Source organism: Nuphar pumila, chromosome 12 (assembly GCF_984573655.1).
Source record: "Nuphar pumila chromosome 12, dmNupPumi1.hap1.1, whole genome shotgun sequence".
NCBI classification, from domain to species: Eukaryota; Viridiplantae; Streptophyta; class Magnoliopsida; order Nymphaeales; family Nymphaeaceae; genus Nuphar; species Nuphar pumila.
In genome coordinates, this window is record NC_143260.1 from 99,827,486 (window position 1) to 99,899,574 (window position 72,089).

Below are 72,089 nucleotides of genomic sequence, written 5' to 3' on the forward strand. Positions count from 1 at the left end.
GGTTGCATAAACTCTCCCGACCATCTTCTTCTGATTTGCTTGCTGAGATGGCGGTGCTTGCTGCTGTGATTGAGGTTGTTGACCTCCACTTGCCCTTTTTGCATCATCTACCTGTTTCTTGCGGCACTCCCTGATATAGTGCCCCAGTTTTCCACAATAAAGGCAACCGCCCGTCTCTCGAGGGCATTGTTGTCTCGGATGGAAACGGTTGCACTTCTGACATCGCTGGTCTTGGGTCTGAACTGTTTTATTTTCTCCATAATGCCTTGGTTTCTTAGCGTTGGGGTGGAACTTCTTTCCACTGAACCTCTTCTTGAATTCTGGCTTTTGCACTCCGGGGCGATTCTTCTGGAACTTCTGCCCTTCCTTCCAATCATCCTCAAGCAAGGTAGCAACCTGGGTTGGTGACATTCACCAATATAGTTTAGGATTTTTTTTTATTATTATTATTATTTTTTTTTAAACATAATAGTTGTTTTTACCTGAATAGCCTCATCGAGGGTTTTTGGCCCTCGTGTATACAGGCGATTTCTGAGTCCTGCTTTCAGTCCTCGGGCAAATTTCATTGCTCGGTCTTCGTCTGTCGTGTATACATTGGGACAATAACGCTCTAGGCTGTGAAACCTCGTGATGTATTCCGCCAACGTCTTTTCTCCTTGTTGCAGGTCGAGAAATTCCTGCATCTTCTTGGTTCTCTCGTGTTTCGGAAAGTAGGTGTTGTTGAACACTTCCACAAACTGCGGCCATGTCACGGGTCCATTCTGAAACTTCACTGCATGAGTGGTTTCCCACCACTTCTCTGCATGTTCCTTCAGGCGATATGTGCCAAAATCTACCTGTCGTTCGGCCGGAACTTCCAACACTCGAAAAATCCTCTCTATTTCTCGCACCCAGGACTCCGCTGCTTCAGGATCGGTCTTTCCTACAAACGCAGGTGGATCCATATCCATGAATTTCTTGTACGACATGGTCCCGATTGCATTCGATTTGTCCTGGGCCACTTGTTGTAAGTTAGTGCCCATTTGTTGCATTGTCGTGGCCTGTTGGCCGACCACTCCCGCCAAGTTTTGTAGAGTCTCCAAAATATCGTTGCACCTATTAGCCCACGCCATCTAATTGGCATTGACATGTAAAAAAAATTAATAACGTTATAGTCGTTCTATATCTTGGTGATTAACAGATACAAGAATAATGTTAACTATGACTAAACTGGTCATGGTTTTAGTGAATTCATTTAATTGTATACTTACAGAGTGATGGCAGACCGTCGAGGTTGTCATGACTACTACTTTTCTGTCCCGCTTTGATACCATAATTGTAACACCCCATTTAATTTTTAATGAAAATTCTAATTTTTTTTTTTTTAACATTTAACTAGATAAATGAGGAGCTACCATGAACTTCAATCTTACTCCATCATAACAAAGTTTATTACATCAAGTTCAAATATCCAGAAACATTAAACAGCAAAGTAGTAGTGCCATGATCGCCTGACGATGCCGCCGCCCTCACTCTGATTGTGCATTTATGTCTTCACCTGAAAGCAATAAACCATAAAGGAATCAGACTACCACTGTCTGAGTAAGTGATACAGTCCAAAATACATATGTGCAGTGTCATGTGAACAAGTATGTATGAGTTATGATTTAACCGAAATTTAGTATTTATGTAACCATGCTTTTCTTTTTTTTTTAAGTCTATCATGTCTAATGTGGTTGCTGAGTGAGAACTTCTATGATTTCAACTTCCCATGTATTGTTCTACTAGACCCCTATCGGTCACATTAGTTATCACCACTTTTATTGGTTTGAATTTTTTTTTTTAGTTCATACTTACCCTGTGGGTACGCACAGACATTTGACATCGTAGCGGACCGAGATTTATACGGGGGTTCATATGACCCGTATAACTAGCCGTACGGATACCCAAAAGGGGCACGATGCTCGACCGAGAGAGATCCCCAATTGGCAAGAACTAGCATTGGATGCACCCATAACTCTTCTGCAGAAGACTCGGACCCACCACCTAGGACTCACCGGTGGTCCTGGTCCCCTAACTCCGAGGACTGGGGACCGGGTGAGACGCCTCGCTCTCACAATACAAGTATGTCCCACGGAGTGTGTACCACCCACCCTCTCTAAGGTGGACCATGGGTCCGGTAACATACACTGCGATCCAGTGTACCCAGAGCCCGGGAATCCAGTAACATACACCGCCATGGTGTACCCAGACACCCAATGAGATACCAGTAACATATACCCTTTTATTATTATTTTTTTCAGTATACCCAGTTCTCACCTTAATTGTCTTCCTTTAGTTTCTCCTTCATTATATGTCCGGCTAACCCCACGAAGACTTATTTTGCCAGGTACTTCACCCGATTCACCTGTCTCACTTGACATGTACCTAAATTTTCGATTTATCCCACCCACGAGCCGTGCGCGATTGCCTCTTTCGGGTGAGCGAGCACTTTGTCCTCTTTCATAGTCAATTATCATGAAGACCCATAACCACAAATACATGGTTTGGGTAAAAAGGACCAGTTATACAATAAAAGAAAAATCGGGGTGTCCATGTATAAAAACATGTAGGGTAAATATTTGATACTAATGAAGGCCCGGACTATTATCACTCATTTTTATTATTGTTTTTTTTTTTTCATACTATTATTATTCACCTTTTTCACACATTTTAGAATTTTCTGTAGATCTGACCCTATGGTTGTGATTTACAACATTTGTTTAGAAGAAACTGGATCTTGTGTCATATAAGCAGGTGTTTCGTGGGCTTCAATACATTGAAGAAAGAGAAAAAAAATTACCATTCAAGTTTTAATCCTCAATAAACTATATCTAAGATATCTATGTGATCATTGAAATGATCCCAGTTGCTCCTATGATTTGGAAATCTAATTCAGTCCTTCATAAGTACCACATAAGCGTAAGCAGGATGCATTGTAAGAGGACAGCTTATCACAAAATTCCAAGAGGCCATTGTCAGACGCACATTGCATAATGTAAAGATGCACCATATAAGAATGTAAATATCAAGAGCCGTTCTCAGGTACCATTAGAACAAAAAAATTTAGATGATAAGAGTCATATCAAAGTTACTACGGTTGTATGGGCTTTGTTCATCCGGCAATTCCAGCAAGAGTATTCAAAGCCATGGAAGTTTGGTAGAAGGGATAATATATTTCCATTCATTTTTTTTTTCTTTTGAGTTCAGCAAATAGCTGCAGACCTTAACACTCTTCTTTTCTCCCACGGTGGTCACTAAAATTTCAGACAATATTCATAGGAAAGCAGCCTGATCGATGCTCTTTTATGGAAAAAAAAAACTCGATACAACCATGTAGTGGATGGGTATTAAAAAAAACCATCAACACAATATGAAAAATGTCATGATCAGTTAATTTCATTGCCCCTGTAACATGATATCCAATAACTACAAAACTATTGGATGCTAAATTACTACATTTTCTGTATAACACGCATGTCCTATTGTTATATGTTTTTTTTTTTTCTTCACGTTGTTGAGTGTTTTCTAATCCTATACCACTACTTTGTTTCAGCAGGTTACAGAGATAACAACAACAACTATTTTCCTTGTATACTAGTCTCAATATCCGATTTCAACAAACACGCACATACCTATTTCATGGCAATACCCATAAGTAGCTAGGAACAGTACACCTACCTCTTTGAAGAAAAAAAATCCACAAAATCGACTGGAGGTTAACCATTTGCTCCTTTCACCCACTGGCCTGCGCCCTGTCACGGATGGTTCCAGCACCACGGAACACCAATAGCTCGACTGTGTTTTTTTTTTTTTTTTGAAAGATAGGTGAGGGTTATACAGAAATTCGGTCGGAGAAGAGGAAAGGCTTTTCCTTCTCCCCCATTTTTGTAAAGCCTCCATCCAAAAACGTTTTCTTTTCCTTTTCTTGAAAATGAATTCATTAGTGTAGGCATAACTCTTCTTTTCCTTCTAAAAAAAAAACGTGAAGTCTTTTCACCTACCTCACCTTGAACCACTCCCTTCCCAAATAAAAATAATGTGGGAAGGGAGTCTTCCCAAAATATCTGGTGGAGTTTCCAAATCTGGGTGACCGTTCAGCCCTCTTTTCTATTAAGCAAACTCCTTTCCCTTTTTAATGTCCTCTTTATTGAGGAGTTATGGTCAACCATTTTGGATTCCCAACCGTTTAAAAAAAAAATTCTCTCAAAAATAACTTGACGCCCAAAGGGGGATTTGAACCGAGGTTCTCCTCCCTTAGAGGCCACCAACCTCACCAGTGCCCATTTATTTCTTGGTTGCACTTCTCTGCGACTAAAACTTCCTTATCCTTTTTCTTTTATGCTCTTTTGTTTTTTTTTTCTTTTCGTTTTAGTCAAAATACTCAAAAAAAAAAAGATGTTTTTACTAATCTCTTCTGTATACAAGGCTTCAAACTTAGGACGTCCTTCCCTATGGCCGTGCACTCCCCCATAACGCTATTACTTTTCTTGTTGTCTTGCTCCTTCTTTTAAGCATATCCCTTGGTTTGTAGCGCTCTTACCCGAACTTGAAGTTTATTGCCTAAAATGTCTGAATCGCATTGTTATGGTATTCAAAAAAAAAAATTGAAAACCTCTATTCTTCATTTATTTATTTATTAAAAAGGCTTGAATTTTACAGGGTTTTACAGGCGGACTGAGGGGTGACGGACTGGGGAGCGGCGGGCGGCAGGCGATGGGTCGAGGAGTGCGTCAGGTGGCGGAGGAGTGCATCGGGCGGGCGAGAGAGACGAAATAGGAAATAGAAAAAAGAACTCTGATTAGGGATTTATGGGAAAATTAGCAACAGATTTGGCGACGGCCTAATTCCGTCGCAACTCCATCGTAAATTTAGATGACTAGTTAGCGACAGAATATTTCTGTCGCTTTGTAGCGACGAAAAAACTTTCGTCGCCAAATCCATCGCTAACCATCGCGTGTGTTGCGACAAAAAACATGTCGTCGCTAAGCCATCACTAACTAGTGACGGAGTTAGTGACGAAAGTTTTTTCGTCGCTAGTTTCGTAAATATTACAAATCTTAGTGACGGATTAGTTTCTCTCATTAATCCGTCTCAATGTTGCGACAGAAAAAATCCATCGCAAATATCCGTCGCTAATTGGCAATTTTTTTGTAGTGCCTTTTAATAAATAATTTTTTTTTATGTACAATGGAATTTTTTGGGGGGTCTCATTTGAAGGCTTCTCCTAGGACCTCAACTTCTCTTGAGCCACCCCTGAGTACAATGGAAGCACCAAGATTTGATTTGTGAGATGGTAAAATATCAATAGTTCACAATGCATGAAGATAAGTGTGGTTGAAAAATGGGATAAAACATTTTGTTGGAGTTAATTTTTGACATAAAAATAGTAAACAAAACATGCTAAAAAGATTAGAGTTTGCCTTTAGAGATTAGATCTATGTTATAGTGATTACGTAATACAATAGAGTGATATATATATATATATATATATATATATATATATATATATATATATAGAGAGAGAGAGAGAGGGGGGGGGGGGGGATGGTCCTACCCTTTTATTTGTTAGATCCCATTAGGACCTTCCAAAAATCTTACTTTCAAGTATTCTTTTCCGTTTATTCATTAGAGAACATTTGATTAAGATTTTGAAAAAATTATATTTACGGGCAAGCCTTTTGCTCATAAATCAATATATGGACACATTTATGAGAATTGCAATAGTGACCTTAGCTCAAGTTAAATCATATGTTAAATTACAATAGTGACCTTCATCATTGGCACTGTTTACTTTTTTTGTATGAGAATAAATAATTATTTTTCAGTTTTCAAGAGACAATACAAGAAACCAAAAATGACTCATATTTTTCAATATGACAGTGACCTGAGGTCCTTATTTGATAGTTTTTGGGAAAAGTTTGGCCCATATTTGAAATTTCAGAAACGTGTAACCCATATTTGGAATTAGGTGAAAAAGTTTAGCTCCTAAATGAAATTTTTCTTAAGATATTTTTATGCTATATTATAGATTTTAAAGAAGAAGAAAAAAACAATTGTTGATATTATACTTAAATTTGAAAACAAAATATTTACATTTTTTTTAATGAAAGCTTGTTTTTTTTTAGTAAATAAGCAATGCTAAACACATCTAAGATCAAGTAAAAAATGGTCGAAAGTAAGACTATTTGAGAGCCCTAAGAGGACCTAAAAAAAGAACCAATAGAACCATCCCCTTCTCATATATGCTAGCTCACTTAGGGTTATGCCTCTTAACTTGATTTGTTAAGCATCAAAATATGGTTTATCTTTCACTCTAAGCTTGGAATTTTCATGTGTCAAAACCAGCAGTTTGTGTTATATACCAATTAGCACATTCTACAAACTGTAACTCTTCAAGCACGTTTGCTTTGCCTCTATACTACATAAATGTGAATGGTATCACAAACGTGTGAATTGTAACATCCTAAAATCTAAACTCAAAAAATTAGTAGAAATTTAAACTTTTTTTTTAAACTTTAATCAACAAAAAATGATATTTATCATACAAGGCATACAAAAAAAGTAAGATGCATCCAAGACTAGCTGCAATAGTTGATGATCTATCATCTAAAGCATATTAGATAACTCTAGTCTCTTAACCTACAAGTGACTGGAGACTAATGAGACATCATTGCTCTTGAAAAAAATAACAACAAAGGGTCACTCAAGGTTGTACTCTTTACCTTCTTCAAGGTAAGTAAAACATTGAATGGGTTATCAAGTTTTTGTTAAGGCTTCTTCATTGATATACTGATGCCTACAATACCTAGGCATCTTAGGGATTATTAGCCCAAGTACTTCTTAGGGATACGAATAAGTTACAAATTTCTGTAACACATTCATTATGTTTGGGTGTCGAAATTGAACAAGCATCTTATCTATGAAGGTGATTCCAATATTAATTATCTGTATCTACATTCTTGTTTCATGAATGAGAGCACCATGCACCTTCAACTGGGTTTTCAGCAACCCCTTGCTCTTTTAGAGTGATAATCATACATACATACCAGTGCATGTCTTATAGTAAACAAAACATACATTCTCATAAATAATACATAACTAGTTCTTTGAACCATTTGTGCTAATATGAGCCACAAACATTTCATGCATACTATCCATCCTTTCAAAAGGTCACATCATTCATCATCTCATGCATGTAAAACCATAAGCATATGTTTACGACCATGTCAGTACATTTTTCAAGTACTATTATGCATGTGAACTATTTTACTCGAGGATATCATGAATAATAATGCATGTGAACCGTTCTAAGTAAAGACATTATGTATAAGCATGCATGCAGTTGTAAAACTAACATGTAATCGAGTTATTATACATATCATGGTAAATGCAAAAGAGTAGGCATATATACTTATTTGAAATATAAAAAATACTTATAAATATATTTTAATATTAAAATCTTACGTAAAAAGGTATAGAATTTCTCTACTCAAAATTCATGAAATCCTATAAGTAGCAACACCTCAAACTTTATGCAATACATAGTTTTGACAATAAAGGTGACTCGATCGATGATAACAGCAATAAAAAAGATGACTCTGTGACACAAGGGTTGACCTCATCCAAAAAGTAAGAAGGAAAAGAGAGAGCATGAAGGGTAAACTCGCTTGAAGGAAAAGTCAATTCAACCAATAGAAAGAGAGGTTTGAGGGTGAGTTGACTCAACAACAAAGTGAGAGGGTTCACTCATCTGCAGGGTGAGTCAACTCAACCAAAGAGAGGGTCGACTCACCCGCAGGGTGGGTCGACTCAACAACCAAGTGTGAGGGGGTGAGTCAACTCTCTCTTTCAGTTAAAATGCAGGGAGTGTTGACTCTTGGCTTGAAGGGTTGATACCTCTTCGATGAACTCCACAAAAGGTCGACTCTCAATTCTCAAGAAGGAGAATCGACCCAAACGGCAAGGAGAGGGGGAGCGAAAAGATGGTGGCTCTTGTAGCTACTAGTGGCTGAAAAAATAGAGATGGAGATGGCAACGTCTGATTGCTTGAGAGCTAGGATGGAGGCATGGGTGTTGCCAACGTCTGATGGCGATGGTGATGCCGGGTGCTGTAGCGATAGGGAGGAGGCCGAGCAAGTGGCAACGACCATAATGACTATTGTCGATCACCGAAAGAAGAAAAATTTACTGAGGTAGGTGGTGGTCACTGCCACCACTACCTCGCACACTCGTGGGTTGCAGCAGGGAGGGGAGGCCATTTGCAGCCGTCTAACAAAAATGAAGACAAAGAAGAAGAAAAGGGCGAGGGGGTGGGGTGCTCAGGGAGAAGGAGGTGGGTCTGCTCACCTGAAATCGAAAAAGGGGAAGAGGTCAGTAATTGCGGTGGATGCAAGAAGGACGACAAGTGGAGCGTGACTTCTGCTCACTGAAAAATTGACTGAGGATGGCTACCTTGAGCTATTGTCGATGGTGGCTGTACTGATTCCTATGGTGGCCCTGGTCACCGGAGAAAGAGAAGGGAAGGGGAGGGGTGACGTTTGCTCACCGGACACAGTCGGGTGAGGTTGGCCACCTTAAGAGAGAGAGAGATAGAGAGAGTTGTGAATGACAAAAAGAGAGGGAGAGTGGGGGGGAGGGTGGTGTATGTTCTCCCCCGATGATTCACTGAATCCCACATCTATGTTCGGGGGGCTAATGAGCACCACATATTTATGCACATGGGGCTCGTATTTCCGTGTATGATGACATAACATTGCATCAGACTCTGGTGTTGTTGCAAAGACTTAATCACCCTTACTTGCTTTTCTTGCCTTGAAATGACAGTTCGAGGAAATGACAAAAATATCCTCCATTCAAAAGTTGTGAAACTACGGTTTGAGAAAAGGACAAAAAAGTCCTCCATCCAGAAAGTTTGATGTTAACTATTTAAGTTGTAGACGTTCTCTATTCATTAAACTCTTGTGCCATCTGCTGTAACAGTAGCTCCCATTGTCAATGCAAGCTTTGCCTTCGTCTTCAGTCAAGGTTTCCGCCTTGTTTTGTATCTTGTTTTACAACACATTGTCGCCTTCTCGTGCCTGCATTGTGTTACAAAACATTCTTGTGTCTTCTCTTCATTTTCGTTGTCGTTAGGCATTATGGAAGAAATAAATGATGCACAAACATTCCAACCAGTGCCATTAATACATCGTGAGTAGCTTTCCATCTCGTCATGCTATGATTAAGAATGCATGTCGTCTTGTGTGCCATTAAGACATTGTTTTGTTAGTGCAGGTAGATCTTGTTCTTACGATGGTTGGAAACTTATCGATATTTGTAAGACGCTGGGACCTGTTGACAAGAATGCTTGTTTACAAATGCTAGGAAGGGCCTCCAACCCATCAAGTATCCTACATTCACTCATTATATGCTTTGTATCTCAAACCGCTGTATTAGTAACATACTATCGATTTGTGAGATATTGTTTTGTTAGTTAATATTGATTTGTTTGCTATTATGCCCAATTTCTTTCATATCGATTTGTAATTTATTGTGCGATATATTTATCGACCCTTTAGATATTATGGTTTTGTATTGTCTATTTGTAAGTTATTATGCTTAACTGCCGTATCGTTTTTCAATATATTATTCGATATGTATATCAATTTGTAAGATATTATATGTTTTGTAATATGTATTCATAAGATATTTGTACACAGACTTTGAAAACGTGTGTGTGTAGAAACGCATCGTTACACGCATTTAAATCACTGCTCTGTCAGCGATTTGTATTGAACTCGTTTCACAGCCTCCTGGCTCTACTCACAGACTTATCGTCAACACACATGTACGACATTTCGTGTCTTTTATTGGCATGGTAAGTGACAACTCGATGCTCAGTATAAGCAGATATCAAACCACAGTTGCTTTTATACTGTCATTCTTTAAATTGATTCTTTGACTTGCTAACCCTTATCAGTATCCGTTGTTATATGCATCCTGATTAAATCGTAGTAAACGTATGTGCTTGCTAACGCAACATGATATATTGCTTACAAAACATTTATGTGTCTTCTCTTCTTTTGCATTGTCGTTAGGCATTACGAAAGAAAGCAATGACGCACAAATATTCCGACTAGTGCCATTAAAGTGTCGTCAGTAGCTTTCCATCTCATCATGCTGTCGATGAAGGACGCATGTCGTCTTGTGTGCCATTAAGGCATTGTTTTGTTATTGCAGGTAGATCTTATTCTTACGATGGTTGGAAACTTATTGATATTTGTAAGACGCTGGGACTTGTTGATAAGAATGCTTGTTTACAAATGCTAAGAAGGGCCTCCAACCCATCAGGTATCCTACATTCACTCATTATATGCTTTGTATCTTAAACTGCTGTATTAGTAACATACTACCGATTTGTGAGATATTGTTTTGTTAGTTAATATTGATTTGTTTGCTATTTTGTTGGCAACACAAATTGATATATTGCTTATAACATTGTTGAGCTTATCATCAGGTTGTAATGAAGACGATGTAGCTTAATCAATTGAAAGTTATGGAGAATTGAACATCTATAGTAATAACGCAACTGAAGAATTGAACATCTGCACTAATGATGCACATGATAAGAAGGGTGCATGCATTAGACCCACCCTTGACTTGAATGTTTCAGTAGAAGAAATGCAATTCAATAATGAGGTAGATTATCATGACAGTACACATAATAAAAGTGTAGGCACTACGAATGAACATGAAAGTACACTTGACTATGTTCTGGTAGAAGGAATGTAGTTTAATAATGAGGAAGCTGTATATAAATTTTACAATGATTATTCCCTAAAAGTTGGCTTCAGTGTGAGAAAGTTTTCTTGGTCAAAAAACCCACAGGTTGACATGGTGAGAAAGACATATGTTTGTTCCAAGCAAGGTTGAAAAAAATCAATGGGAAATCCAACGAGGAGCATGCCAGAATCAAGATGTGGATGTCAAGCTAGAATGGTTTTGAGAAGACATTCGAATGAGAAATTTCTAGTTTATACTTTAATCAGTGATCATAATCATGATTTATCTGCATCATTTATGACTCCTATGTTAAGGTCACATCGTAAAGTAACTGTAGTGCATGCTGCAATGGCTGAAATAGCCGATAGCACCGACATTACACCAAGGAAGACATACAATTTGTTTGCCCACATAGACGGTGGTCACGATAATGTGCCATTCACACCTTTGGATCTAAGAAATCACTTGAGAAGGAAGATGAATGATAACATGAAGAATGGAGAAATATGTTCTTTGGTTGATTACTTACAGAAGAAATCAAGCAATGACTCTGGTTTCTTTAGTGCAATGCAACTGGATGAAGATGGATATGTTGTGAATATGTTTTGGGCCGATTCAAAGTCAATAGTAGATTATGAATGCTTCAATGATGTGTTTGTATTTGATACTATAGTAAAGATTAATACTAAACAATGGTCATTTGCGCAGTTTGTCAGAGTGAACCATCACTCACAGAGTTGTATATTAGGTGACACATTTTTGTATGACCAGACCAAGGAACGCTTTGAGTGGTTGTTCAGAGTATTTACACAGGCAATGAACGAGAAGCAACCTGGAGCTGCACATACAGATGGTGAACACGTAATTGCGGCTGCAGTGCTTCATGTGTGGCCATATGCACATCATCGACTATGTTTGTGACATATTTTTCAAAATGCAGCAAAGAACATAAGACACATATTTAATCAGAAGACAAGGTTTGATAAAAAGTTTACTAGGTGTGTGCTTGAGAGCATAGACGAGATCACCTTTATGTCTGATTGGGAGGAAATGATTCAGACATACAACCTTGAAGATTGTTTGTGGTTACAAAATTTATATGCAGAAAAAGAGAAGTCGGCATTGGCATATGAAAGACAATACTTTTGTGCTGGTATGATAAGCACACAAAGAGCTGAATCTATGCATGCCACTTTGAAGAAAACCCTGTATTTATGTTTAACAATGTTTCGCTTCATGGAACAATATGAATTATTTATAGATAGTCTAAGATAGAATGAGCTTGAACAAGATGTGAAATGCTTCAATACACGACCTCCAACTTTTGGCATAAAAATATTGATGCGACCTGCAGATCTGTATACACTAACTGTATTTGAATGGATCAAGAAAGAGGTGTTTCATGTCATGAATTGCAATATTGAAGGACCCGTGCAAACCGAGAATATGCGCAAATACTATATTTTATGGGAGGGCGAAAAGCATCACAAAAGGCAAGAAGCACGTGTCACGTACAATGTGGATAATGAACGAGTTGAATGTTCGTGCAAAATGTATGAATTCAAAGGTATTTTATATTGTCATGCATTAAAAGGCACTTAATCAAGAGAAGATACAAGAAATACCAGAGTCTTATGTAATTCGAAGATGAAGAAGACAAGCAAAGATTGAAATGCTTGATATGGACAATGTGAGTAAATCTGGTGTCGACGAGAAGTGCCACATAGCCTTCTGTTACCAACAAGTGTGTAGGTCATTTATGCATGTTGCTGATTTGGCATCGAGAAGTGAAGAAGGCTATGTATGCATGAGAAAAATGTCAAGGAAGTTACTTGAAAACGTGCAGTTAATTAACATTCAGTTCGTTGCAACGAATGAATACCAGTCGAAGATAATGGGATCGAACAACGTAGGTGAAAATCATGCTTCACTTGACACTCCTTAGAAGTTGCGCCGTAGCCTAAACATCATCTTCAACAAGTCAGTAGTGAACATTGTTGATTATGATGGACATATTCATGAAGCGAAGGGTATCAAAAGAAAACTTGCCTCTGATCACAGTCGTCGGAGGACAAAGGGTGCACTAGAATTGGTTGGCAAAAAAAGGTCTAAGAAACAACCAACCTCTAATCAAAAGCAACAAAGCCCTTCTCATGAACAGGTATGTAAGACATTATATTGCTTCCCATTACGTGAATCTTGTCAATATCTAACTCGTGTAATGTCCAACATGCAGCAATACCCTAAAGACGTAATACCCAACATGCTAACCTTCATTCCTCCCGACCAGATTTCCGGCAATGATAGCTTCAGTTTTACAAGTCTTTTGGTATGTAATTAATGTTGAGATGAGGTTTGCATTTCTTGTGAAACTTAAGGCAGTGTTTTATATTTTGTGTTTCATGACAGACTCTGATGAATTTGCAAGAGAAAACTGGTACACAGAAATCTCGTTTAGGCTATTAATTTAGTGGTCATGCCTCTTTGCATGACCTGATTTCCACATTGTCGGATTTGTTAAGAGTTTAGGGTTTCCAGCAGAGCTCGTTTACTGAGAAATTGTTGGGTTTCCCTTCTTATTCGGACCGCAGCAGAACTCCTAGGACGTCCACTGATTTTGCCGAGGAAGTCTTTCGTAATCGCTGGATTTTGATTTGTCGGTGACGATTTGTGGTCCGTGGTTGGTGGTGCGTGAATCGATTTCGTATTCACTGTATAGCGATTTGTGCAGTCATCCGACTGCGATTTGTATGAGTAATCTATAACAGTCATTCGTATACGCTGTAAAAAAAACAAATCGTTGTACTGAAAATCGTTATAATTCTCTACCTTCTATAATGAAAATTGCAAAATAAATTTGGGTTGTATGCTGTCAAAAAAACATGGTAATGTTCCCCGTTGAATGATAATAGTCAGCAGCGATAAGGTAACTAAACCGTTCATAAATCACAGTTTTCCTCGTCGTCATTGAATGTAAATCGCAGGACAAAAATGTGATTCGTACGGACAACAAAGGATGTATTGAAAATTTTTTTATTGATCGTACATTATTCATTGATCACGGTGGTTGAGCAGTAGATCTTTTGGCTCATAAATAGTCGCACAAGTACTGGACGATGTGATTATCTTCTACTTTGTGAACCAGCAACAGTCCAACCAACAGTTCCTTTATAAACCAGGAGTTCCTCCATCGAACATGTAACCAACTACATAGCAAATTGTAGTCGATGAGGCAGACGAAGACAGCTACACGACCAATAATGGTGAATCATGTGTATATTGTCTACATATTGTCTCCATTTTCATCAAAATCTATCTCTTTCATGCCGTTTTTGTGATTTGTATTGTGTACTCTATAATGTAATTTCAATATCGTTCATTGCAAAGTCCTTATTCATTTCAGTAGAACATCCACCAACGAAGTTGGGCGAAAATATAGTCAATCACTCCTGGCGGACATCAAACGAATGCATGATGAATTCGCATAATGCAACATGATCAGTAATTTTATTCGTATGAAACTACTAGGAGTTTTCTATATACGTAAGTCATGTGTACGTACGTTAACAACATCATATTTGCTGCAAACAGACTATATCTGATTTCGTCAGTTATATTAAAAGCAACGCACCAAGCATAACTATAAGCATCGTTAGCCCGTATTTCATGGTATATTGGTTGTATTTTATGTTGCTTTTGATTATTGATTTAGTCCAGTTGATTCGTATTTTTACATTGTTGTTAACAATGTTTCGGTTTGCAGACTATCTTACGTTGTTTGCCATACTCCAGTGGATTTAAAGACAGCCTACCTTTTTGGGTTAACGGTAATCATTGCAGAGACCTTTTGTCAAGTGAAAAAGTAAGTAAACAAACCTAGAGTGCAAGGTTACAACATAACAGTGCTAACAACATTTTTACGATCCATTTGCAGATATTGATTTCTACACTCTGGCAATCTGAAAAGCATTGGGTCTTATACGTGATGGATTTACATGAAAAACAACTATGGTGTTACAATTCGTTGGAAGTTGACAGTGGTTTACGACTTGACATTTCCCATCTCGTAAGATTCCATCTATATGAGTATCGTGTTGTGTACTGGGGTCATGAATTTACTTTCAGCCGCATTATTCTTAGATCGGTTTCATCAAAGGCATTTTGGGAGTCGACGTTAGCAAGTGGATCTATCGCACGACATACCATGATCTTTTACAAAATAATGGCGTTGATTGCGGCATATTTGTAATAAAGTACATTGAAGCGATATACAATGGTGCAGAACCCTGTTTTGATGTTGTATGCCATTTCTTGGCCTCTGTTATTGGGGATTAAATGCATATCTATTGGTTCCACATTACAATTTATTTTTGCAGGTTGATATACCTGGATTCCGCGAAGAACTCTGCAAAAATATGACGACCTTTCTAATTACAGAGGAGAAACTGACGGAGCCACCACGAGGATCTAAAAGGCAACGAACAACGATGCCCACCACGCCAGAGTAATTTCATGTTCGTCTATTTCAAGTAGATTTTAGAGACGGTACAACCAACTTGTGTGTAATCTATCATATTTCGACCGAATATTAGAAGTCGTTGTTGACTATATGAATCACAACCCTTTTTCGCGGTTTGCATTTAAAGTGTCTCAGCAAAAGAGCGATTCCTGATAAGCAAACAAATCTTACCGCTATTGACCTTTATCATGGGCACATATCTTACAGCAAACATGCTTTATGCATGCTCTAAAAAAACATGTATATATTCGCCCAAAAATACTAATACTCAACAGCAATAAGGAACGGTTGTTGTTCTGAAATCGCAATATTCTTCGTCGTCATTGAATGCGAATCGCAAGGAAAACATATGATTTATACGATAAAGCATGCGCAAATAGTGAAAGTTTGTAATTGATAAAAGATGTGCGCTCAACCCACATGATTGACAATCACAGAATTAGATTGCGATGTATGCAATCAACAAAGGCTTCTAATGTTCGAAATGATAATAGTCAATATCGATAAGAAATGCTTGATGTTTAAACATTGCTTTATTGCTGACACTCACAGAATGAAAATCGCAGAAGAGATTCACGATGAATGTGGTGAACAAGAGCCATTAATGTCACTTTCGTAATTAGAAATAATACACAACGATAAGACAGGTTTGATGTTCAGAAATGGTGGTCTAACGTCATCTTCACTGCTACTACCATAAAATCTTGTGTAATAATTTGAAAATTTTTGGACTGTGAAACAACGTTTCCTTTAATTATGATATTGGAGACATATGAAAAAAGTCTAGATGGATACCTCAATTGCGTTGAAACTGCCTATACACTCGATTCAAGAACAAGTTGTTTATGCAGGAATTGTCGCTTTATCGGTTCCTTATTCACGAAGCAAAGTGGAACACATCCTTAACCTGTGTGATGTGTCATTCATATATTAATGAAACATCCTATCACCCTCCGTCAGTTTTCAAATAAATACGACAGTTTTATTAAACACAAAGCAAATCTCAAATAAAATACACTCCACATTAATGAAATTAAACAATGTCATGTCAGAGAGTTATTCCCAAAACTAATCAATGTGATTGGACATAGTAGTTCAAATCACGGTAGCACGTAGCGTGTGGGTTTGATTTTAGAAATATCTTTCGCTGTGCAGTATTTTTAATTACCGAAAAGCAGCATTACTAGCATTGGTTAAGCGCATACAGCACAAAACTATTTTTCGTTACGATTTAATTTTAGTAGATGAAGCACTACAACGATTTACAAGCGTGTTTTGTAAAGTTCAAATTATATTTCAACGGAGACAAATTTACAAAATTTGTAGTCTTACAAAATTTGCCTACGGAAATTGGTTTAGACAGTCTCAAAAATCTGTTACAGATCTATTTACATCCTTCTAAACTTTTCTGGATCATGTCGTCCGTTTCATTTGTAAGTGGTGTTGTTGGTTGATTATTTATGTCTGTCGACTTTTTAAACTTAATCAAATTTCGACATATTTCATCGCGTACTTCTGGTATATCTTCCTGCAACAAAATATGTAATATGAAACCAATATATAACAGGAATCCCCAATAACAGCGGATACAAAGCTCATACAGCATCGAAAAATATGCCACAATCGACCCCATTACTTTGTAAAGCAGCATCGTCAGCACATAGCAACATCTACTCGGCAATGTCGACACCCACAAGGTCATTTAGGAATCTCGTCTGTTTTAAAGGGATAATATAGTATAGTCCGGTCCACTTCAAATAGCTACGATTCACCTATGGACAAAAGTTTACCAAATGCATAGCGTCACGTTCTACACCACTGTGGCAGTCCAATGAGTTGTAGCATCATAGTTGTTTTTCTGGTAAATTCATCTCGTATAAGACCCAATGTTCGGGATTTTGCCAGAGTGTAGGAAGTCAAATTTGTGAATCGATATAATAATTTATAAATCCATAGACATATCGTGATGGGGATGTTAGGACTAAACCTTGGAGAAGAGATTTGTTCACTTACCTTTTCAAAATTCAAAAAGTCTACGCACTCATCACCGCTATTCCAACAAGGTAGTGCATCTAAGAATCCATTGGTGTATGGCTTTCGCCGGACGTACATCTGTTGCACGAAATAGTAAGGTTTAACCACCAAGAAACGTGAGTAAGTCATAAAAGCAAATAAAACAATAGCAGACCAGACATACCATGAAATAAGGGGTGATGATGTGTACTGTATTGCTCGTTGTGTTGCTTTGAATATAATTGACAAAATCACACATTGTCTGGTTGCAAAAATTTACGAACTTCAAAACATACAAACCGATGACCTAGAAAATGGTAGTGTTTACATACGTACAAAATTACTGATAGTGTTCCCCTCTGCAAATTCATCTTGCATCTGCTCGATGTCATCTACGAACTCTTTAGGGCGTTGTCGCCCACCCTTGTCTGTGGATATTGCACTGAGTGCACCATGAGGGTAGTATTCAGAATTCGACATTGAAATTATTTTCTACAGTAAACAACATAAATTGAAATACGACATAAAAAGGCAAATGTTGACTAAACCGGTCAGGAGGTTCAAAAAATATATGCCTTAAGCACTAGTGTTGGTCCTGTGGATGTGGTTGTCTTCTTCTTTGGCGCTATGCCTGGTCGTATTGCTCTCATCGTCCTCTTTTTTGGCGCAATGCCTGGTCGTATTTCTCCCATCGTCCTCTTCTTCGGCGTTATGCCTGGTCGTATTGCTCTCATCGTCCTCTTCTTCGGCGTCATACCTGGACGAAGATATCGATGCCACATTTGCAACACAGCTATGAAATCGACGTCGTCAATCAAATATAAAGGAAACGTCCTTTAACATGCCGCTCTTTTTCGAAAACCGCCCACAAATTAAATGATTGTGTTTTAAATACATAAAAAAATGTTGTTTCACATGCCGCCCTTTTTTTAAAACCGCTCGCAAATTAAATGTTTACGTTTTAAAAAAATAAAAAATGTCATTTCACATGCCGCCCTTTTTCAAAAATCGCCCGCAAATTAAATTATTGTGTTTTAAATAAATAAAAAATGTCGTTTCACATGCCGCCCTTTTTCGAAAACCGCCCGCAAATTAAATGATTGTGTTTTAATTAAAAAATTGTCGTTTCGACTGCATATTATAACAATAGTTGAGTGGAAGATTGACCTGACCCGACCAAACCCGATTTTCAGGAATGTATAATCTTTGACGATTATTGTATTGATTATCATATATGGACACATCGATATATTCATGTCACATACTTTCCTTATCGGTTTTTTAACAACAAACGTTTATTATCGATGTGGACTGATGATCATCAATAGCGATTTCTGAGCATCAAACTTTTCTTATCGCTATTGACTGTTATCATTTACGACGTCAGAACTCGTTTAATTATTGTTCACGGCATACATCGCAAATCCTTTTTACGATTTTCTATCAAGGCGGAGACAAATACAATGATTGCTTAGCAGAAATGCTCTATCATATCAATGGCGACCTTAATCATTTCCTAACATCGATTACGGGACCATGTTGACCGCATAAATCGCATGTTTTCTGTGATTTTTATTAAAAAATGACAAGTTATATTGCAATTTGTGAACAATATTACTCGTGCCAATCAGACATCTATTGCGATTGTCATTCAAAACCGATGAGTTATATTGCGATTTTCAATCAATCAAGGAGGTTAGGCAATGGCACGATTTCTGAACAACAGACATCTATTTTCGATTAAAGTTTTTTTATTTACGAGATCCACAGACGAAACGTGTTTGTTAGATGTAATAAAAAAGAATTAAACAATAAAAGAATGTCACGTTATGATAATTACTTATACAATTACAACAAATACTTATCATGATAAAAAAGAATACCTAGGGTTTATTTCGTGGCACTTGACGAATTAGATGAAATATGATAGACTAGTCTCTTTCTTTTTCTTGGTGGACTATCTATCCTGGGTGGCCTCTTGGTTGTGTCCATCTTATTAAAAAAATTGGTCATCATCTCTACCACTGAGTTCAATTGTATCCCCATATTGCTTACATTTGTCCTTAATTTCTTATTCTCTCTCTCCATCAGTTCGAACCTTGCGGAGGAGACAATGTTCTCTTTTGTAACAAGTGTTCGCTCTTCATCGCGATTTGTTATTGAGGGAATCATTGTTATAACCGGAGACAATGTTCTCTTTTGTAGACGACGGACGGGTTGTAGAGGTTGGGCTGCAACATGAAAGGGGGCAGTTGGGAGGCATGGGTTCCCAATTTTCTCAATCTCCAGATTTCGTAGCATAGGTTCCCAATACCTTTCAAAATAAAAGGGATCAAATTGTCGTCTTTTATAATCATATGATACGGCACGGACACCACCTGTGTTCCAAATTAATAATTTGTCTCTGTAGCGTTCGCGCCAATTCACGTTCCTGCCCCCACCACTATTCATCTTCCTTCTCACTTCCAAAGGCTTATTTGGGATAGACTGCCCCAAGCCGAATTGTAGGAGAACTCGACTACCATGCTGCAACTCGGCTTCATAATTGCAAAACAATCATAAATCGCGGTCAGACAATCTAGCAGCATCTGCAACAACGTCTTGGTCATCGTCCTCCCCATCTCCATACAGTCTCCACAAAACCTGTACATTGGTAATTCTTTTTAATAACGAGAGACAAATATATTACAATTTACTTAAGAATGATATGGCGACAACGATATGTACTACAAAAGACAATTATGCAGCGATGATTACTTAAGAATGTTAAACATTACAACGATTTATAATACTGAATGATAAATGCTGACCTGATTGTAAACAATTTTAAAATGTTTACCTCATTTAGTTGCAACCCATCTAAAATGGATTTAGCATTATGAACTGTGACGTTTATTCTAGCCCAGCGATCGATCTTTGGAAAACCACAAATCGCAGGGCCACAACGTGGACGCAATGGGATAATATGTTTCCACGCCCAAGCCTAACAAAAACAATATATTAGTAACACTATAACCTTCAATGAGCTAAGTCTACAATTACTAAGTATGTCATAAACAAATACCTGAACAAATGGCCAAAATCCCCCAACTATTTTTGTACCATTACTCGCACGATAGAGTTGATTGTACAAGTGTGCGAGCATAGCGGCATTCCAGGCATAGTTGTCGATTTCGTCTAAGTCTGCCAGGTATTGCAGCCACATGCAACTTATTCTCAAACCAGAACAAAAGAATGAAGTTACGCAACTCTTGGTCAGCTATTTCAGATGCACAAGTAGCGGAGCGACCTTCCCATTTATTACGAAAAAATGAGACTTTCATTGATGTGGAATTGATTCCACCAGAAATACATTGACTTTATTCGTTCATCGACATTCCTAAAAGGGCCGTGCATTTTCCCCTTGCGTTATAGTTTGAATGCCATAATAGGACAGCACTGCCATCGCACTTAAGGCCAGTGATCCTTGCCATATCTTCTAGAGTCATGGTGATCTCAAAAGAATCAAACTGGAATGTGTTCGTCTTAGCATTCCACTTATTTACCAGGTGGGTCATGGTATTCTAACAAGTTTCAAAATATTGCTGGTCCAAAATGCCACTGAAGTGCATATTTCATAATCGGTCCTTCTGATATGCACTCAGCTGACCATACCACGACAGAACTACAGGTCATTGACACCGACCTTCGAGCTTTTCACCTGGTGCTCTACTTCTCCTGTGACCTCTATGTAACACACAATAACATATTATTCCTACCAATTATAAATTAGTACCATTTGTACTTATAAATAATATTCTACTAATCGCTATAAATAATATTGGTTGCATACAAACTATCACAGTAATCGTTATACATATTAATACCTAAAACAGTTATCGCTAAACATATTATTAAATCTTCACAGACAGGACGAATTTATTTACCTTGGTCGCTCTTTTCTCCTGTTCTTCCTCCAACCTAGGCCTTTCTGGTTGGTCCACTGCCTCCCACTGCCTTTCCCTTTTCTTCTTTTCCGGCTCCACCTTCTCCTTCCTTTTTCTCTCCTTCTTTTTCTCACCCTCCTTCTCCTTCCTTTCTCTCTCCTTCTTTTTCTCATCCTTTTTCTCCTTCCTTTCTCTCTCCTTCTCCTTCCTTTCTTTCTCCTTCTTTTTTTCGTCCTCCTCCTTCTGCCGCCATTCTTTCTCTTCCAAATCTTGTTTCCTTCTTTCCTCCACTTCCTCCTCCTGCTTCTTTCTTTCTCTTTCCTTTTGTTTTTCCTCCTCCTTCTCCTTCTGTTGCCTTTCTTTCTTTTGCTCATCCTCCTTCTCGTTCCTTTACATTTCCTTACCATCCTCAAATTCCTTCTCCTTCATTCGCCTTTCCTTTTCTTCCTCATTCTGAGGCTTATTCTGTTTCTTCTCTTCCTCCTTATTCATTTGCCTTCGCCTCTCCTCCGCCTCCTTCAATAGCTTTACCCTTTTTCACATTGCTATAAGCTCCAACAACATTTTGTTTGTTTCCGTTTTAGCATCCTTCATTAGATTGTTAAATTCTCTTTCCCTCTCCTCATTCTTTTTTTGCCTTTCCCTCTCCTCATTCTTTTTTTGCCTTTCCCTCTGCTCTGCCTTCTTCCTTTGCCTTTTATTTTCATTATCCTCCTTATTTCTTTGCTTTGCCTTCTCTTGGTCATCCTTCTTCTGCATCTTTAGTTCTTCAGCATTCTTCCTTTGGTCCGCAACCTCGATATCTGATGGATAATCCTCTGCATAATACAATTCCAATGCTTTTTCTCTGTCTTTATCGTTCTCAATCTTAAGTATATTTTGGTACCTTTCAAAAACCTTAGATAGATGAGACTGGCGGATCACTTCTCTAATACACAACTCATAGAATGACGAGGTATCTCTTCTTTGATGAGTCGCAGACATTGCTAACCTGCACAACACATTAAACGATCATCATGATTACAAATCGTCGCAATATTTGGGTTCATAAGTACACATTGTTGTAAGATTTATCAAACTTACAAATCGTTGTATAAGAAGCAACCTTCAGATTGAATAACGAAACCTTACACGAAACTCACCGAAACAATAGGATTTTGGATATTCCAACTGTAGAGTAAGAAACAGTAAGAACATATACGCAACAGACGGTGGCAACGATGCAGCGACTGCGCGTAAGACGGAAACGAATGCTCTGGCAGTAGCAGAACAAAGGAATGGATGCTATGGCGGCAACGGCTGATCCGACGACAACGGATGAAGGCAAAGTATGTTCCGGTAGAGTTTTCTGCTTAGGGCGAGAATGGATTGTTTTGAACTATTTAAATCCTACAACATACATCTTGCTACATACGCAAACTTTGTTAAACATTTTGGCGTAATAACGATGGAGGGCAGTTTTGTCCTTTTCACGAACCGCCAACTCAGTTTTCTAGATGGAGGGCATTTATGTTCGTTCGAGGAAGAGAATGGCGTTAAAGGGTACTTAAGTCTTTGCGATGACACCAAATTACGATGCAATGTGATGCAGACACACATGGAGATACATGCCGGTCTGCATCTTATACGTGGCGCTCTTTGGGAACCCCCGAACATGAGATGGAGCTATCGGCCCTGTTCGGGGGGGGGGGGGAACATATAACCTGCTTGCATTTATAGTATTGAGAGTGCCTTTTTTTTGGGGGGGGGGGGGAAGTGAAAAGTAAAAAGACAAAAAATGCTTTGGGAAATTCAAAGGTTTGAATTTCTTGAAATTTGAAAGGGAAGGGGTATAGGCCTTGGGTTTGGTTTTGGATTTGGTGAGACCCTATTTGGGTCTCAGCAAATCCAACTCATTGTTATTAATATATATAATATATTTAATATAATATGTATATTATATTATATTTCATATGATTTAATTGGGTCTCGAATGGACTCAAATTATTTTTACCTTATTGAGATTCATTTGGGTTTCAAATGAACCCAAATTCTTATTTAACTTTAGTATGACCTATTTGGGTCTCAAATGGATCCAATTTCCCATTTAATGCCATTGAGATTCATTTGGATCTTAAATGGATCCAAATCCTTATGTAGTATTAGTGAGATTTGTTTTAATCTTTAGTGGATCAAACTCTTTAGCGAGATTCATTTGGGTCTCAAGTGAATCCAGCTGAACTGGTCTATATCCAGTTTAAAGCCAATATGGGTATAAACCCCACCCACATTCATTTGGTTTGACTTGAATATTCAAAGATCAAAATATGAAGGACTTAAGATTTAGTGGATCCAATGTGCTTATTTGGACAATTCTAACTCGCATTTTTTCTAGGTTGATCATCTTGGATCTCTAGTGAGGTTCAAATCCAAATATCTCATACTGAACTTTATAATTTTCTAATTAAATTTGTTAATTAACAATAAATTGTCTTAAATGATAACGACTTGTTAAAGACTCAAAATTCACTAGTGTGGACCATAATTCAAACGGGTAAAATTCTTTATATTTCATTATAATATTCTATAAAAATTTTAGATATTACATCTCACATGACCCACATGAGTAAAACAAATTCATTTTAATGGAATTTTATGTATTAACCAATGTGAATCTCATTCACACATTGAGAGGCATGAACGGGATTCACACACATCACATTCACATGTGAATCAGATGCATGTTGGAAGGGGGCAAGCAAAGTTGACCTTAATCACATCATAATAGAATATCAATTGTACAAGCTATGATTACATATAATAATAACAAATAAGATTTATGAAGTCAAATGTCCATGAATTTCAGTAAAAAGTTATGCAAGGCCATAATAAAAACAATTCATAAAGATGTAGACGACACTAGCTTTTGGCATAATATCAACATTGGCTGCAAATTAGAAAATATGACAAATCTAGGCAATTGATTTTTTCTTAACAATTTTTCCCTTTTGTCGCTTGTAAAAATTAGGCACCTTGTTCTTGTTTAAGTTACTTGAAAAATCAGGCACTATGATTTTAAAGTCAGTGTTATCTACGTCATTGTCATAATTCCTAAACTGTCAACGAGAAACTTGATATGGGTATAGGTAAGGTGTGCCAACTGGTTGTGTTTGGTTAGGACCCAGGTGAAACCAGACTTGGATCAGATTTTCAGGTATGGTATCGGGTTACCCAGGTGAAACCAGACTTGGATCAGATTTTCAGGTATGGTATCGGGTTCGGACCCAGGTCTAATCAGGTCTACTATACGAGAAACCATACCCGGATCCGATAAGAACTACATGAACCAGACCCGGACCATACCCGGTAAAATAATATTTTTTATTATTTTTACATTGAAAATTTGTGGGGCTTAATCGAAACTCGGATCGGGTCTGGGTCTGTTATAAAATTTCACAAACTATACCTGGGTCCATGTATTTATCGGACCTTCGGGTCTGGACCCAGGTCTTAATTGGGTCTTCTTATTCGTCACCATACCTGAATCTTATAGGGTTTGGTCAAGGTAAACCTGACCCGTTGACACCCCTAAGTATAGGGGAGAACTTTTATGGAACCAGTCCTACATGTCATCAGAATGAATGGTTCAAACTAAATACAGTTTTTTAACCAACCTGCTAAAAATGCAAATAATTTTCAAAATTCAGGAATCAGTGTCCGATTAAGACATTTTTCATGTATAATAGTTTTTAGACATGTCAAAGTTAGCGAGCTAATTGGGTTTGGATCCGATAGAGTCATCTGTCCGGGTCCTAGTCCAAAAGCTTGTAAAAGTAAAAGATGAATGTGCTGTTTGGAACTTTGGATTCTTAGACTATGGCAGTTTGCAGTTAATCATCCAGACAACTCGGTGGGCCCACATTGCCCACATGGCTGAAAGCATGTGTGGCCCACAATGCTCTACTGGTCTTTATAGTAAGCTGGCTGATTGGCCTTGGTCGAGGATAGGGATGGCAGTGGACCGGGGGAAAGCGGGGCCCTGCCCCGCCTCGCCCCGTTTGGACCGGGGATGAAGGGTATGAAACGGGGATGGAGGCGGGGACGAAGGTTAAAATCCATCCCCGTCCGGGGGTGGAGGTGGGGATGGACGTGCACTTTTCCCCGCCCCGCCACGATCCCTGCCTCATCCCCGCCCCGACCACTTTTCCCCACAATATCCCCGCCCTGCATCATCCCCGTTTGAACCGGGGATGGAGGACATGAAACAGGGATGAAGGCGAGGGTGGAGGATAAAATCCATCCCCGCCGGGGATGGAGGCGGGGTGGAGGATAAAATCTTGAGGCGGGGCGGGGGTGGAGACCTTGTCCCCCGCCCCACTGCCATCCCTAGTCGAGGAAGATACAGGGATGTTAGCAAGGGCACAAGATCACAGTTCAGAAAAATAGAATTAAAAAAAAAGCCTAAAGATCCAAACATGGAAAGAGAACAAATGGGGAAAGGAATGGATGGAAGAAGCATTATTTGGAAAAGAAAAATGAGAAAAAAAAGGAAAGAAATCAAAGAAAAAGACAAGCAAATGCAAAAATCTAGAAAATTTGGGAAACAATCTAGACAGTTGGCCAATCACTTTAGCTTTCTTTTTCTTTTTCTTATTATTTTTTTAAGGGATGTTTTAAGTGAAGAAGGATTATTTAGAAAAGAAAAAAAAAAAAGAGAGAAAAAAAGGAAGCAAAGAAAGAAATCAAAGAAAAAGACAAGCAAATGCAAAATTTTGGAAACAAACAAAACAGTTGGCCAATCACTTTAGCTTTCTTTTTCTTATTATTTTTTTAAGGGAAGATGTCTTCATTTTTAATTGGCCTACAAGAAACTTGATTCTTGGTATAAAACCATGAACGGGTGCTTTCAAAAGGTCAGGGTCATTGGAGTTGGAGTTGGAGTTGGAGTTGGACGTTTGGCATGACAGGGAAATGAGCCCTTCCCATTATGGACTCTTGACAAACACCAAAGGGCAATAGCCGAAAAAGGCCCACGCAAAATGACTACTATTCTTGAAATTTAGCCCATTTTGGTAAATGTATGTCAAAAAAAATTGCATATTCAAAATCAATGATTTCAGACTTATTTAAAATAATTTTACAGTTTGCATGATATTTTCTGCTAATCTCTTAATTACACTCACACAAATTTGCACCTCTAAAAGTTTAAAATCCAAAATAAGGGAGTTTTGTGTAATATTGTGTGCCGACCTCTCAAAATTCACACAAATTCACAAATTTCTTGCGAACCTCTTTGGAAAGATTAAAATTCGACACATAATATTTTTTTGTGAACCTCTGACATTTTGCACAAATTCACAAATTTCTTGTGAACTCTCCCATTAGCATGCAGGTCTAAAATACTATCATCTTCTGCATTATGCTAAATGGCTCTCAAGAAGCAGATATATATTCGGCTATTAGTGAATTCAGAACTTGCAAACACATTTTAGGTAATTTACTTTGTAGAAAACATGATTAGGTACTTTTTCGTGTTTATATGTGAAAATCAATGGCTTATATATTACACTAAAACCTCAAGACAAAAAATTAATTGTTTTATTAAATTGATTTGACTTGAAGCAATAATTTTGGTAAATAGTTTAGCTCAAAAATTTGGCTATGACGGTGCCTTTTTAAAGTATTCACTATATATTCTCTTCATATGTTTTCAAATCATAGAGATCACATGTTTTTTTTTTTTAATTTACATAGAGAAACCATCCCAAGAGGCCCTTTGGCTCTACCTACCGTACTTATGATCACTGTCCTGGTACTGTAAAACTTTGTGGGGTTAACCTTTATCCCAAAGGAGACCCCGGCTTGCACAAAGGATAGCCCCCATGTGATTTGAGTCAGGCCTCATCCCACTAAGTCAAACCCCTTTAGAGCATCCATATGGATAGATTTGCCAAAAAAACATACCTAAAAGAGCAGATTTTAAAAGAAAAGAGGGAAGGTGGACCATCCCCTTATATATATATATATATATATATATAATGTGTTCCTTAGGCACCTTTTTTTGGTTAAGTCTTGTTAGGCTTCTTAAAAAATCGTAGTTTATGTATTTTTTCTCATGTCTAACACCGTAGATGTGATCTATAGATTTTGTTTAGTGGGAACTAGCTTTTGGATCACTATAGGTTCCTTCGGTGATCCAAAATCAATGGCTATGAAGGTATCATTCTTTCTCGACTAAAAAAAACATGTTTTTTCATCAAAAAAACATGATTCAAGAGTTGATTCCCACTAAATTGATTATGCTAAATACATATAATGGTTTAGATCTATCATAAAACACTTAAAACCAATAGGACAAAATGAGAAATGAGGCTTGATATGTTCAAGTTTATATATATATTATATGTGTGTGTAATGTTTTCCTTAGCCCTCCTTTTTTGTTAGGTCTCATTAGGCCCCTTCAAAAATCATAGTTTTAAGTATTTTAGGTTTTGTTTAGTGAGAACCGGCATTTGGATCGCCAGAATCTAACCTGTATACAGGTTATTTCGGTGATCCAAAATCAATGGTACGAAGGTACCATTTTTTTTGGCTCATAAAAATATGTTTTTTTTATCAAAAAAACATTATCCAATAGTTGATTTCCACTAAATTGAGCATGCTAAACACATCTAACACTTAAGATCTATCATAAAATACTTAAAAACCTTTGGCGCAGAAAGGGCAGAATGGGAGAGAATGGGAAATGGGGCCTAATATGTTCAGTTCTCTCTCTCTCTCTCTCTCTCTCTCTCTCTCTATATATATATATATATATATATATATATATATATATATATATATATAATTACTAGAATATGAGAACTGGAATATAAGAACCAAACACGAGAACTAGAAATATGGGCATTTCCAACATTTATTTTGCAAATCCAACCATGTGGATGTGCTTTTGGATCACCAAAAAAACCTATATTCAAGTCAGATCCGGGTGATCCAAAAGTCGTTCCCATTAAACAAAACCTATAAATCGTATTTATGGTGTAAGATGTGAGAAAGAAAACCCAAAAATGACACTTTTTGAGAGAGCAAAATGGGACAAAAGGAAAAAGGTGGGCAGGAAGAGCCCATTGCTCTACGTATATATAGTCACTAGAATACAAGAACTAATGTGTGAACCATAATTTTCATGAATTTTTTTATTTTTTTCTCTTAAATCTAATTATAAGGATGTGATCTACATGCTTGGTTTCACAAGAACACGCTCTTGAATCATCCAATTTCATCGCATAAATGAGATTTTTTTAAGGCTTTAAAATCAATGACTCATAATCTTTATAAATGTTCAAGCACTAAAAAATCACATTTTTTCATCCTTATCACATATATATATATATATATATATATATATATAGAGAGAGAGAGAGAGAGATGTTACAAAGAGCCTCGACCTCGAGGTCCTAGAAAAGAAAGCCGATGGTTTACATGCTTTACAGTGCTCGTAGCACACAAGGAGCTAATACCAAAAAACAAAAGGATAAGCCAAAAGTTGTCAGATATGGTTTGAAGGCTGGTGAAGGGGGTCGATAAGTTGTTTTTTTTTTCTGGCTGTTGGGTCAATAATTAAGCAGGTGGTCACATATACATATACATGAGAGCAAGGTTAGCTCTGCCCCTCTCTTTCTTAATGATTTGGCCGCTTGGGTGGTCGTCCTCTCTCTCTCTTATTTACATGTTGGTGTGAAGATGGGTTGGAACAAAAACGCTTCCACTCCACAAGCCTCTGCAAAAAGTCCATCACCTGCAAAACCCATACAGTTTAAACAACTTAGAAAATGTTCACACTTTTCTTAGGACAAGGGAATTATCTAAACCTCCATCTAAATGGTTGAGACTTTCAAGTGAGTCCTCTCACCTCGGATGGCTCTTGAAGAGAATACGTTGCATTAGTTTTCATGGGTTTTTTTGACACCAGAATTCCAAAACCTTGCCTCCTCTCCCGTAGAACCTACGCCCATTTGGTAAAACAAACAGTTATTAACACATAAATCCAATGTGTCCAACTCGATTTTTTAACCGAATTGTTTTTCAATAAGACTCAGAAAATCGGCCTGAATTGGATCAAATTTTTTTTTTTTAAAGAAAACTTTCACTGCATTGATTCAGCAATTACATGCCTAGGGGACAAGATGTCGCCCTGAAAGCACACATGAAACAGGGCAAAAAAATAAAAAAAAAAACAGCAAATCAGATTTCATCCATTACATTCATCATACTAAAACCATCCGATCCTTGATATGCCAATCCAATGGAATTGGATCAAATTAAAAAAATAATTTTTTAAATAAAAGATTTTAGGAAAATTATCTAAAAAAAGAAAATACAGAAATGAAGTAAATGATGACCTAGAGGTTCAATCAAACCCTAAAACATGCAGTTAATACTTAAAAACTACAATACCAAACAAATATCATGAATAACACAATTTTTTTTTAATGACTAAGTTCCCTACCAAAGCAGGTAATCCTCAAGTGAGGTCACTTACAACTAGGGGTGATCAATTGGTCCGGTTTACCTGGACCCGATCCGAACCAAACCCTATAGGGGCAAGGCATGGTGACAAATAAGAAGAGCCGATTATGACTGGGGTCCAGACCCAAAGGTCTGATTAATACATGGACCTGGGTATAGTTTATAAAATTTTACACCAGACCTGGACCCGACCCGAGTTCCGATTAAGACCCATAATTTCTCAACGTAAAAATAATAAAAAATATTATTTTACCGAGTATGGTCTAGGTCTGGTTCATGTAGTTCTTATCTGAGTCCAAACATGGTTTCTCTTATAGTAGACCCGAGTCCAGAAAGGATACCATGCTTGAAAAACTGGTCCAAGTCTGGTTTCACCTGGGTCCAAACCAAACCCGACCCATTGCCTACTTACAACCAACCTGACCGCATACCGGGGGGAGTCAAACCTGAGATGAAGAGGCCAGCACATTCTCCCTAGCTAGGCTCACTGCCACTCAGGCAAAAGGGGGGGGGGGGGGGTACACAAGATGTTAACAAACCCAAATTATGGTTGATTTTCAATTAAATTAGTAATATATATATATATATATATATATATATATATATATATATTTATTTATTTATATTTATATTTATATATATATATATATATTTAATTATTTATTTATTTGATTCAAATAGGATGATTCAAGTCTATTCAATTCAACTTTAACAACATTGCCTGAAACCGCATTGGAAACAAACAACTTCACTAGTCAAGGACATGTGGATTTGTGGTACCTTGAATGCATCTTCATCAGTGCGGTCATCTCCTATATACACTGGCAGCACATCACTACAATTTGCAAGGCCTATATTAATCAAGAGAAATAAGTCAGCAATGCAATCAATAAATAAAATTGGTCTTATCATAATCAAATAATCAATAGATTTTGTTGGTCGGATTAAAAATCGTACCAAGAGACTCTAACAAAAATTCAAGTGCCTTGCCCTTGTCCCATTTGATGATAGGTCGAATCTCTAACACCTGCATGGATCGTGAGGTGGAAGTGTCAGCAAATTAGATCTTTCAAATCACATGCATCATGTGGTTCTCATTTATTTAAACTATGTTGGTTGCATTTACCTTTCTTCCTTGGGTTAGCCTTAATTTGGGGTACCCCTTCAAAACACTTCTAACCTCTTCTGCCAATGCAGTCCAACTCTGCAGCTATGAAAGCCTTAATTAATTCAATCAATGAAACTATATATATATATATATATATATATATATATATATATATATATATATATATATATATATATATATATATCCGTGTGTGTGTGCCCTTAATGTGCACTCAACCTGATCCTATAGATTTGTTCAGCATGATATGTTGATTAAGACTCATAGCTTGGATCCTTTTTTTCTTTTTGAAATAAAATCATACTTTTGGGTATTAAAATTTTGGTATACTTTGCACTATTGAATTTTGAAACCGTTTAAAATCCTTCTTGCACAGCCTAATCACATGATTAAAAAACTAATTTTCTACTAAGCAAACCATGTATATCACATAGGTAGGGTTTGATTGATCATCAGTTCTCTCTCTCTCTCTCTCTCTCTCTCTCTCTCTCTATATATATATATATATATATATATATATATATATATATATATATATATATATATATATGAAAACTTAGAAAACTAAATTCTAAATAAAACATGTTAAATAACTTTTTTGATGTATTTTTATTTTTTTTTGAATTCCAACCATACAGATGTGAGTCCCAAAAGGGTTTTGCATAGTGGAATGGGGCCTAGGCTGCTAGGCAGGTGGTCGGTTCAAATCCCATGGGCGTCACCCCTTGTTCAAGTTGAAGCATGGTGACTCCCCATTGGACCAGGGGTAAGCCTACTGAGTTTTAAGCATGGTGACATTTTGTTGGTTTTATATATAGCAATGATATGGTATTAATTCTGGGAGCACCTACTCCCACCTGATAGAAGCTTTAAATTTTCAAATTTCTTAAACATTTTGTTATTGATCAGACCCTGTAGAAATGATCTACAAGCATTATTTAGCAGAACATAATTATACCTTTTCATCTACGCAACGAAAATGCACAGACGCACAAAACTTGTTGTTTTCTACTTTGGCCCCAGGAATGCACTTTGTCTTCTCCACCAGTGACTCATAAACCTTTAAGACATTGGAAGTAAATTGAAAGAATGAGCATTTGATTTCAAGGAAACCGTAAAAAAATCATATCAAGATGTAAGCTTGGACAAATTTATACCTCGTCTATCATGGGCAGAAATTCGCTAGCAGGCTGGAAAAGTACAGATTGATTGCTCTGAGAACAATGCAAAAGATAGAAAAATGGACAGAAATTAAAAGAAAGATTTAGGTCGATTGTGAAAGGAAACCTTGGTCCATTGATTTATTGTTTAAAAACCAGACAATGTCGTAGATGGCATTAACTTTTGGCACAATATCGAAACTGGCTGGAAACTACAAGATATGATACATCTTGACAATTAACATTTTTGACACTTTTGCCTTTTGTCTGATGAAAAAATCAGGCGCTTTGGTCGAAAGCACTTGCCTAGTGGTTCTATCATGGTGCCTGCAAAAACTTACATGGTGCCTGTTTTTTTAAGATGAGAAAAAAAAAGGGTTTTGGCGTATAGCGAGATGGGACCTCGGCCGTTTAGCTGGTGGTTTAGGTTCAAATCTCATGGGCATCAACCCTTGCACAAGCCATAGTGACAAATATCCCAAGATTTATGAAAATCTTGCGATAATATCACGAGAAATTGCCTGAAAGTTTAAAACACCAATTTCTTGTGAGATTTACAAAATATCGTGAGATTTATGAACAAAATATAAATATTGTGATTTAAATGCGATATTTATGTTTTAAACGTCTATTTATTGCGAAAAAAATCATGTATTTTTAAATAATTTTTATTAATATTTTCTTATAAAAATACTTTTTATATTTTTTAATTAATTTTTTTATTGCCGAGATTTTGCTGAAAAAATGTATTTATGTAATTTTTTCAATTTCTTGCTGACTTTTTTTTTTAAAATGAGAAATTTCCAATAAAAACGTTTGTCACTATGGCACAAGCTGAAGTGTGGCGACTCTATGGATGCAAGGTAACAGCCATAGAGTTTTGCACTGTCAGGACGGATAATGGCCCGTTTGGGACGGATAATGTGTTGTTGTTGTTGTTGTTGTTGGGATCAGTAGCTGGGATGGGCGTTTAAGGAGCTTATGCATTTGAGTAAGTGGCAGCTGCTTTGCCAGGTATAGTATAGCTGCCGAATCCATCCTTCAGTGTAAATATAAAGGAGAAAGGGCCTAACTTTCCATCCCAAATGCATAAACGCCTAGATTCCAAACGAGACCACCATGGGCGTTTGATCAAAGATTTTGCCTCCTGAACACCAAATGCATAAACACCCATCCCAACGCCGAGATTCTAAACAGGCTCTAAGTATTGCAGGCAAAGCCAGTGCATCTAGGTCTCTGATCTTGGAGGTGGTTTCTCAGTTTTAAATATCAAAACCCAAAGTGCCTAATTTTTCAAGGGATAAAAAGGTAAAACGGTCAAAAAAAAAAATCAATTAACCAGTTTTGTCATGTTTTTTAATTTGTAAGCAATTTCTGTATTGTGCCCAAAAGCCAGTGCCATCTACGTCTTTGTCTGTTGAAAAACTAAGAAGTTGGTCCACAGGTTTATTACCTAATTGAAAAAGCAAAGAAGGAAAAGAACACGACTCACCATCTTCCCTAGAGTTTTTGCACCATTCATTCTTAAGCATCTTGGGCTCTTGAGTGGCCCCTTGATGTCCATCCCATGGCTACCTGCATAGTACAGCTCGGCTAATCTCACGAAGCTATACACCTAAAATAGTGTTGCATGATGATCAAAAGAAGGTACTTAATTAATAGTCGTCCAACTAAAATGATATATATATATATATATATATATATATATATATATATAGAGAGAGAGAGAGAGAGAACTGAACATATTAGGCCTTCTTTTCTCGTTCTGCCCAGTTAGGCCCCATAGTTTGAAGTGTTTTATGATAGATCTGAACAGTTAGATGTGTTTAGAATCGATTCATGGATCATGTTTTTTTATGAAAAACTGTATTTTTATGAGCAGGAAAACAATTGATGCCTTCATGGCCATTGATTTTGGATCACCGGAAAAATCTGTATACAGATTAGATTTGGGTGATCCAAAAGCCGGAAATAACTAAAAAAAAAACTACCGATCACATTTATGGTGTTAAATGTGAAAAAAAAAATACTGAAAACTACGATTTTTGAATGGGTCTAACAAACGAGGGAGATCTGGCGCATGCATGGCAATAACTCATGGAATTGCTGCCATACACCTTTGCAAGTGCAAGTGTACCCATGGCAATAAAGGGCTCCGCTTGTTTGGTAGGAGCTATTAGTGCACGTCACCTTGTATTGGAACGTTGCAAGTTCAAAATCCAATGGTACAGTTGTATGACTGGTGGGGGTCTGCCTAACCCCAGCTTACCTATCGAAAAAATAAAGAATAAATCTTTAACTTAAATTACCTTATCTAGACACCTCCCACTCACAATTGCTGTTGGAAAGTACCTTGCCACGTCCCTCACTGCTGCTCGCATCTGATCAGTTTACTCTCAACTAGAGGATCAGAATCACGTATAGAAGTTTAATATATGAAATTTAGTTAGTGAGAAGTATGTTGTGATTACCGCATCAGACATGAAAGCTCGGTCCGGGTCGTCGACGATCGGCGAAAGTGTGCCATCATAATCTAGAAATATAACGATTTGCTTGGCCCTTGAAGCCTCCATAATGTCTTCAAACATGTTCAGTGCAGATGGAAGGTGAAGCTGTTCAAATTAAATAGAGCCTTTTTAAGGAAAATCCTGTTTCATTTTCTGAAGGTACATTTTAGTATATTAATATGTGGCTGATATAAATGAATTTGTATCCCCATTTTGGGTGGACTTAACAAGTTCCATGAGCCTCTTTTTCTATCATGGTGGTCTTTTTAACAGTTCTATCCACCATCAATTTAATTTTAGACATAAACCAGCCTGTTTGTATATATATATATATATATATACCTGATCCAGTGGAAATAAAGGGAAAGAAAAAGGAAAAGGTGAACCTGCCTGTTTGTATTCAGATACAAGAGAAGGAACAGGTTTGGTGCTTGTTGGTGACAATGCTCTCATGGAATCAAGCCACATGTTCACACTCCCACCAATGTCAAGCTTCTTCATGAGCAGTGGATTCTTTCTATGGTTAGTGATACAACCCATTGCAGAAGCTGTTCTTGCACTAGATTGCAGGTCAGATGCACCAAGAAAATGGGAGCTGCAAATGCCCAATGATACAGTACAAATAGTGCCTAAGGTTGATGCTGAAGATGAATCATCTTGAACCACTACATTCTCTTTGGCCATATTGGTTCTTTGGGTCATCCCTTGCTTGGAATTAATGTCTTAGTCTGCAAAAAAATAAAAAAAATGGACATATAAGGTAGGTAACAATGAAAGATTGGAGAAGGTTTTGAAGATTATTGAGATATACGGTGATATTCTAAGGATCATAAAAATTCCAAACGAATTTTAGTGAATAGAGCTTATTGCAGTTTTATTGGCAAAAGAAAAAGATATGCTGTGTTGTATCTATTGGCATTTTATTGAAAACTATCAGCAGTATATTCAATTTTATCCTTTCTTTTTTTACTATGTTTTCATTTTTAATCACCTTCTTGTCACAATTTTCCTCTTTTTAACTGAAGCCCCCAGACCATAAACTAAAAAAATATCATGGAAATGTCACTCTGTAAGTTCCATTTATTTAATACTAGTCGGATTTGAAAAAGACCTTTACATAGATTTTTTATTTGGATTTTTAATTTACTTGTTCTCCCTTGCTCCTTTGAAGTTGCATTAGGATCCACCGGTGATGGGGAAAATGAAAGGGAAATGGAACCAAGATGGTGGGTTTGGTGGATCCATTTGGGGAATAGAGGGGGGAGAGTGGGAAATTTGCTTTACACCATCATTGCAAAAAGTTGCCAAAGTTCACCATTAAAAGTCAAATAAGCACACAATTATTACAGTTACAAGAAAATTGTCCTCAGGAGGGAATAGTAAGCAGAAACGCATAGCTAAGAAACTAACAGCTCATTAATTTTTACTTTTCCACTGCCCACCAACTCTCCTTCACATGTCCTAATTAAGGGCATCAAATAGAGAAGTCAAGAGTTACAAGTCAAATGTTTTATGCAGAAAGTACCTTTTAAGACTCCAAAACAGCAGTCAAATATTAGAGGACTTTCCCTTCTTGGGTTACTTTCAGGGAACCATAACTCTCGATAGTCATCCATCAGAGCGACCAAGATGAATAAGAAGACACGATTGCAAGAAAAAACATGAACATAAGAAACAAAAATGGATACAAACAACCAAAGGTTCCCTCAAATTGCAAGTAAGCCTATAATACTAAAATACAAGGATGGTTCAACCACACACTCATCCTCAAACATCATATCCCCCCCACCCCCCATCTCCCAAACCTCCTATAATAAATTTCTTACCACTTGTAGGTTACAAAGACTATCAGTTAAAGGGCACCATCACAGCATTCAAACCTTTTCAGAAGTTCAAGTTTCACCATGTGCAGATAGTGACTTCCAAATAAAGGGCGCCATTCATGCAATGTATCAACTTTTTGAAATAATTCTATTTTGTCTTACAGGAGACAGCATATGATGAGACATGAACTATACTCATTCTTCATGGTAATGAATAGTGATAGATTTCCATAACTTGACTATATGTCTTTAAGAAAAACGCTTTTTTTAATAGTAAAAAACTTGTGATGCTCAGAGAAAATGAATGACAGAGAAAAAACAGATGATATGGGTAAGAAGGCAAGGATTCTGATGGTTAAGATGGGGTGCCTTAGCAGATTCAATTACTAATAGAATAGTTTCAAGGAATTTGAAGATGTATTTTGGTTTGTAGTACAGTAACTACAGAAGAATCCTCCTTCCAGGCTTATTTAGTAAATAGACAGGGCTTAAATCCTTGGATGTTAATCACCATGACTGGTTTAACCCAATGAACAAATGTGGCACTAGCCACTTTAGTTTGGATCTAAGCAAGGTCATTGCTCTACAATTAGGTTGATGGGCTGGGTCAAACTTTTAGGCCCATTTGGGTAATGGATGGGGCTTGATCACACCTCATACAAAGAAGAGGTGTTGGAGTTAACATCCCATGGAAGTTGGAGTTCCTCTGGCACAGTAGGGAATACCAAGTGTCAAAACTCCCATCTGCTCAGATGTGGTTGCATTCTCTATCACACAAAAAGAGCTAAGTTTCAAAAGCTTGTGCCTGTTTGGTACTTGGAATGGGAGTGTTCATTCACTTCAACAATAACAACCCCAAAAGAAAGAGCAAGATAGCATATTAGCAGATATTGAAGACTCAAAAATAAAAATCAGTGTGACCACAGAGTCAAGGCCCACAAAAAAAAAACGGCCATAAGAATCATTCTCTATAATACCTTTAGTTACAGCTTCAAGTTGCCTGAAAGCTCTTCGCTTCTCCAAATAAAGATGCAATTTCAGCACAAAACGATAACTACCTTTACCCTCTCTTGCTGTCTTTGAGTCGATGGAAGGCTCGTAAAGCAGAGGCCATGAAACATCATACAAGCACAACAGAGAGAGAGAGAGAGAGAGAGAGAGAGATGGGTGGGCGAGTCAAAGCCGCAGGGTGTTTGAGAGAGATTTATAACCAACGAATGAACTAGACAAAAGAGAGAGAGAGAGAGAGAGACTGTGTGTGGTCGATTTGTGGCTGCCATCCACACAGAAGTAAGCCGGGCCCCACAGCCGAATCCAGAGGGCGAACATCTGCTCACCGCGTGCCATGGTGGGGCCCACATTGCGTGGGTGAGAATGTCTGCATCTGTACCCCTCTGCCCCTCGTTTCTCTTGACCCCACTACCAACGGTCCAGTGGGCCTGCAAATGGATCGGTTCCTGACCAGATTCTGACCCGAAAGAAATCGGACCAGAAAACCACTCAACTCGGTTTTTAGTTTTTTATTTGTCCCTTTGGTGGACTCATTCCGCTACATCCATCATCATCATCATCATCATCATCATCATCAATCTTTGATCGGACCACATGATGTTTGTGTTACATGTTTCTCGTTTGTCTTTTTTTTTGCATTTTAAAGTTACAAGGCGAATAATCAAGTTACCAAGTAGTCTCACGGAATCTTCCTTCTTTGCTGTCAATTACGTCTGAAAAAGACTCAAGTCACCTGACAGTCTTTTTATATCATATCTTTTTGTCTTTCCATCTAGATCTTCAATTATCTTTCTTGCGTCCAATTCATTTCACACATCCATCTTAACATACACATATCAGTGCCATTCACCATTCTTCTCATCACTTTTTAATCGCCCAACTTGCAACACCATATCAAAATGTCAGCCTTAATTATAACTGTCTTGTGCAAATGAAATCATTATCTTAAAAGGACTTGCAGGAAACATAGACATTGAGATTTCACATTATAACAAACCGGATTCTGCATTATATCCAAATGCATCTGGAACAGGCTCTAGAAACACTAGAATCTAGAATAGGTCAGACCCTAGTCTGGATCGAGCTGGGGTTTGATCTGGACCCTCTGAGTTGGAGACTGGGCCCGGCCATTTATTTTATGGGATCCCAGCTGCTTGTTCATGATCCCACAAACGGCTTAACTTTTACCGTGGTCATCCTGCTAAGCGTCGTTATCCTCTTCATCCTTCATGTTGCCCCACGTGGTGGGTTCCACATTTTAAATATACAATGGAGAAAAGTTAGAAACCCCACCTTTGGCCGTACTTTCATAAAATTATCTGTTAAAAAAAATAAAAAAGGAAATCCATTAAGAGGCTAACTTAAGAATTCATGTATCAACCCTTCAATGTTTAGATTTTTTTTTGGAGAGAACAAAATAAATATCATTAAACCAAACAGTTTACATTGGTGGTGCGTAATGAGATATTGCACCCCATCCAGCAAATAAAAGAAGATTACATAGAAGAATATAAAGAGGTGCATCCCCTTATCAAACGGTGGGCAGCCTCAAGTCGCAATCCAGCTCTTCCTTAACCAGTCCATAGATTTTTCGGTCCACTTAGGGGTAGCCCTTTCGTTTAACTCCCATCTAAGCTGGCATAAGATGAAATGAAAACGGTAAGAGTGGTCCTTGAAGATGTGTTGATTCCTTTCCAATCAAATAATTAAGCTTCCAAGCCATCACTCAGAAAAAATGTCATCCCAATCTATATAAAGGTCAATCCAAGCTTTGTGCAAGATGGACCCTGTAAAAATGCAATTCCAAAAGAGGTGTGGAGTGGATTCTTCTTCACAATGACAACGTGAACAATGGTGAAAACCCTAGCTTTTGAGTCTAATCTTCATATTAACATGTCATGGAGGAGAGTCAAATGATCCTTAAAGTTTTTTGCTCTTACAGTTTCTTGTGGATCAGACTTGATTTGTTTAGGTTTAGGGTTATCGCCCTTGCCTTGTATAAATTCTTTCTTTTATTTCTCTCTTGTAACTGTCGAAGGAGAGCAATAAAGATTTCCTCTGGGCGGCCATGGTTTTTTACTCTCTCTCGGATTTGAGGAAAGGTTTTTTCACATAAATCTATGTGTATTTGTTGTGTTTGGTTTAATCGTTCTTGTTTATTGTTTTCTTCGGTTGTTTCTTGCTTGCAGTTTTCCTAACACAGTAAGCCCACAAAGCATAAAGCTATTTTCAAGAGCCATGTGGGAGCCAGCATAAGGGATTGGTACATAGTCAACATCTTGAAAATGCCGTCACTAGTGAGAGACCAACTCAATGTATCCTCCAGTGAAAGAGAGGTGCTCGACAAAAAAGCAATGAGGGAATTTCATTCACGTAAAACCACATCTAAAGGTTCCTTTCTAAGCAAAATATCCCATGTTCAGACCTCGTTAGACCAAAAATCACATAATTTTTCATTTTTGACTCTAGATGCTTCATGTAAGAGAAAGAAAGAATTCTTATGCTTGATGTTACCGCACCACACATCATGACAAAATAAGATTTTAGAATCATTGTCCACCTTAATCTGAATCATCATGTTGAAGTAGTCCAAAGCAACCATCCACCCCCTTCCAAATCTAAAATCCTTTCCTCCATTTGTAATTTTTAGACCAACTTAAAAGCCAGCCAACTAACTCATACTTTTTCAAGTAGTCTAAGCTAAGACTGTTGTCCCTTCTACACAACCTTCATAACCACTTAGACAAGACGGCAATCTTAAATCTCCTCAAATTATGCATTCTGAAACCCCTACATGTAGTGGTTTTGTGACAAAATCAATCACTTGCCAGGCACCCTCTTCTTTTCATCAATAGACTCGTGTCATAATTTTTTTAAACAAAGAATTGAGACTATTTTCAACGTTACTTTGGAAGAAGTGTATGACTGTAGGAGAGATATTAAAACAAACAAGGTTAACTCTCTCCCCTCTAGAAAACAAATGGGAAAAACATGAATGGATTTTTTGACAAATATGATCTTTCTCTATACTCCAATGTAATTCTCTTGAGGCCCCCCAAATAAAGAGAAAGACCCAAATATTTAATTGGAAGGATACTCTCCTCACAATTGAATATTACAGAGGCGAGCTTCCTCAAGTCCCCGGTAGTCGTTAAGCACCATGATTTGGCTCTTTTCCTTATTCATATGAAGACCTAAAATTTTTTAAAAACACTTGAGAATCACCCATATGGCCCACATATTTTCCTCTAAAACCTCTCCAATGATCAAGAGGTTATCGATGAAAAGAAAATGAGATATTAATTGTTGATGATACATTGCAGCCCCAAAAAATGTCCTCTTTCTTCCACTCTAGATTACATCACCAAGATCGTCTATAGCCACAATGAAAAAAATGGGGGGGGGGGGGGGGGGGGGGGGGGGGGGAAGGGAGAGAATGTTTATATAGTCATGTCACTATATCAGGTCATTGAATAAAGTTATTAAATATATGCAATGACAATTAGTGATGGCAGTGGACCACAGGAAAGCAGGGACACCCCCCCCCCCCCCCCCCTCATTTGGGGTGGGGATAGAGGACATGAAACAAGAAATGGATCCGGGATGGATGTGAAAATAAAAAACCATGCGAAAATAAACTTATACTTTTCTGTGCCTTGCCCCATCCCCAATCCTGTTAGTAGGGATGGCAATAGACCGGGGGAAAGCGGGGCCCCCCCCCGCCCCGCCTTGTCTCGTTTGGACCAGGGATGAAGGGTATGAAACGGGGATGGAGGCAAGGATGAAGGTTAAAATCCATCCCCGTTCAGGGATGGACGTACCCTTTTCCCCGCCTCGTCTCATCCCTGCCCCACCCCATCTCTGTCACTTTTCCCCGCCTCATCTCTGCCCCGCCCCGCCTTATCCCCGTTTGAACCAAGGATGGAGGACATGAAACGGGGATGAAGGAGGGGGTGGAGGTTAAAATCCATCCCTGCCAGGGATGGAGGCGGGGATGGAGGTTCTAATCATGAGGCGGGGTGGGGGTAGAGATCTTGTCCCCCGCCCCACCCCACCCCACCCCACCCCACCGTCATCCCTACCTGTTAGTAAAATAACTAAAATATACCTTTAGTTATTTAATAAAATTACATATAACTCCTATATATTTATTCTTAATACTAAATTTCTAACCATAAAGCCTAAAATGACCCTTTCAGTACTCCTTTTGGTCCATCATAATCGACCCTTTCGACCTCCTCTCAAGGCTTCCCGTGCTACTCCATGTGACAACTCGACTCTCTTGACGGCTCAGCCTCTCCTAACGAACACAACGGTAGGAGATTGAGACAGTAAATTTGATGAGATGCAAGAACGGGAACAAGGCTAGGACGAGGATGAGGGCAAGAGCAAGAATAGCGATGAGGGGTAGAGGCCCAAAGTCCCCCCTGTCACGGGTATGAACTTGGAATGGAGGTCACTATTTTGAGACGAGGCATAGATGGAGACCTTGTCTGCTGCACCGTCCACGGTCCACTACCATCCTTAACGATTCATGTTTTTTTTTAAGGCGAGTTGGGGTTAGGCATACCCCCACCAATCACACAACATACCATTGGGTTTTCAACTTGCAACATCCCAACACATGGTGATGTGCACTAACACTTAGGGCTGATAAACGAGCCAAACATGTGTTGTTCCATCTCGGCTTGTTTACAGCCATATAGTGTTTGGACTCAGCTCATATGGCTTGTGTGTGCCGAGCCGAGCTGACATTTTTTTGTTCGTAAATCACCGAGCAAAGTTTTTTGTTTTCCTTTTTTTACATGGAGAAGCCATTTTTTTTCTTTCAAAAAATACACGAAGAAGCCACACTTTTTTTTGGATTTATAACCCAAAGATACGGCACCCGGCATATGAAGAAACCACACTTGAGACCTAAAAATCTGGCCACACCGGGTCTTAGGGTGCTACTCACCATTTGGGCTGTGTAAAACCTTGTGGACACTCCATCAATTGACAAAATGAGTTTTTTTTTTTTTGATAATCCAAGGAAAAAACCATTTCATCACCAACTTCACATTGGTTGATCTCCAGTCGGTTAATCCCTTGAAGCTTCTTCCTTGTGGCAAGGGACGCCACCCACGGGTTGCGAATTTATGATGTCCCGTCAACTTGGTGACATTCACAAGTCGTCCTACCAGATGAGGGAAGCACTTGTGGGCGAATGACTAAATAACTTTGCATTAAAAAAACTTCAGAAAATTTCACCCAATTGCCTTTTTAGGTCCAAGTATATGACAAGTTACTTCTTCAAGGTCATCCACGTGAATATATATATATATATATATATATATATATATATATATATATGAATAAGAAAAACCTAAGCTAGGAGACACGAGGTGACTGACAACCCTAGATTACAAACTCCAAGCAAATAGGGCTGCCCCCACAACCATCAGTGAGGTGTGGAACAAATGTGTACCTTGAAAATGTCACAAAATCCATCAGCTATAGCCAATTCAAGCCACTTGCCTCAGGTTAAATAATGAATACACAATGTATATAAACAATTAAAATTGTATAATCACGTTTAGTTGTAAGAAAATATAATGCATATGAAGAGTTGTATTAAAATATCAGGATTTTTTCATAAAAAAAATGTCTTAAATGCTTAATTAGTTATATATGTAAAACTACTTATTTGCTAGCATTTTATAAAAAAAGTGGCAGTGATGTATGTTCTAGTCCACATATAGTAATCACCATTCACCAATAATTGTCAATAAACAGAGTGGAAAGAAGGGTTGGTTACTGCCAAATTAATGGTGGCCACCTTCTCAAAAACAGCTGCACCTCTACCTACAATGGTTAACTCTAAAAAATACAAAATTGCTCCAAACTTTAGCTTTACCCATTTGTTAAACAGTTTTGAGGACAAACCCGCCCCTAGATACATCACTAAACCAGCACCTGATTCAAAGATTCAAGAAAACCACCTTGGTTTATTCTCTCTCTCTCTCTCTCTCGCTCCAGTTGATATATAGTGCGATTGTGACGTTTAGTGACAGCTTATAGAGCAAAGAGAAGAGAGAATAGAAATTCCTTTTGCATCATTTGATGCAATGGATATGGCTACCCACATCGCTCTCACCTTTTACTTCGTTTCTATTGCCCCTACCAAAAACTATGGATCGTGTTTCTGTTTATGGATATCAAGTGAGGGGAGTCCGGATCGGGTGCAATCACATGGTACAAAATTTGTGCATTAACCACCTTAACCACCAGATTGCCTTCCATCGCCTCACAACTGACAGGCCTGTCCTCAAGATGGAGGGTGATCAGGTGCTTAATGCACAAATATTTGTGCAATCATATTGCATCTGATCTTTTCACAAGTGAAGGTGAGGTACACCAACTCAAAGTTGCTAGTCCCCATATCACTCATAGGGATGGCAATGGATCGGGGCGGGGGTGATGAGTTGTGGAGCCTGATTCACTGTTTTTGCCCTTGCAGGAAGGGGGGTCCGGGGGCTCCCCCGACGCGGGTCCCGCTGCACGGTCAGTGGGCGGGGGTCCGTCCCTGGCAGGAGGTTATAGGGGGGCAGCGCCCCCCAGAAGAAATTTTTTCTGGGGCTTATGTTTGGGACCCGATTTTCAGTGGATCTGACCCGATTTGGTTAGGGTTAGGGTTGTCACCCTTGCCTTGTTTATATTCTCGCTTTTCTTTCCAGAACTGTAACTGTCTGTTAAGAGTAATAATATTTCTCTCTGGGCGGCCGTAGTTTTTTACTCTCTCTCGGATTTGAGGAGAGGTTTTTTCACGTAAAATCTGTGTTCTTCTTGTGTTTAGTTTGATCATTCTTGTTCTTTGTTTCCTTTTGATTGTCTCTTGCTCGTGGTTTTTCCTAACAGGGGGCGGGGGATAGGGTCTCTACCCCTGTCGTGTCTCAAGATTGATTTGACCCATCTCCTGCTCATTTTGTGTCACACTTTGGTCATTAAGTTCACCCAAATGTCAAGTTCAATCATTGATCACTTGATTAATACTTTCCTTGGTTCAATTCAGTCGGTTAGAAGTTGGTTGACTCAATAATATGATCCACAAATATTTTGTCTTAGTTGAGTCAAGTAGAATGGAACAAGACACCCAAGTTGGAAGTTGGCACTAGGGTCACTCTAGGGTTTGAACTTGTGTTTGAAGTCCAATTATCAATTCAATGACAAGCAGAATTGATAGGAAATGTGTATGGGGAGGCGTTTGATTGCCTCAAATCTCACAAACTTTGACTCGAGCTAATAATTTTCAAGTTTTTCTAGTTTGTGATGAAGTAAACCAAAACCAACATGAAGGTCATGTTTGGATGGAACTTGTACCGACCTAATTGTCTGCCACAACCAAGTTGAACAGGAACTGAAACTTGTCACAAGAGAGAGAGAGAGAGAGAGAGAGTCCTTGGGCTGATGCTGTGACCGCTCTGCTTTTCCAATGATCAAGCATTTCATCCATCAGATCTCATAGATTTGGTCTCTATAATTTATTTATTTAACAAGAAATATGTTTTAAATGATGATCTAGACATGTTTTTTCAAAACATTAGAAAACAATGGCTTATAATTCATATAAGATTTTGCAATACAAAGCATTGTGGGATATTGATTTTTTAACATTATCAAAAAATCATAATCTAAAGCATGTTTTCACACATTCCACATTAGAGATCTAATACGTAGAGGGCGATCAATAAAAAAAAACACAATTATTGTAGGAGAGTTGTCCGATTATCATTGGTTTCACATTTTGGCCGTGCTTTAGTTTTTTTTTTGGAACTTTGTAGATATTAATAGATAATTAGCTTATGCCTAAGCCTAAGCCAAAGCCAAAGCCAAAGCATGGCGACTCCTTGGGGGTAGAGGGGTAAGCCCTCCGAGTTTTATGCCGACATGGACAGAGACCGTAGTACAGCAGGCCGAGCAAGGACGGTTAGGTCTTTGCACCAGGGACTGTTTCTCCAAATAAAAAAAAATAGATAACTAGAAGAAATTGTAACAAAACTGTTTGCATGTCAGTCATGACAGAATCCCATGATGGTGCATGTGTAACTCTGTTGCATGCTTTTTCCATGGGTTTTCTCCCCTAGATGGGATCTGGTCAGTGTGTGCTGATGGTAATACCGTCAGAACTCCTTTGGATGCCATTGATCTCACGATTAACAGGATACAAACCTGTGCGAATGAGTTGCTCATCACTTGGATGAGCCCCACTTTTTCTCCCCGGTGTATCAGATGGACGGCATCCGGATGGTTTAAAATGAATGTCTCACAATTAGGGATGGCAGTGGACCGGGGGAAAGCGGGGCCCCGCCCCGCCTCGCCCCGTTTGGACCGGGGATGAAGGGTATGAAACGGGGATGGAGGCGGGGATGAAGGTTAAAATCCATCCCCGTCCGGGGGTGGAGGCGGGGATGGACTGGCACGTTCCCCCGCCCCGCCCCGCCCCATCCCCGCCCCGGCCCCGCCCCGGCCCATCCCCGCCCCGCCCCCGCCCCATCCCCGTCCCGGCCCCGCCCCATCCCCGCCCCCAACTCAGATGAACTGTTTACTAACCCTAACTCCCTTCCCTAATTTCCTAACCCTGGAGCCGGGCGACGTTACTGTGCACGTAGGACGCCGGGTTCTCGATAGCGTACCGGACTCCGGCCTGGGCGGCGAGGTGCATCACGTGGGTGAAGGCGACGAGGTCGAAGAGCTTGGCCAGGAGCCGGGCGTCGTTGATGTCGCCGGCGATGACGAAGACGCCGTGGTCGCCGAGGATTCGACGGCGGGCCTTCTTGAGCGAGGGGTCGTAGTAGTCGTTGAAGTTGTCGAGGCCGACGACACCGTCACCGCGCTTCCGGAGGGCGAGCGAGACGTGGGTGCCGACAAAGCCAGCGGCGCCGGTGACGAGCACGCTCATCCCGCGGGGTCGGGGACGGGGGCGGGGTCGGGACGGGGACGGGGCGGGGCGGGGACGGGGACGGGGCGGGGGTGGAGGACATGAAACGGGGATGAAGGCGGGGGTGGAGGATAAAATCCATCCCCGCCGCGGAGGCGGGGCGGGGGTGGAGGATAAAATTTTGAGGCGGGGCGGGGGTGGAAACCTTGTCCCCCGCCCCGCCCCGCCCCACTGCCATCCCTACTCACAATGAGCCTTATTCACTGTTTGATGGGTATAGTTCATTTTTAAGATGAACGGCATCCAAGGCATGTATCTGGTGGTGTTACGATTAAAGGTGACTTTGACCTGATCATCTCTCTTTTTCTCCCTTATTTAATTCCTTGATTTTCAATGATGCATATGTGGTAACATGCATTGACACCATTGATGCTTACGTGGTAGCTCTCTAACACGCATAATTTCTAGATGTGATTTTTTTTTTCTCTTTTTTAACTTTCATGAAAAAACCATTCATCCGAAACCATACTTCAGCAAGTTTCCGGTCTCTCAATTACCCACCAAACTTGACACCTTGCTTCAAGCTTGTGGCAAAGGGATGTCCTGGTGGGGTTTGAACTTGTGACATCCCATTAACTTGGTGACATTCACAAGTCACCTTACCAGATGAGCAGAGCCCTTACAGGCTCTAGGAATATCCAAAATTTTGCCAAAACTAATTGGTGAGTCGGTTTATTTTGACGGAAAATGTTTGTATTATCCTCATCAACCATGACGGCTTCAATGCATCACCTTCAAATGCGTCCTCAGTTATTCTTAATAAAACTTCAAGTGTGTACTTCAAATTGTCAAATCAAGGTGCATTTATGGGCTCTTCATAACACTTTAATTATGTGATGTATGTCACGTCTTTTAAGGTTATGGTCAACTCAAAATTGAAGAATAAAAATATGTTCATTAAAATATTATAAAAATGTACTATGAAATATACGAAACTATGATCAATAGTTCATGATGTAACCTTCAGGAATGGTCAGGAGTCTATTTGATCTAGCTAATCATTAGCATCATCTGATAGTATTAAGAACCACTCGTGTGCTTGAAACCAATAGAATCGATGTGACAAACAGTATGGTTGTTCTGCTATTTGTGGCTACAAATCTTGTAATAACAACACAAATTGCATGGAATCAATTACATATCACACATAGTTAATAAAAAATAACACTAATATTGATTAATTATAGTAGACTAATTACAATTGCACATATTAACAAAAAAATTTATAGAATAACTCAATATCATAATCGAATATAATGTTAAAATGTATTCATTTTAATTTACTAGTTACAACTGCTCACATTCACAAAATAGACCCACTATTGCATACACATCAATCATTGAATATATGATCATTAATTATAATATTCAAACTAGTTATCATACAAACATGTTTCACACATACACATATCGTAATTTAATAATTAAATGTATAACACTAAAATTGATTGCAAACATCTTACAAACATGTTTCATTCTTTCCTTCACCTTAGCTTCCTCCCTTTGTTGATAAACCTTCTCTACCCTCTCACCAACCAAACCTTTATTCTCTACCTCAGTCTTCACCTCCTTCCTTATGATTCCTTCTCTGCCCCTTCACCACCAACAACCTCACTCTATACCTCAACATTGTCCTCTTTATTTGCTTGAATTGTATCTTCTCTTCTCCACCTCATCCTTGACATCCTTCCGTTGTTGAGGTTCCTTCTTTGCCCTCTCCACCCTCACAGTGTCCATCGTCTTCTTCTCTATCTCATCATTGCTATTGTAACTAAATATGTCCCCTACTTCCTTTAGTCAGTCCTGCAGATTAATGTCTATTGAGAAATCCAAAGTTTGGCTCATTACAATTATTAACCACTGATTGCTCACTAGCATCCCCTTCTTTAGATGCTTCCTTGATGAGAGACATGATTCTAGACACTAATGCATCAACCTTTTTTAAAGCAAATTTTTTTATTGAAAACTCCTTTTTCTGGCTTCCTATTGGATTAGGGTAATTTCATACTCATCTTACCATTAGTGCATTTTTTTTGAACTATATCGAAAACTCATACTCTTGGGCATAGAACAAGTTCCCTGTCTATCCATGTATCAAGCCTCTTTTATACCTCATGGTATGATGGATTAACCGATGGGTATTGTATCTGAAAAAATAATATTCAAGAGAGGAAAACTTCAGTATATTACTTAAGGTCTATGGTATAGAAAGAAAATTTAGTCTTTTTAGAGCATGTATATATCCTACCTCTTTCTTTCATCCATGACTATGAGTTTGTGCCTTCATGAGAGTTTCTTCACTCGTCATCTTTATAGTAAAGGATGAACAATCTCTGCATAACCAAATTCAATGATAAACAGATGGGCAAAAGAGACTCACATAAAATTGAATTACAAAAAAGAAACAAAATAAACTACTAAAAATATAAAAATATCTTAAAAATCATGTCATTGTTCCAGTGATAAACAATCAAATTCAGAAGTTGACCCCAAAGGTGAAGACATTCACAACTAATATTTGTGAATTTCATACAACAAATTATGGACATACGTCATGACTTTAAGTGAGTTTTTAGTCACAAGAGGTCTACATGACGTCTGCGTGACAGTCAGGACTCCAGCAAATGTATAAAGTGAACCTGTCAAGCTAGAACTTTAAAATTCTAGAAGGTTCGCACCAAAGTTGTGATTCTCAAAAGATCCACATATTTGAGATATGAATCTCTTGTGTTGGGATTCAAGTTAGCTAGGTTTGAAAATACTTTAGGCAAGTTTGATCAAATCCATGAAATGCTCATGTGAATCTCCTTGTTATTGAGATGTGTGTTTTGCATGGGGTATCCATCTGTCAGGTGAACATCAACAAGTTTGCTAGAGTAGAAGGGTAAAAATATCCTAAAAATTTAGAAATCAAAATTTTGGGTATGAGGAGATTTTAGCAAATTGTGAGGCATTTCAAAAATCCTGTAATTTTACAAGGACAATACAATCATTTTTCAATAAGTTGTTTACAAGTGAGAAAATTGAGAGCCACAAAAAGTTTCTTTTGTGAAGCAATAATATAGCTTGCCTATCTAATAAAATACACATAAACTAGTTATGTTTGGATAGTTTAGAATATAATATAGAGAATTTAACTTTTAAGTACAAGCATAAGTGAAGCCAGAAATTTAATCTAGCATGAGCACAAATGCACAGTAAAAACAAAAATAATTTCCATGACAATAAACTATACTAGCAAGTGAAAATTTTTTTAAAGAACTACAGAATGTAACTAGTGTCTCCAACAAGAAATCGAACTACCGAACAACTAAACTAATATCTTCAACTATAGATTATATAATATAGTTCATGTAATTAGTTTAACAATATCTATAGAACTCATTCTAACTTGGGGTCTTGCTTCCAACATTCATAAACTCATTAAAACATATTTTAACCTGCCCATAAATTTCTTCAAAAATATAAATGTATTCTCTGCTCATAAATTCCTTTTAACATTCAAACACATAAATCCGGTCTCTGCTCATAAATTCATTCAAATACATAAAAAGGAGAAGAACATAATGCATTTTTAGATCAAAAAAGTATAGTGTAACGGAAGTGATGCACGACATGTCCTAAACAATTAAGCTTTTAAATGAATGCAACTTGCCCTAAACAACATACAAATGAGAAATCAACACAACAAATGAGTAAAACAGAATATAAACAACAATTCTCTTAAAAATACATGAAAACAACAAATTTATCAAAACAATCAATACAAAAAATTTTGTGAAACACAATATGAACATTGTTCCAATAATAAAACTTTACAAAAATAAATTCAAACTTACAATGTAGTGTGACTGAGGTCAAGATTCGATCTTGAAATGCATTTGGCAAGACGTGACAAAGAAACACAAACATCCTACATATAAATAGCCAATTAATTAGTTAATCTTAAAAAAATCTATAAAAAGGCATCATAAATGTTTTATAAATAATTTAAAAAAGTACAAGCCACTCAAAATGAAGAGAAATATCAAATACTAACTGTAACAAATACCTTTTACAATTCACCTCGTCATTTTTTCATATTTTTAATGCCAGTTTTAATTGATTCATTACTAATGATGCCAAATATATATTTCTCGATGTAGATAACCAAAAGCATCATTTACCCATTCATCTACCATTTAAGAACGCAATTGAGTCTTGATAATATTTATAGTTGAAAATGTCCTCTCATGACTTGTTGTCGCAACCGGTAGAGTCAATGCTAATTTGATAAGCAAATAAATTAGAGGAATTACATTATGCTTTCGATCTTTACCATCATTTTTGCAAGTTCAGTTAGACATTTTAAATTTGAGAACTCCATATTGTGTCTCACATCAATGATATATGTTCATAGTTGATTGTCAAGCATCAATAAATCTGATGTTTAGAAGTCCCTAGTATAAAATTTAATAAGGCTTATCAACTTTCCTTTGTCAAATAAAGAAAATGAGATTTTCTTGAGCATTTTGCACGGCCAGCAAACATTATGAATACAAGGACTCGACTAGCTAGTTCCTTCTTCTTATCCTTCATTATGTCATATATTGTTTTACTAGCTACTCTAGGGTGATGAAGTATTTGTTAAACAAAGTCAAACTGTCAAACTATTTGGTTGGCTAGTTGACGTTCAACTTCATGCATGTTGTGCAACCAAATGTCATTCATTGTGAGGTCTCTCACGTGTACAACCACATTCTTATGGTCTTCATTTATTATGTCTACGTAGGGACACCATGTTACCTAAAACGTAATAATGAATACCTCCAACAAAAGAATAGACATTTTTAACAAAAGAATGAACACTTCCACCAAATTATTTAAAGAAAACTTACATGTGCTTCAGTGATGTTCTATAATTGTACTATGCAAGACACCCTATTGATATTAGGACCCAACCCTCTTCAATCATTTTTATCTTCATTATCATGTGTATGTCTTCACATTGCATCTCAAGGGTCTTTCAATGGATATGAGCTCTCATATTCAAACTTGTAAGGATCAATACAAGAATTAGTACCACATCAAAAATTTATAGATAATGAATGCAAAAAAATATCAAATAGGAAACATGAAAGAATGAATACCTTTAATAAAACCAAAATGCTTGCAATATTTTTTCTGCCAGTTTTGCACTCAGACAAACTTACATACATGTGTGCAAGAACGGCATATCTACATAATATTCATCGATGGAAGTCAATGGTTGCAATAATTTTAAGTATGATTCATGGGTTATCTTTCCACCCGAGTCGATGAATAAGCATATACCAAAAAAGTAGAGCAAAAATGCACTGATGTTGTTCTACGAATTATTTTTGTCCTTCTCTCTAAAAGTCGGCTTTGGCTTCCCACCAAAACTCTTTATTCCTCAACCATGATAACTTGACCCCAACATCATCCCATGCCTCATCATCTGTATCTATGAGGATGCGACCCAAATCTTTAAATTCTCTATTGTGACGTCTAGTCACAGACTTCCCATGGCATTTTAATCTAATAGTTTGTGTCACATTCTCCAATGTAATTGTCATCTCAATGTCTCTGAAGATAAATGTGTTTGAAGGCAAACTTTAAAAATGCACAATAGAATCTATAAGACTATGGTCGATGTTTCATAGGGTGATCTCTCAGAATTTTCAAAAATACATCATATCCAACAAATCCTTGTGGGACTTCATCAGTTCTAGAAACCACAAATATGCTTTATGCCAGAATAATCAATGCACACGAGGTGATAGAGACTGATGTGGTTGTTGCACTCGCATTCACATATTCAGTAGTTATAACATTTTCACTGTTTGAGATTTTCTCATTTGCAGTATAAAATAAGATTTTCTCCTATTGTATGTTTGGTGATACCAACTTGAGATTTTTTGGAGCATTTTTCAGTATAATATTTTTATATCATCATTAATATCCGTAAAAACCTTCAACGGCTCAAGAAAATTCTCTCTATTAATAGATACTTCAGATTTATCATGCCCACGAAATGGCAATCCCTTCTTCAATAAATATATTATTGCGGTAATTGTTGCATTGAGGTGAACCCTATATTCTTTTTATTGGTGATCAGATTGCATGTGAAACACTATTTGAATATGTTGTGCATGTTGCATTAGGTTCTTGTACTTTCTTATAATGAATTTGTATATCCCTCTATATTAACATACCAAATAAGAATAAAAGTAAGAATAGTTTATCATTTACATACTCACTTTCTAATAACAAATTATTAATGTATTTTTTATATTAACAAAGTTAAATTAAACATATTTAATTATTTCTCTAATCAAATCACTAACCAACCAAAGTTTTTAAAATAACTTCTAAAAAATCATATATTGATGACTACTAATAAGTAACAAGTATTTAATAAGTGAATAAGAACTTAATTAATTGAAACAAATACATGCTAATTGAAACAAAAAAATAAATACGTGCTAATTGAAAAAAAAAACAAAAATTCTCATCTATACTAATTGAAACAAAAAAAAAAACTAAAATTCTAAGTTATAACCAAAGTCAAGTATTAAAAAGGAAAAATACATAACCTAAAAGCATTTATGCTATTCAAGCATGTAGAATCATGTTTAATGTTAATTAAAAAATACAAAAATACTTAAATTAAATATTCATCTTATTTAAAAACAAATAAAAAACTAAATTTTATTCAAAACAAACATAAAAAACTCTAAAACTTAATTAAATATTCATGCTATTGAAAAAAAAAACTCAATGAAAATTGAACCTTGATAAACCTTAAAATATGCATACAATAATTTCCCCCAGCTATGCAAAATAATAACCACTAAAAATGCCAAAAATGCAAATTTTAAAAAAGCACACACCACTAATCTCAATAACTACAAAACTATATTATTCCACAACAAAACTGAACAATTAAACTGCAAAATGTAATTATTAACCGACATTCCTATAAGCACAAAGTGTATATCAATGAAGCTAAAAAAATATGCATCAAAACGCTAATACCAAAAACTACAGAGAAAACCCTCTAAATATCAAGAGTTGACCACCAGATGATTAAAATACACCACTATTAAATTACACAAATACCTTCTATCAGGAACAAGGTGATCAAATTCATTAGAAGAACGATATACCAAAGGAAAACAAAAAATAAGTAAATAAAACAAGCCAAAAGATTACTAATAGGGCATATAACAATCATCGGACAGCAACGAAACCCTAGAAATCTGGATGAAACACACACCATCTGAACATCATCATCTTAGACATAAAACACACATTCCCCTTACTACATAATGTGCTATACAAATTACAAGTCAAATCCTATATTACATAATAAAAAACAAGAATAACAGTCTTTTTTACTTGGTAAGCACCAATAAGATGGGTGGCAATGTAGATGTTGCCAACGTCGATTATCTACAGACAGGGGCAGAGCAGCGGAGAGGGGGTCATAGCCAGGATCGGCGCCGCAGAATCGAGGTCACGCGAAGCAGTGAAGAGGGGGCCACAGCCAAGGGCGGAGCGCAGAATCGAGGTCGCGGCAGAGGTGGAGCAGCGAAGAGGGGGCCACAGCTAGGGGCGGAGCCACAGAATCGAGAAAGAAAAAGAGAGAGAGAGTGGGGGCCTGGGACGCCTGGCTATGGGGTCGTGCAGGCAGGGACGGAGCATTCGCAGCAAAGGAGGAACCACCACAGTGGGAGAGAGAGAGAGAGAGAGTTTGGGACTTAGGGTTTCTTTGGGAAAGGGGGCATCATGCGATTCAAAGAGGGCACTGCCCACCCTAACGGGGCACGGAGAGTACCTCCTTTGCGGGTCAGGGTGGGCACGTGCCCACCCTCCTCTTAACATGGCTCCGCCTCTGAGTACAGGGTTAACCCATCTTTGGTTCTTAGCAGTTGGATCTTGAGCCATGTCCAATTGATCTTTAGGCCAAATTTAACTGGTCGACGATCGATTCCATGCCCCAAAATCTTGTAGCATTTGTGTGTGCCAGTCTAATTCATTCTGCATGCTGTAACTCAGGAGATAGTCTCAATTCCAAATCAAGATGACATGTTGGATTTGCTGAGCTACTTGGGCAACTGTGCAGTTAACAGTTGTTTTCAAGAAGGCATTTTTTTAAGATGCGGATGAGTTATGATGCTTATAGAGATATTGGCATATACCCAGCTTTGGATGTCCCATGATTAGAGTCATTCAAAATCTGCAGCAGTTCAACATGGCTTATGGTTTAAGATAGTGCACTACCCTAAAGAGCCAGGAATATGGGTTCTTTTTGTTTGCCATGTTTGTGTATGTTTCAAAATTAAAACTGGAATGTCAACACATACCGACAGATGTCATGGTCGATGCAACGTGTGGGTACTCGGCGTTCTCCTCAACCTATGATGAGCTCAGGCATTCAAGTCGATGGTGAGCAGGACCCTGAACCCAAATGAGAATTACGAGGACACAAGTTATAGGCTTCAGTTGTCCTCGTCATGCGGTCAAGCCTCATATTTATAGTTGATGATAAGGGGGTTACAGAATGTGAACCCCTACCCGACTAAATCCCAATAATTGCCTCATTAGTTTCAAACCGGGTCACACTATGGGTTGAACCCAAACCCAAATATTCAACATTCTCTTACTTGACCCATTGACACTAAAATGGTATTAAATCAAGGTTTATACCATCATCTCGACTTAATTCTTCATGTAGGTTCAAATGTTATCATGTATCACAAGAATGAATCATATGAATCATGGAGATTATCACATTTTTATGAAATGTCATATTTTTATGTACTATAATATAATTCATTTTCAGTATTTTAGCATATTAAGATTACATTTATGAATAGGTTGGTCTCTAACTCATTCTATTGGTCTTTTTAATATTGTTATTCAATAACTTCTGCAAAGGTGAAAGGATCATCATCAATATATATGAAATTATTAAACTTTTGCAAATATACCACATAATTCAGATGGATAGCAAATTTTTTGGTCCTCGTAGACCTCCATACAGGTGGTTCAAAATGAACTTTTGTATCCTGTTGTTGTATATCCTCATCAACAACTTACTCTATTTAGGATTGATGTTCATTGACTGAACTTTCCCTGACATTATCCAAAAGGATAATGATAGGAAAAACTAGGTACTTATCCTTCGCAGGTATGAAACCTGAATCCTGCATTTTCCTCAATTCAATAATTTGAGATGTATCTATTCCAATATAATTATTTTTAAGAAATCTTGTTTTATATGTTTCCACTATCTGTGGTGTATGAGATGGACAATAAAACCTAAATCTCTTTGATCTTTCTAGATAACTAATGAAAAATCTACTAGTCGTCCTAGGATCAAAGACTTTTATATGTGGGTTATATAGTTTAGCTTCTGCTGGACATCTTCATATGCACATATATGATAAAGAAAGTTTACTACCAGTCCATAACTCGTAAGGAGTATTTTGAACAACTTTCGTAGAAACTTTATTCAAAATATGCATTGTTATCCTAAGAGCTTCACCTCACAAGGTCAATGAAAGGTTTAAGTGATTCAACATCGCTCGAACCATTTCTTTAAGCATACAATTTTTTCTTTTAGCTACACCATTCTGGTAAGCACTATCAGGCATGGTATAATTCAGTTCTCTTTTAAAAACTGCACTAATGACCTTTCTTTTTTTCCCATCTTTGTGAAATGACTATAATATTTATCATATCTATCAAACCTAACCACCTTAATAACTTCACTAGTTTATTTTTCTACTTCTTTTTTAGAGTTCTTAAATACCTAAATGACTTCTGATTTTTCAAATAATAAGTAGAGATGCATATACCACGAGTAATCGTCTATAAAGGCGACAAAATATTTTTTACCCGTATAACATGGTAAAAAAAGGCCGCAAACATCTATATGCATTATCTTCAACTTTTTATTGTTGTGTTTGCCATCTTTCTTATACGTGTTAGACTACTTAGCTTTTATGTAGTTAACATATGGTTCCATATCCATGAAATCAAAGAATTCAAGAATTTCTTCTTTCACAAGTCTTTGCACTCTCTCTTTCGAGATGTATCCTAACCTTGATGCCAAAGAAAATAGGATTGATCTTCCTTTAAGCCATGTTTATTGTCAATCATTTTATTCTCAACAGAGTGAGATTCCTGAATTTGAAGTTTGGTTTTTAACCGATACAAATCATCACACACATATGCAGAACCTACACTAATACAATTTTTAATAATAATAAGATTGAAGTTTTTAAATTTAAAAATAAAGCTAAACTTATCAAGTTTGAAAATTGAAATCAGATTCTGACTATAAGATGAAACATAAAATATATCAACCAAATCTAAAATGAATTCTGATTTCAACACAACTCTACAGATCCAAACGTTCTTGACATGCAAATGCATCTTATTTCCTAAGAAGATGTTTCTTTCATACTCTGTTGGTTCCCTTTTATTCAAAATTGCCTACAAACAATTGGCAATGTGACCATGACACTATAATCAATCCACCAACTATGCGATGAAACATTAATCAAATTATACTAATGAGAAATGAATGAATTATTACCTTTATTTTTTAGTTATTTCTTATACTTCAAGCAGTCTACCTTCTTATGCTCCTTCTTCTTACAAAAAAAACACTTTATAGAATAGCTTATTGCCTGAGATTTGGTTTTTGCCTGAGAGTTTGAACTCTCCCTAGAGGTTTTCTTCTTGTTCTTATTTTTTAAGGAATTTTACTTTGGTCCCGGCCTATGTTTTTTCTTATGATAGGTTATATGCGCACTCAACACCCTCTCACCTTTCAATCTTTCTTTCGCTTCAACACACTTGGTCAAGAGGTTATTAAAAGATCATTCATCGTTATGTGTGTTGTATAAGATTTTGAAGGGTCCATATATAGTATGCAATGAGATCAAAATAAGATGGACCAAGAAAGAATAAAAAATGGCAAACTTCATGTCATTCAGTTGAGATTCAATGTTCCTCATTTCTAAAATGTGTTGTTGGATGTGACTCTCACCAGTATATTTCATAGATACCAGTTTGGACATCAGTGTACTAGCCTCTGTCTTATTAGAACTGATAAATTGAGCCTCAATGACTCTTAGAAATTTCTTCATTGTTCTGTAGTGAGGAATGACACATCGAATGTTCTTAGCCACTCAAGATTGCAAAATCAATAGGCTAAGTCTGTTCGAGTGCTCCCACTTCTTAAAGATAGCCTTCTGTTTAACTATACTTTGCTCTATAAGAGCGAGAGGTTCGTCAGTCTTAAGGGCCAAATCCTGGTCCATGTAATCGAGAGTGAACAACACTATTTCTTTTCAGTCCAAAAAATTTAATTCGTCTAATAAGGGAATGTTACTAGAATTGTCAATGAGGAAAGAATCTGATATAACAAGGAACGAAAAAAAAAATCTTATTATTACTCAGATGAGACTCTTGATAGAAAGGTAAAAACTAAGACCCTTTATTATTCACATTTTCTGAGACAAGCATAATTTAGCTATTATCCTTTCACTTTGGTGGAAACGACAATACTCAAAGTTGCTTCATCTTCTCAATTCATAAGAAATTGACTTCAATTAGTGAAACAAGCAGATTATGTAAATAGAGGTAATTCAACACTTTACCTTTGGGTGCGAACATGCTTCATGGGATGAAATACATATCTACTATTGCACCACGTGTGAATTTGGAATACAACGACCTAACTTTAGATAGAATTGTTGTTTCATAAAGTCACACACAATCATAATATCAAATCTTAACACAGTTCAAAGACTCATCAATTAACACAACTTAAATCACTTTGGTAATTACATGAGTCAGTTAATTAAAATCTTTTACCGATATCATATTCATATTATGGAGAAAGTCTATGCACACATGATAATGCATGTATATTCATGACAAAAGATGTATTATATCGTTAAAATACAAGTTCATACTTTAACTTATATGCATAAACTAATTTTGATGATAATACATTAAAAATATTATGAATTTAGTCATAATTCATGATTAAAAATATGAATTAAACATGCATAAGTCATGCTTTCTTAACAATAAACACTTATAAAGCATGGAAAATAACAAAAACATACTATTATAGGTAAAACCTAGGGTCCTCAAGTTGAAACCGATCTGAAACGGCCCTGAACCGGTCATCTAAGTGTTTGAACTGATTCTAGAACTAATAAACCGGTGCAAAACATGAACAAAAGCTCATAAAACCCTATAACCGAATGAGAAAATCCTTGTCCTTTCTTGGATCTATAAAAACAGGGTCTATACAAATCAAAATTGGTGAAAAACTGATAGGAACTGGTTGAAAATGACTCTAAACTGGTCCCAGAAAGTGTCATATCAGCCATAAAACCGATTCAGGTATAAATAGTAAATAGACCCCATTTCAAGTCTGATCTAATCCAATCTAGATCTAGATCTAGTTAGAATGGATCTCGAGTTGGATACCCTTGATTCGAATCCAATCTGGATCCAAACCCACAATGATCGGGTCTCGAATTTGATCCAGTAATTCAAAAAACTGATCTGAACCCAGATCTGGTCCATGATAGGACTCAGGTCTGGTCCAAAAACTGTACCCGAATCCGATTGGTTTTGGATCTTGACCCGATCTAATCGGATTAGATCAAACCTGGTCCATACCTAGATCCGGTTGAATCTAGATTGGGACTCAGTCCATTTGGATCAGATCAGACCTAGACCTTACCTGGTGTACTTGGATCTGGATCACGACCTGGTTCATTCAGATCAGACTAGACACAAAACCCAAATGGGTCTGGTTCTGATCCAACCAAGTCAGATTCGGTCACTAACCCCACTGTTCGGATCAGACCTAGACCTTGAACTAGAATGGGTCCAGGTCTAGTCTGAACCCTCACAACGGGTCCGGGCCGTTTGGTGGATCGCGTCCCAATGTCGATTAGAATAACCCAGATTAGATCCAGACTCAAAACCCAAATGGGTCTGGGTCAGGACTGACCCGATGTCATTCGGACAAACCCGATCTACCCAAAACGGGTTTGGATTAGGCCCACCATCGGGTTGTAATATCCAATCTGACCTAGGTCACGCAAAATAAACAAAAGGGTTGCTTCGGTTTATGAGAAAACCTAAAGCCTTTTGGTTTTCTCAGAAACTGAAAGGCATCCACCAGAGCAAAAATGTTAGGTCATTGTCGTGCTGCGAACAACACCGATGAAGTCGTCGGTGAGTCGACGACCACCGACAAATGTCACCTCCCCGACGAACACCACGAAAGGTAAAGGGTTTTGAATGAAAAAAGGTTTTTATTTTACTTTTAACCATTCCACTGGAAGCTGATCATGGCTACCAGTCACCGACCCAGGAAGTCGGCTGCGAGGATCAATCGATGGTGACGGCGACCGCTGTCTGCCATCACCGATATGTCGGTGGAAGATAGAGGCCTATTTCAGTTTCTAATTTCTCAAAAATCGAAAACTTGAAAAAAAAATTAAATTGAGCTGCTGCCCTTCGATTTCAGAGGACGACTCCGATGAAGGTCAGTGGCGGTGTGCCTCTACTGACTCCCCCTTCCTTCCCGACGAATGTCATTTATGCGAAGGGGGTCGGATCCACCCTGCTTTTCCAAAAAACAATCTGTAGAATGGGGTAGCAGTACATATCACTACAACAAAGCAGTAGATTAGCGACGACCACATTCCGTCGCTAATCCGTCGCTAACATGGTTAGCGACGGATTAGCGACAACGAGGCGACAGTATGCTTACGTCGCGAATATTTCGACGCTAACTGGCGACGGAATGATTCCGTCGCTAGGTCCGTCGCTAATTGCGACGGAATAACGAGCGCTATATTCCGTCGCCAATCCGCCGGTACTAAACTGCGACCATGGCTTGGCGACGGATTTACTTCTGTCGCTAGATTAATATGAATAGCGACGGATGGTTCCGTCGCAAACACGAAAAAAAATTAAAAAAAATTTATTTGAAAATTAATTACCGAGAACTGTACAATTTCTATTTCCTGTACAATTTATATTTCCTGTAAATAAAAAACAAACCACACAAAAAAATTCATATAACAAGAATCTACAACAATTAATCGTTCCACCTTAAAATTAAGAAGTTTAATTATTTACAATTCAACAATTACAATTAGGAAAAATAAAAAAAATAGAACTTCTTCAACACAGTCTTCTAATCATCGCCAAGATTTTGTGCGTCTTCTTGTTCATTGTCTTTATCTGTCCCTTCAGCTCCACTACCCTGATTATCGCTAGCAGCCTACACAAGAAAAGAACAGTCAGTATTGATAAACAAAATATAATGAAATAAATTACACACTATATGTGATTCTATCATGTGCTCATGTGTGATCTAAGGCAATAAAAAAACTCTATATGTGATTCTATCATGCTCATATGTGTGCTAAGGCAGTCAAAATATTGAATATGTGATTATAGCATGTTCATATGTGTTCTAAGGCATCTAAAAAAACTCTATATGTGATTCTACCATGCTCAGATGTGCTTTAAGGCAGGCAAAAAACTATATATGTGATTCGATCATGGTCGTATGTGTGCTAAGGCAGTAAAAAAATTGAATATGTGAATATAGCATGCTCATATGTGCTCTAAGGCAGGCAAAGCCAAAAATTTTATATGTGATTCTATCATAAATGATATATAACATGTTCATATGTGTTCTAAGGCAGTAAAAAAACTCTATATGTTATTATAGCATGCTCATATGTGTGCTAAGGCAGTCAAAAAACTGAATATGTGATTATAATATGCTCATATGTGTTCTTAGGCAGTAAAAAAACTGAATATGTGATTATAGCATGCTCATATGTGTTCTAATGCAGTCAAAAAAACTTTATATGTGATTCTATCATACTCATATGTGCTCTAAGGCAGACAAAAAGTTTATATATATATATATGTGATTCTATCATGCTCATATGTGTGCTAAGGCAGTCAAAAAATTGAATATGTGATTATAGCATGTTCATATGTGTTCTAAGGCATCTAAAAAAACTCTATATGTGATTCTACCATGCTCAGATGTGCTTTAAGGCAGGCAAAAAACTATATATGTGATTCGATCATGCTCGTATGTGTGCTAAGGCAGTAAAAAAATTGAATATGTGAATATAGCATGCTCATATGTGCTCTAAGGCAGGCAAAGCAACTTTATATGTGATTATAGCATGCTCATATGTGCTCTAAGGCAGACAAAAAAACTTTATATGTGATTATAGCATGCTCATATGTGCTCTAATGCAATAAAAAAACTTTATATGTTATTATAGCATGCTCATATGTGCTCTAAGGCAGTCAAAAAACTCAATATGTGATTATACCTGAGAGGGACCTGGAATCGAAGATCCCCTATCCTGAACAGCGGCCTTGATCTCATTTCGGAGAAAGGGGGCGACGGTGTATTGAAAGTAGTTATTCAGTGATTCATTAATGATCTGGCGTACATCATCACTGAAAAGAATATTCGGCTGCTTGGAGCTTATGTCGGTGCAAGAAGTCGGTGAGCCGTAACTGGAAGAACCAATAACTGGTGAAGTGTTCATATTACTCCCAAACCCGAACACGCGACCTTTTTTGGGTTCACCTGCTGCAGTCACCCATGCTGTAGGATCAAATGATGGATGCTGAGTAGCGTTATCGCCATATCGCTCTACCATCTGTTGCTCATATGCCTCCTACAAAATAATGTTTAAAGTATTCATTAATAATTAATGATAATATTATGATAACTTGCATATATATTGCAATGATTATTAATAGAATTAATACATATCGTTGTCGTTCTCGCCTTCTTTGATACGAAGACTCCCGTGGTCTTCCGTTTATGTGTTTCTACAAACACATCCTTATATGGTACACTGCTTCCTTTTTCTGCTTCCTGCGAAGTTAAATAACAAAAGATTTAGTACACAAGTTTGCAACAATACTTATAAAATTAATATTATATATTGATGAGTTACCATTTTCTTTAAGTGGCTCCCAAATGTCTTAGATCCACCTGTGTGTAGATGGGCTTCGGGCATCTTCGATCGATTTTGTGAAGCCTTCGCAGAGCTATTTTTAAATGCATCTCCCGCCCACTTATCGCACATTTCGTCCCAGTAATCTCTCCTGATAGTAATAGGACCATGGCCCTTCCACAGTAATGGATCATCTACTATGCCAGATGCTTTTTTTGCTGCAGTCTTCATAGTGTGCAGCATGTCTGCAAATCGATTGGCAGCCACCTTCTGCCACACCTTCCTTGCATCATTTTCTTTCACCGTAGTTGCGAAGCGATTCAAAGCCTACAAATATTTTCAGAAAGTTAGTAGACATTGCTTAAATAAATTAAATATGAAACACATTAACTATGATGAACAACTGTATACCATGAATGAGGACCACAATCTGTCTAACACCTCCTTTGGGTACTCTTTCCATTGAGCAACTGGTCCTGGTAGATGTTGAAGAAGTGAATTCCTAATCTCCCGTACTACTTCTTGTGGCTCAAACCTCGTGCTGCACATAAATTGTTACACAGTAAATATCAATATAAAATATTTAAAAGATATGCAATAATTGAAAACAAAATACTTACGGTCGATTATCGATATACACTATTCGAATGAGTCTTCTTGTGCCAGCCTGAGAAGACCATGTTTCCTGTGTTGGCTGTTGACTTGTGTGATCAACTGGTGTAGGTGGGTCGTGTACATGCGCAACATCATCTGTAAAAAAATACATTAGAAATTCTCAGAATATGCATTTGAACTAATCAAGCATCTAATTAGTTATATGATATACCTATCACAGGAGCCCGTAAAGATGAAGGTTGAGCCTGGCTACTTCTGGATGAGCGACCACTATAACCTCCACGAACCATATTCTAACAAATAACATATGTCATACAATACATTCAAATAATTCACATCAAGTATTACAATGCATTCAAGTCATTCACATCAAGCATTGCAATGCATTCAAATAATTCAAATTATTGACATCAAGTATTGCACTAATTCAAATCATTCGTTAATTGCATAAATTATAATACATTCAGATAATTGAAATCATTCACATCAAGTATTACAATGCATTCGAATCATTCGTATCAAGTATTACAATACATTCAAATAAAATTTTTAATCATTCACACCAAGTATTGCAATACAACTCACATCAAGTATTACAATGCATTTAAATAGAGGTTTGTAGTATAAGATTTTGCTCACTAGCTTGAGAATTCTTCCTCGTCACTAGTTTGACTTTCTTCTTCTTCTTCTTCTTCTTCTTCTTCTTTTTCTTCTTCTTCATTGTTTGCCCATCCACTTGGTACATCATTTGGATCACATTCCTTTATGAATGTTTCATCGGCCAATGGAGATATGACATGCATATCATGCACAACATCGTGACCATAAGCGAAGTCATAGACATCATCTGATTGATAGTAATCACTGTCTTCAGTTAACTCATCTTCCTGTAACTGATCATACTCAGGGTATAGTTTGGATTTCACCTTGCAAACTGCCCACCATTCATTTCTATCTGACTTTTTTATACTCGGATATGAAGTATAATAAACTTGTTGAGCTTGCGAGGCTAATATGAATGGTTCATATGTTCCAAACCTGGATTTATGATTCACCTCCACAATGCCTGAAGCTTTGTCGAGTCTTGTTGCAGTTGGATCAAACCAATGACACTTGAATATCGTAACCCTGTTATTCATGCCTAAGTAAGTCAACTCCATTATTTCCTCTATAACACCGTAGTAATCATGTTCATTTTCACCGTAGTTGCTACCCTTGACACACACGCCACTATTTATCGTTGATTTGTTTATATCGTAGTCTTTTGTATGGAATCGATAACCATTTACGATATACCCGTTGTAGCATTGCACAACTTTGGTCGAACCATTTTCTAAATCACATATTCCTTGATCTTTAACATCACCATTGCGAACCTACGCACAAACATAAACAATGATTGTGATCACGATCAATTAAGTAACTTAGTGTTGTTTATAAGTACAAAATTTATGTTAGCTTATTTACCAACTGTTTCAACCACTCCACAAACTTAGTTTCACGTTCTTTTTGTACTTCTGCATCAGTGAGATGTGAAACTTCGTTTTGCAACTCCAGATCAAATCGTCTGCAAACCACAAATACTTATATTACCGAGCCATATATCCACATATAGAACATAAAAGGATTTATAATTGAGTTGCATATACATATACTTACTCGATGTATGGGTCGATCGCTGAGCAATTAAAAAGAATATAGATGTGTGCTGCATCTTGCTCTCGATCTGTCAATAGCCTTGATCGACAACTACCAAATGCATGCCCAAGTGGTTGAAATATCGACAGCTTGTCAGCTACAGTTACTTGTTCTCCATCATCGTTACGGGGCGGGCATGTGTAACGTGTTGGAATATGAGGTTTGAAGTACATAGATGAGAAATTTGAAATTTCTTCTAAAGTGTACGCCTCACAAATAGAGCCTTCTACTCTTGCTTTATTACGAACCTTTTTTTTTAGGTCGAACATGCATCTGACAAGAATATACATTTCAAATTTTAAATATCTGTCATTAAAGAGACAAATATAAAAAAACATATACCTTTCAAATGGGTACATCCATCGATATTGCACAGGGCCACCAACCCTTAGTTCATATGGCAGATGTATGATCAAATGTTCCATAACATCGAAAAATGCTGGCGGAAATATCTTTTCTAACAGACAAACAGTGGTGATGACAGAGTCCTCGAGATTCTTTACATCTGATAAAACGACCTCCGATGTGCACAATGTTCTGAAAAATCCGCTCAACTCAGACAATACCCCCCATATAGGTTTGTCTAACATATCATGGAATGCTAGGGGTATCAATCGTTGCATAAAGATATGACAATCATGGCTCTTCAACCCATATAACTGTCCATCGTCAATCTTCACAGCCCGAGCAATGTTAGAGACATATCCATCTGGAAATCTCAGTTGTCTCAACCATTGACATACATGTTTTATTTGATCAGGTTCGAGCACGTACTTCGCCTTTGGTTTCAGTACTTTGCCATTATACTCTTTGAGTTCCAATTCTGGTCTTTTACATATTAATTTTAAATCCATACGGGCCTTCGGATTATCCTTCGTTTTTCCTTTAATATTCATTACTGTATTGAACACATTATCAAACACATTTTTCTCTACATGCATCACATCCAAATTATGTCGTATCAATAGGGTCGGCCAATACGGTAGTTCCCAAAAAATAGATTTTTTCATCCAATTGTGATCCTTCCCAAATCCACGGAAGGGTGTAGGACTGCGGGCATCTGTTAATACATCTGGAAAGTATCGCAATCTTCTTAGAATCTCTATGCCGGACAATCTTGAGGATGAACCTTCCGTTTCAGTTGTGCCTGCTTTAAATGCATTCTTTTGACGTCGGAACGGATGATCGCTGGGTAGAAATCGACGATGACAATCAAACCAGCAAGGCTTCCTTCCATGCCTCAATCTAAAAGCTTTGGAATCCTCCATGCAGTACGGACAAGCCAACCTCCCATGTGTGCTCCAACCAGATAACATACCATATGCAGGGAAGTCACTGATTGTCCATAGAACAACAACCTTCATGTTAAAATTTTGTTTTTTGTGGGCATCATACGTGGTAACACCATCATCCCACAGTACTTTTAATTCATCAATCAATGGCCTTAGATATACATCAAGATTTTGGCCAGGTGAGGTCGGACCAGGGATCAACAGAGACAAGAAAAGATTTGGACGTTTCATACACAAGCTTGGTGGAAGGTTGTATGGAGTTACAAATACTGGCCAGCATGAGTATGGAGTTGATCTACCCCCAAATGGATTAAATCCATCTGTACATAGATCGAGTCTAACATTTCGCACTTCCATTGCGAAGTTCTGATGAGTACGATCAAAGTGCTTCCAAGCTTCAGCGTCAATAGGATGCGTGATCTTGTTTTCATCGTGTCGAACTTTATTTGCATGCCATCTCATGTGTTTAGCTGTCCTTGAAGACATATACAATCGCTGCAATCTAGGAGTGATAGGAAAGTAGTGGAGCGACTTGTATGAAACTTCATTTGATCTCGTGCTACCATTGCCTCTTGTCTTTGGCTTGAACCGGGGATGCCCACATGACGGGCATGATATGTCATTTTTCTGCTCCTTGAAATACAACATGCAGTGATTTGGACAAGCATCAATCTTTTTGTAACCCATACCTAGAGCGTTGACCATAACTTTCGCACGATAGAAATTTTGTGGCAATTTCTCATCTTTAGGCAACATACTCTCCACAATCATGCACAAACAGTCAAAACATGATTGACTCAAATTATACTCGGACTTCAAATTCATTAGTTGAAGAACTGCAGACAAGATAGTGTGACTCTCACAACCGTTCCAAAGTGGCTCATTAGCATCTCTAAGTAAATCATAAAATCTACTAGCTGCATCGTTTGGTGATTCTTCATCTACGGTAGTTCTTACATCACTAGAACTCATAGCAGAACCCAGTTCTGTTCCTGCAACATCAAATATCAAATTCATATATGGATTATCGTGCACCACATTCACCCGTGCATCAAAATCGTTTCTAAATTCTTCTCCATAAAACGTCCAGTTTTGATAATCACTCACAAAACTCTTCCTGTATAGGTGATGTCTAATGCCATGAGGTTCTACAAATCGATTATTCTTACAAATCTTGCAGGGACACCTAATCCGACCTGTGAGATCTACCGTACTGACACTTGCCGTTGCAAATTCAATAAAACTGTCGACATCATCCATATATTCATGCGATAACTCATTGTCCACTATCCTACGGTACATCCATTCACGGTTTGCAGTCATTCTGTCGTATGATGTTACGAATAGTATCCTAACCAGTTAAAAGAGAACCATCAGAATGCTATGATGAAGAAAATATCAAATTTATCATGCAATATATGATGTCATATAATCACAAGAATTATGATGCATGCATTGATAACTTAATATTTTCATGTGCAAACTATTCATGACACGATACATTCATTTGAAGCATGCTTTCATTATACAATTTCACATGGAAGACATAATGAAAGCAACTACATGTAAGCATGGATACAATCACATCAAACATTGCAATACATCGAAATAATTCATATCAAACAAATGTCAAACATGTATCTGCAGCAAACACACTTCAATATCCCACTAACTACTACCATGCATAGCATGGACTCCGTACTCCAAAAATAAGAACACTTCCATATTCATACATTAAAATCATGCTCAGCATGATCTCCGAACTCCAACAAAGCAGTCCTAGATATCAACAACTAAGTGAGTGTGTGAACAATAAAGTGTTACATTCAATAAATTAAATAACATGTGATGCGCTTGCATCACTTACTCACCACGGGTATTTACCCGATTTGCATTGTTTTTGTCACTTACTTACCACGGGTGGCGGGGCACAAGCGAGTTCCGTTAAGAAATCTGCACAAAAAAATGATGTTTTAAAATGAAGTCACCATGAAAAAAAACTCACTCTAAACAAATGATTTATAAAAAGGACACGCCTGGTAATAAACTAATTGGTTGGCCACATATGGTTAGAAAAAAAAATGTTAAAATATTTATCTCTTATTCCAATAACAAAAGAACGTAAGAGTGGATATTAACAATGAAGGAAAAGGAGTAATTCTATACACCAAGTGGCTATTGAATTTTATCATGGATAAGCAGGCACTACAATGTAATAATCTAAAAGTTGAGCTCGTTTTTGCAAACAGAGTGCACAGGCTTTTGTAATTTATTCAAATAAAATAAAAAAATTTGATTTAAAGTCCTAACCAAATTAACTAAAAATCCTTAATTAAAAAAATTATGATTCAAATCCCTAATCATAGAAAATAAAAATAAAAGCTCTAATCAAATCCAAGAAAACCCTAATCAAATTAACTATAAAATGCCCTAATTTTTAAATTTTGATTCAAAGCCCTAATAAAACAAAATCAAATAAAAAACCCTAATTAAATTAACTATAAATAGCCTTAATTTAAGAAATTTGATTCAATTGCCTAATAAATGAAAATCAAAATAAAAAATCCTAATCAATGAAAATCAAAGAAAACTAAACAATGAAAATAAAATAAAAACCCTAATTTTTGAAAAAAGAAAAAGAAGAGCAAGAAACCAGGGGGTCGACCCCCGGCCGGACACGGCAGGGGGTCGACCCCCGGCCGGACACGGCAGGGGGTCGACCCCCGGCCGGACACGGCAGGGGGTCGACCCCCGGCCGGACATCAAAAGGGGTTGACCCCCTGCCGGACACTGCAGGGGGTTGACCCCCTGCCGGACAAGGCAGGGGGTTGACCCCTGGCCGGACACGGCAGGGGGTTGACCCCTGGCCAGACATGGCGGGGGGTCGACCCCCCCCCCCGGCCGGACACGGCAGGGGGTCGACCACCTACCGGGGTCGACCGCCTGGCGGAGTCGACCCCCTGCCGGAAAACGCAGGGGGTCGACCCCCAATCCATTTCATGATGAAATACTTGCGGTTGCTCCGGGCAGCGGCGGCGGCAGCGGAAGGTTGACAGAGATCGACTTCCGGCGAACGGTGGGGCCGGCAGAGAGGTCGACGGGATGTATAGGGCGGCCGAAGGAAGAGGACGGCAGGAGGGAGAGGGCGGCGGGCGGGAGCAGCGAAAGGAGAAAGGAAAAAGAGGGCTGGGATTAGGGGTAATGCGACATTTAGCGACGGATTAATTGCGTCGCTAAGCCATCGTAATTCAAAAAACCAAAACAGCGACGGAATATACTCTGTCGCTAAGCCGTCGCTAATTAGCGACGGATTCGCGACGACAGAGTTCCCTCTCTAAATCCATCGTTGAAATGGTGTTCTTGTAATAAGAATTAGCGACAAAAAAATGCAGAAAAGTTGTTTCCTCGCTAATCCATCGCGAATTAGCGACAGATTGTTTCTCTAGCTAATCTGTCGCTAATTCGCGCCGGAAAAAATCTGTCTCAAATTTCCGTCGCTAATTAACAATTTTCTTGTAGTGTATATCGTCAGCAAACCGCGTCTAGTAAGGTCATCGATCACCGGTAGCAGAACGAGCATACTCACATGTCGGCCCCAATCCTGCTACCCGTTGTCTCCAACACCGGTGACAACTACCTATCTGCAACAATCGGCGACCCGAGTTGCATCAACAGGCCCAAGTCTACATCAACAACGAAAATGAAATATGCCAACATCGGGAGCTTAGACTGAACGCTCCCAACACACCCACATGCGCAATGAAATGCGTAGATGTGAGCCCATAACCCAATGTTGGTGTATGCTTCAAAATTAGAATCGAAATGCTAATTTAACACATACTTGTAGACACCATGGTCGATGTGATGTGCGGGCGCTCAGTGTTCTCCTCAGCTTATCGACTTCCACGGTGAGCCCAAGCCTTTAAGTCGATGGTAAGCAAAACCTTCAACTATAGGCTTCAGCTGCACTCATCATGCAGCCGATCCTAATATTTATAGTAGATGATATGGGGGGTTATAGAATATGAACCCCTTCACATTCATGTAACCTCTACCCCCCACTAAATTTCACTATTTATTTCATTAGTGTCAAACTGGGTCACACTATGGATTGTACCCAAACCCAAATGTCCAACATACCTTTCCTTTTATCAGTGTTCCCAATTTCTCATCCCCACGTAGAACGATTTAATCCATTATGATGCAATCACCACCTTCCTTTTTCACCCTCATTCACATGGTGGTGGGAGGTTGCCATCTCTCTGCCCTTCATTTTTTCTTTTCATCTACATGTGGTGGTCTTTCCTTTCTCCCCCATTCCTCCACACTTTGAGAACGAAGGAAAGAGTGGTGTTTGGCCATTACAGGCCCATGGGTAGAGGGAGTCTTTATCATTGACGAAGATGGTGGACCTGGTGGCTTTCTAAAGCCATATCATGAAAGAGGTCTCTCTCTCTCTCTCTCTCTCTCTCTCTCTCTCTCTTGTAACGGACAGAGATCGGAGGGGAAGAGCATTCATTACTGGTTGTTCCATGCCATTGCAGGCTTCGATACCACTGTTGGAGCAAAAAAGGTTTCTGAACTCTGTTGTTTGGATGGGATCACTGAATCAAATAGAGCACCTGCACTAAAAAGGATGGATTGAACCTCAAACCCCTGAAATCACATGCCATTCATTACTGGTTGTTCCATGCCATTTGCAGGCTTCGATACCACTGTTGGAACAAAAAAGGTTTCTGAACTCTATTTGGATGGGATCACCGAATCAAATAGAGCACCTGCACAAGGATGGGTTGAATCTCCAACCCCTAAAATCACATGCTCTACCTTGTTAAGCTATCTCAGGCCCTTTTATTTGGTGAGATTCTCTCATAATCCTCCGTTAAAACCTCAGATCTCACCCCAACTTAGGTTGGCGAGTGGGGTGGGGGCATTGACTGCTAGATGAACAGTCAAGATTGGATTCTCATGGGTGTCACCCCTCTGCACAAGCCAACGTGTAGCATAGGCCCCGGGGGCAGGGGTCCTAGCCTCAGAGTTTTATGTTGTCGGCACGACAGCCATAGGTATGGCAGGCTGAGCCAGAGCCAGCACGACCAGCTCTTCGTACTGGGTGCAGTTTCTTCGGGTTATAAATTTTTTTAAAAAAAAAACTCAATCTCAAATCCAAGGTAATCAAACGCATGGAGGCCACTAGTTAAAGGCACCCTCCCAGGATTTGGGGGGAATTTGGCCACTACAAGGTGGAGATCTCAGATCTCACTTTCTGTGATCTGCCATTTAAATGATGTTTGGATCGAAGAGTGGGCCCCATGGCTTGATCTGCATGCATGTCCGTGGATCTCCTCAAGGTTTCACGCATTCAAATACATACCAAGGGAGCTAATTGAATTCAGATCTTACAAGTGATGCTTCGGATCAGTGTAGGATCAGATCCTATCCAAACCCAAGAACCGAGTATGCCAATTTTAATCAGATGAAAGATTGTTTTGCATTTGATTGAGTGACCCATGAGTACAGGCAGGCGAGGTTTTGGAATCCTGATCTAGCTCAAACTGGCTTCGGCCCAGTCCTACATCTTGATGGACCAGTCTTTCACAATGCTGCAGGTCAAAGTTTGTTTATAGAAAGATCTTTCAGACTACTGCATGCTATTCAAGCTGTAACTGTGAGCAGGATACATTCATACAGTTGATGCCTTATCGCGGAGGTAGCGAGCATGCGAAGGCTCGCAAGCTCAACCAACAATCTCCTAATGAAAGGCAAAAATGGGACAAACATTTGATCGAGTGGCCCATAAGTATAGGCAGCTGAGGTTTTGGAACCCTGATCTAGCTCAAACTGGGCTTAGGCCCAGACATAGTGCTTGCAGAGCTGTTTCTCACAAAGCTGCATCCCATCAAACATCTGACAACGTTTTCTTCTTTCTCTTCTTTTTTTTTTATTACACCAATGTTGTGAGAGGCGTACGCCTCGGTACTTGAAGCGTACGCCTCACAGGCGAGGCACACGCTCAAGGTACTGAGGCGCCCCCTCCGTACCTGAAGCGTTCTGGAATTGCTTTGAATACATAA

The 72,089-nt window shown here is 38.0% G+C and overlaps 2 protein-coding genes and 1 long non-coding RNA gene across 4 annotated transcripts in view; all 3 read right to left on the minus strand.

Annotated features, from left to right (window-relative positions):
- Positions 1-968, minus strand: part of LOC149821303 (uncharacterized) — a 24,307-nt gene extending 23,339 nt beyond the window's left edge. Inside the window, exons 1-2 of the mRNA XM_089981931.1 lie at positions 483-968; positions 1-396 (exon numbers count right to left, since the gene is read on the minus strand). The exon at positions 1-396 is cut by the window's left edge and continues 1,041 nt beyond it. Of these exons, the coding sequence (XP_089838057.1) occupies positions 1-396; positions 483-968 (882 nt within the window). The remainder of the gene's footprint in view (positions 397-482) is intronic.
- Positions 969-28,650: 27,682 nt separating this feature from the next.
- LOC149821304 (putative trehalose-phosphate phosphatase H) lies at positions 28,651-37,543 on the minus strand. Of its 2 annotated transcripts, none has more exons than XM_089982117.1 (12): positions 37,342-37,543; positions 34,932-35,269; positions 34,506-34,646; positions 34,344-34,415; positions 33,527-33,649; positions 32,032-32,088; positions 31,833-31,934; positions 30,875-30,958; positions 30,706-30,775; positions 30,529-30,599; positions 29,132-29,224; positions 28,651-29,017 (listed from the first exon to the last, which is right to left on the minus strand). In XM_089982117.1, exons 2-12 carry the CDS (start codon positions 35,241-35,243, stop codon positions 28,901-28,903), a joined length of 1,242 nt encoding a protein of 413 aa, XP_089838243.1. In that variant the 5' UTR covers positions 35,244-35,269; positions 37,342-37,543; the 3' UTR covers positions 28,651-28,900. The 2 variants fall into 2 exon arrangements, with proteins under 2 accessions (XP_089838243.1, XP_089838244.1); XM_089982118.1 differs by having other exon boundaries at positions 28,771-29,017; positions 30,875-30,952.
- Positions 37,544-60,455: 22,912 nt separating this feature from the next.
- LOC149821305 (uncharacterized) lies at positions 60,456-63,088 on the minus strand. Its single transcript, XR_016426662.1, has 2 exons — positions 63,031-63,088; positions 60,456-60,690 (listed from the first exon to the last, which is right to left on the minus strand). It is a non-coding gene; the product is annotated as an uncharacterized LOC149821305 (long non-coding RNA).
- Between the last annotated feature and the right edge of the window lie 9,001 nt (positions 63,089-72,089).

Excerpts from the sequence above, each read along its gene's own strand:
- LOC149821304 (XM_089982117.1), bottom strand. The coding sequence starts at position 35,243 with ATGACCCAAAGAACCAATATGGCCAAAGAGAATGTAGTGGTTCAAGAT. Across the intron at positions 30,600-30,705 it reads ATTTTTGTTAGAGTCTCTTG|GCCTTGCAAATTGTAGTGAT; the intron begins GTACGATTTTTA and ends TGATTAATATAG. Across the intron at positions 29,018-29,131 it reads CTCTTCAAGAGCCATCCGAG|GTGATGGACTTTTTGCAGAG; the intron begins GTGAGAGGACTC and ends TGGGTTTTGCAG.